General features: G+C 44.2%; 4 non-coding genes across 4 annotated transcripts; all 4 read right to left on the bottom strand.

The window, feature by feature from the left end:
• Positions 1-19,797: 19,797 nt before the first annotated feature.
• Positions 19,798-19,868, bottom strand: LOC123488245. The gene has a single exon (XR_006659983.1). It is a non-coding gene; the product is annotated as a small nucleolar RNA SNORD38 (small nucleolar RNA).
• Positions 19,869-24,960: 5,092 nt separating this feature from the next.
• Positions 24,961-25,150, bottom strand: LOC123488244. The gene has a single exon (XR_006659982.1). It is a non-coding gene; the product is annotated as a U2 spliceosomal RNA (small nuclear RNA).
• Positions 25,151-44,950: 19,800 nt separating this feature from the next.
• Positions 44,951-45,021, bottom strand: LOC121532387. The gene has a single exon (XR_005994291.1). It is a non-coding gene; the product is annotated as a small nucleolar RNA SNORD38 (small nucleolar RNA).
• A 5,100-nt stretch (positions 45,022-50,121) lies between these two features.
• LOC121532431 lies at positions 50,122-50,312 on the bottom strand. Its single transcript, XR_005994329.1, has one exon. It is a non-coding gene; the product is annotated as a U2 spliceosomal RNA (small nuclear RNA).
• Between the last annotated feature and the right edge of the window lie 16,146 nt (positions 50,313-66,458).

Here is a 66,458-nt window from a genome sequence, read left to right as displayed (position 1 = left end):
ACAGTTTAAACTGGAATAGCAGCAAGGCCAGGCGGACTGGGGACAGCAAGGAGTCACCACGGCCGGTAGTCCCCGACGTATGGTCCTAGGGCTCAGGTCTCTCAGTTGGCTTTTCATAGCCGATCATTTAGAGTTGAAAACAGCAGGTCTGGGACAGGTAGGGGTTTCGTAGCCGCAGGCAGAACAGTTGAAACTGGAATAGCAGCAAGGCCAGGCGGACTGGGGACAGCAAGGTGTCATCATGCCCGGTAGTCCTGACGTATGGTCCTAGGGCTCAGGTTCTCAGAGAGAAAGAGAGAACGAGAGAATTAGAGAGAGCATACTTAAATTCACACAGGACACTGGATAAGACAGGAGAAGTACTCCAGGTATAACCAACTAACCCCAGCCCCCCGACACATAAACTACTGCAGCATAAATACTGGAGGCTGAGACAGGAGCGGTCCGGAGACACTGTGGCCCCATCCGAAGAAACCCCCGGACAGGGCCAAACAGGAAGGATATAACCCCACCCACTCCGCCAAAAGCACAGCCCCCGCACCACTAGAGGGATATCCCCAACCACCAACTTACAATCCTGAGACAAGGCCGAGTATAGCCCACAGAGGTCTCCACCACAGCACAAACCAAGGGGGGCGCCAACCCAGACAGGAAGATCACGTCAGTAACTCAACCCACTCAAGTGACGCACCCCTCCCAGGGACGGCATGAAAGAGCACCAGCAAGCCAGTGACTCAGCCCCTGCAACAGGGTTAGAGGCAGAGAACCCCAGTGGAGAGGGGAACCGGCCCGGCAGAGACAGCAAGGGCTGTTCGTTGCTCCAGCCTTTCCGTTCACCTTCACACTCCTGGGCCAGACTACACTCAATCATATGACCTACTGAAGAGATAAGTCTTCAGTAAAGACTTAAAGGTTGAGACCGAGTCTGCGTCTCTCACATGGGTAGGCAGACTGTTCCATAAAAATGGAGATCTATAGGAGAAAGCCCCTGCCTCCCGCTGTTTGTTTAGAAATTCTAGGGACAATTAGGAGGCCTGCGTCTTGTGACCGTAGCGTACGTATTGGTATGTACGGCAGGACCAACTCGGAAAGATAGGTAGGAGCAAGCCCATGTAACGCTTTATAGGTTAACAGTAAAACCTTGAAATCAGCCCTTGCCTTAACAGGAAGCCAGTGTAGGGAAGCTAGCACTGGAGTAATATGATCAAATTTCTTGGTTCTAGTCAGGATTCTAGCAGCCGTATTTAGCACTAACTGAAGTTTATTTAGTGCTTTATCCGGTAGCCGGAAAATAGAGCATTGCAGTAGTCTAATCTAGAAGTAACAAATGCATGGATTAATTTTTCTGCATCATTTTTGGACAGAAAATTTCTGATTTTTGCAATGTTACGTAGATGGAAAAAAGCTGTCCTTGAAACAGTCTTGATATGTTCGTCAAAGAGAGATCAGGGTCAAGAGTAACGCCTAGGTCCTTCACAGTTTTATTTGAGACGACTTTACAACCATCAAGATGAATTGTCAGATTTAACAGAAGATCTCTTTGTTTCTTGGGACCTAGTACAAGCATCTCTGTTTTGTCCGAGTTTAAAAGTAAAAAAGTTTTCAGCCATCCACTTCCTTATGTCTGAAACACAGGCTTCTAGCGAGGGCAATTTTGGGGCTTCACCATGCTTCATTGAAATGTACAGCTGTGTGTCATCCGCATAGCAGTGAAAGTTAACATTATGTTTTCGAATAACATCCCCAAGAGGTAAAATATATAGTGAAAACAATAGTGGTCCTAAAACGGAACCTTGAGGAACACCGAAATGTACAGTTGATTTGTCGGAGGACAGACCATTCACAGAGACAAACTGATATCTTTCCGACAGGTAGGATCTAAACCAGGCCAGAACTTGTCCGTGTAGACCAATTTGGGTTTCCAGTCTCTCCAAAAGAATGTGGTGATCGATGGTGTCAAAGGCAGCACTAAGGTCTAGTAGCACGAGGACAGATGCAGAGCCTCGGTCTGACGCCATTAAAAGGTCATTTACCACCTTCACAAGTGCAGTCTCAGTGCTATGATGGGGTCTAAAACCAGACTGAAGCATTTCGTATACATTGTTTGTCTTCAGAAAGGCAGTGAGTTGCTGCGCAACAGCTTTTTCTAAAATTTTTGAGAGGAATGGAAGATTCGATATAGGCCGATAGTTTTTTATATTTTCCGGGTCAAGGTTTGGCTTTTTCAAGAGAGGCTTTATCACTGCCACTTTTAGTGAGTTTGGTACACATCCGGTGGATAGAGAGCTGTTTATTATGTTCAACATAGGAGGGCCAAGCACAGGAAGCAGCTCCTTCAGCAGTTTAGTAGGAATAGGATCCAGTATGCAGCTTGAAGGTTTAGAGGCCATGATTATTTTCATCATTGTGTCAAGAGATATAGTACTAAAACACTTAAGTGTCTCTCCCGATCCCAGGCCCTCGCAGATCTGTGCAGATCCAGGACAGCTAAGCCCTGGAGGAATACGCAGATTCAAAGAGGAGTCCGTAATTTGCTTTCTAATGGTCATGATCTTTTCCTCAAAGAAGTTCATGAATTTATCACTGCTGAAGTGAAAACCATCCTCTCTTGGGGAATGCTGCTTTTTAGTTAGCTTTGCAACAGTATCAAAAAGAAATTTTGGATTGTTCTTATTTTCCTCGATTAATTTGGAAAAGTAGGATGATCGAGCAGCAGTGAGGGCTCTTCGGTACTGCACGGTACTGTCTTTCCAAGCTAGTCGGAAGACTTCCAGTTTGGTGTGGCGCCATTTCGCGTTCCAATTTCCTGGAAGCTTGCTTCAAAGCTCGGGTATTTTCTGTATACCAGGGAGCTAGTTTCTTATGACAAATGTTTTTCGTTTTTAGGGGTGCAACTGCATCTAGGGTATTGCGCAAGGTTAAATTGAGTTCCTCAGTTAAGTGGTTAACTGATTTTTGTCCTCTGACGTCCTTGGGTAGGCAGAAGGAGTCTGGAAGGGCATCAATGAATTTTTGTGTTGTCTGAGAATTTATAGCCACGACTTTTGATGCTCCTTGGTTGGGGTCTGAGCAGATTATTTGTTGCGATTGCAAACGTAATAAAATGGTGGTCCGATAGTCCAGGATTTTGTGGAAAAAACATTAAGATCTACAACATTTATTCCATGGGACAAAACTAGGTCCAGAGTATGACTGTGGCAGTGAGTAGGTCCAGAGACATGTTGGACAAAACCCACTGAGTCGATAATGGCTCCGAAAGACTTTTGGAGTGGGTCTGTGGACTTCTCCATGTGAATATTAAAATCACCAAAAATTAGAATATGATCTGCTATGACTACAAGGTCTGATAGGAATTCAGGAAACTCAGAGAGGAACGCTGTATATGGCCCAGGAGGCCTGTAAACAGTAGCTATAAAAAGTGATTGAGTAGGCTGCATAGATTTCATGACTAGAAGCTCGAAAGATGAAAACGTCATTTTTTTTTTTGTAAATTGAAATTTGCTATCGTAAATGTTAGCAACACCTCCGCCTTTGCGGGATGCACGGGGAATATGGTCACTAGTGTAACCAGGAGGTGAGGCCTCATTTAACACAGCAAATTCATCAGGCTTAAGCCATGTTTCACGTCAGGCCAATCACATCAAGATTATGATCAGTGATTAGTTCATTGACTATGACTGCCTTTGAAGTGAGGGATCTAACATTAAGTAACCCTATTTTGAGATGTGAGGTATCACGATCTCTTTCAATAATGGCAGGAATGGAGGAGGTCTTTATCCTAATAAGATTGCTAGGGGTGAACACCACCATGTTTAGTTTTGCCCAACCTAGGTCGAGGCACAGACACAGTCTCAATGGGTATGGCTGAGCTGACTACACTGACTATGCTATTGGCAGACTCCACTAAGCTGGCAGGTTGGCTAACAGCCTGCTGCCTGGCCTGCACCCTATTTCACTGTGGGGCTAGAGGAGTTAGAGCCCTATCTATGTTGGTAGATAAGAGGAGAGCACCCCTCCAGTTAGGATGGAGTCCGTCACTCCTCAGCAGGTCAGGCTTGATCCTGTTTGTGGGTGAGTCCCAGAAAGAGGGCCAATTATCCACAAATGTTATCTTTTGGGAGGGGCAGAAAACAGTTTTCAACCAGCGATTGAGTGCTGAGACTCTGCTGTAGAGCTCGTCACTTCCCCTAACTGGGAGGGGGCCAGAGACAATTACTCGATGCCGACACATCTTTCTAGCTGATTTACACGCTGAAGCTATGTTGCACTTGGTGATCTCTGACTGTTTCATCCTAACATCGTTGGTGCCGACGTGGATAACAATATCTCTATACTCTCTACACTCGCCAGTTTTAGCTTTAGCCAGCACCATCTTTAGATTAGCCTTAACGTCGGTAGCCCTGCCCCCTGGTAAACAGTGTATGATCGCTGGGTGATTCGTTTTAAGTCTAATACTGCGGGTAATGGAGTCGCCAATGACTAGGGTTTTCAATTTGTCAGAGCTAATGGTGGGAGCCTTCGAGTCTCAGACCCCGTAACGGGAGGAGTAGAGACTAGAGAAGACTCAGACTCAGACTCCGACTCGCTACATAATGGGGAAAACCGGTTGAAGGTTTCTGTCGGCTGAATGAGCGACACCGGTTGAGCATTCCAACAGTATTTCCCTCCAGAAGCCATGAGAAAGTTGTCCGGCTGCGGGGACTGTGCGGGGGGATTTATACTAACATTACTGTCTGTACTTACTGGTGGCACAGACGCTGTTTCTTCCTTTCCTACACTGATATTACCCTTGCCTAACGATTGCGTCTGAAGCTGGGCTTGTAGCACAGCTATTCTCGCCGTAAGGCGAGAATTCTCCTGTATATTATGAGTACAGCGACTGCAATTAGAAGACATCATGTTAATGTTACTACTTAGCTTCGGCTGTTGAAGATGTTGATGAACCATGTCCAGATAAAGCGTCCGGAGTGAAAAAGTTGAATAAGGGAAAAAAGTTGCGATGGAAAAAAGGAAAATAACGTAAAGTTGGCAGCTAAAACGCACAGGAAAAAGACTCTTCTGACTCTTCTGTCTCGGGATAAACGTCCGGGGTGAAAAAGTTTAACGAAAAAAGATGAGTGAGGACAAAACTAAAAAGTTGGTAAATTTGTTGAACACAGAGATTGATTAAACGTTTATTATTTATTACCACCGTCGCCTTGTCCAAGCTGTACTATGTGGTCAATCAAAATGCACTTGAATGTTGAACCACTTGACTTCAATACATACAGCACATCATCAACGCTAATAATGTATACAATAAAAAAAAGCCTATGTGTTTTTAAATCAGTCCGTAGAGCCTTGTATGATATGGCCATTGTGAGGAGGCCTTCATAAAGTCGTCCTCCTAAATTACTAGAGGCCAAACTTCCACAATGTCCATGGCACTGGACTGTAATGATAGCTTGGTCTACAGTGCGGCCTACGGAGCGGTCCTGGCTGCATAAATGTGTGCTCTGCATAATAAACTTTTGCAAACATGGCACTTTGGTGGCATACTTTTACAATTAGGCTTACTCAGTCAATACAACACACTTCTTATCATGCACATAAAATACCATTAGGCCTATTGCATTGGAGAGCCTTTACACACGAAATACTGTATATTGATGAATAAAAAATACACTGGGTTTGATTCATCCTGAAAGTTGTCATATTCAAGTTCAATCCATGAACTATTGGAATGTGGAAAAAACGGTACAATAGTGGTTGAACAATAATCCTATAAATCCGACCTGAATTCTCACTAATCATGGAACTGACAAGGGTCCAGTCGTCGTTAACGGTGCGCCAGGCTCCAGGTTTAACCTGCTACATGTGGTCTGAGTTCCATAATGATTCAAATAGGCTACATGTCCAAAATTATCGCTCAAATAAATGTATGTGGGTATTACTGACGGTTCTCCAGATAGTGGCTAATATTTAACATGATACAAATGGTCAAATAAAAGCCTGGGAATATCATCAAAACATTCTAAAGCGCATACATCAACTCGGCAGGTTTAGCCCTACGGAAGCCTATAGCTTGGGTCTCCAAATTTCATCCACGCAAATTATGAGGGCACACAATCAGAAATCTCAGTAACCGCACAGCTATTTCTATGCTATTTCACTGTCATGTTGATATGATTTTCAGTTTGCTTCCATATGGCTGGTTTCACATTCGTCTCCAGGGATCATAAGGAAGAATCATCTAAAACAATTCCCTTTCTCCAAACAGATTACTAATTTACCTAGCTCTTATCCAACACAACACTAAACAATACATTAATTGCACTATAACGGTGACAAACGGTGCCCACAAACTGTTAGGGCCTACATAAAGCTGTCCCAACAGCAGTCCCAACACCTTACCACCGCTACACCTGGCTATCAGCGGAGCCTTGTCTGGCAGCGAAACAGTTCATTCAGCCTCATTTACTGCCTTAAAAAAAAACATAGCTGATATGGCTGACTTGATAAACAAATGTGGTTTCTACTGACAATTGAGATGTACAAACTATGGCATAAGGGGACGACGAGCGGATAAGAGGCAATCCGTAATTTTTATTAGGACATTCATGAGCAAACTAGGACGGAGGTTGTCAATATAACTATTTGTTCAGCACTTTTGAAATGTACAGCGACAGAATTCAGAACCTGGGCCGTTCTTACAGTGTTCTCCCTGTACACCAAGTCAGAACCGTAGGTTAAATGAAGGGGACATATACACAGACAATGAAAGCTCTTACAATAATCAATGATTACATTTCTCTAAAACAGGATATAGGCTACATGTGCGCCACCAAGTCAGAACAGTAGGCGAAATTATTAGGGTGAGGCACATGGGCTACTAACAGCTTACATACACTTAGTATTACTTTCTTAGCTACAGTATACATATCTCCCTGGCATATTACATCATTTATGCAGCAGCATACAATACATTCTCAGACTCACAGTTGTGCTGTGCTCACTTGAAAAAGAAGGTGGCAAAATGGTCCATCTTGGGCAAATTGTGTCATGAAACTTTGTTATCAAAGTCCAGGTTTGATTGGACTGATCATGTCAACATCATACTTTCAAAATCTTAGCTAGCAAGCTAGTGTAGCTTGGTTCGTTCTGCGTTGTGTACTTTTAATTAGGACACTGCTACAACTGGAGGTCTGCTGGTTGGATTCTTTTTTCTTTGCCCTGCACACGAAGAGACAACACACAATATGTTAGCCCTTGGTGCAGTCACAGCTCTCGGGCACCTGCGTGAGCACATGAAAACTCACATATTACAATAGGCAGACCCGTCGCCAGACCTCAGTCTTAAGTGGGGCATATGAAATGCATGGGAGGGCAGGGCACAATTATTATTGCCTACAGTACGTATATTTATAATAATCGTATCCTCTATTTGCGCAGCACGTAATCATCACATTAAACATAACCAACAGCAATATGACCAGATAGCCTATAGCCTACACCACATTACATAGAAGCAATGTTATGAATATCCATAAAACACTTGACTATACAACATATTAGACGTAACACCAGAAGCAGCTCTCAAACATTGCATTTTAAAGCAGTCAACAGAGGGATATGCATTGCCATGAGACACACACACACACACACACACACGCATATACACACACACACACACACACAGAGAGACTTTGAACCTACCGGGACTTTGAGTGGAGGCAGCGCTGTCCTCTCTCCGGTCCCTCCTGTCAGCACAGCGGGAGGCGGCGTTTCTCCGAGCAGAACCTCCTCGTCAAAGTATCCTTCCACTCGGACTTAAACTTGTGAGTGAGGTCCTTTTCAAAAGCAAGCTGAATCAGCTGGGCCTTGCGTCTGTGCAGCATACTGCGCCGATGCTCTGAGAAGACGCTTTTGAGTGTGGAAAATGAGTTCACACATTGCTGTGGAAGCTCCTAAAGTTAGGGCAAGTGTGTAGGCTGTATGAACAGTCGGCATAGCCTGGAGTTCACAGTTGAATGTGCTGAGGATGTTGGCTATTGTCCATTTTCCATCTTCGGGGGGAACCGGGGTGTCAGTCATTTTCTTCACCAGGAACTCACGAGCCACAGTATATTCAGATTCAACCACATCAGTTCCAGCTAATACCAGGAGAGGGGTTACCTTTGATGGGTCCAGGAAATTATCCTCGGCCTCTGGGTTCAAAGCAGCCAGTGCGCCAATGAGCTCGCTACTGCGCTCTCCAAAACGCGCATTCATCTCTCCTTGCACAGCATCGATAACACTGTAAAACAACCTCATGAACTCAGTCTTTTCATCTGTGTCACTTTGTGGCTGACCAACTGTTTCTTCAACTGCAAATCCGCGGAGGTTCTTATTAATTGTGCGTCTTCTCTTGCTTGGACCAGGGTCGGTCACCGGCACAGCCTCGGTGGCCGATGCTGGAGGAGCGCAGAGATCCCACACGCAGTGTCTTCACGCAGTCAGAAGCGCTGTTCACAAGCGTCACCGCAGTGAACATGTCCATATCTTCGGCCTGTAGTAGTCTGTTAGGCGGCTCGAAAAGTGACAACAGTTTCATAACAAGGTGCACAATTAAAATAAAACTGCGCTGCGTAACGGCAGGAAGCAGCCGCGTAGCCTCGACGCCACATCCGCTCCAAGGCCTCGTGTGTTTTCCACCTCGGTCAGTAATGTGGATGTCGTGAAAACTCTTCACCACAACTTTGACCGTTGCCAAGTGGCCAGTCCATCTCTGGTCCAAGAGACGTTTCAGGGTATCGCCTTTGTACAGAATAGCCACGGTTGGCTTCCTGATGAAGTTGTACAGCATGTTGCATACTCCAAAAAAAATCATCGACAGCTGCTTCACTGGACATGGCATGAATCACAACCAGATGAAGTTGGTGATTAAAGCAGTGAATATATGGTATGTTACGATCCAGCTTGTTTTGGAGCAATTTCTGCACACCACCATGCCTGCCAGACATGAGTGATGCGCCATCATAAACTTGACTCAGGATTTTGTCCGTGCCGAGTCTGGCGCTGGTGAGCTCATCAAAGATGACACCTGTCAGAGCCTCTGCATCACCTTTCTCAGATGTGGCCATTACCAAGAGGCGCTCACACAGACCATAGTTTTTGTCAACAAAACGCACAACTACAGATATGTTTTCTTGGCCTAAAGGATCCCGTGTGCCATCCACTTTAATTGAATACCAGCTATCGCCGACTTGTCTCACTATCTCCTCTGTCACGAGTTTGCTCATCATTTCGATAATCTCGTTTTGTATCTGTGGGCTGGTATAGCGTGCATTGTGTGGGATTGTTTTTGTAATCCGTGTCAGTTCGGGATCTTTGCGCATGGTGTACTCAAAGAGAGACAAAAACAGCCCCATTGAGCTATTATCATCTAGCACACTGGCAAAACCAGCATTATCTCCACGTAACGGCAATTGATTCACCACTAAAAACTCCAGCATATCAATTACAGCTGACATGTAGTATCTGTTGCGAGCCAGCTGCTCTGAATTTAAGAGAGTGGAAATCTCTTTTCCTGTCTCTCTACGTTTTTCTGAATCTCTCCACATTGCTTCACAGGCTAAATGTTCTTTTGAAGCTGCATGCTTATTTAAGCCCTTGCCTGTTCCAATTGCATGTTTCCAATCATTAAATCCCTTAATGGAGAAGGTCGAATCCGATGATACAGATTTGAATTTCCTGCAAGCATAACAAACTGCGGAGTCCTTTTCCACCGAGTACTCAAGCAACTCCCTGTTCAAATACCAGCTAGAGGAAAATGATCGGTTTTATAACCAAACATTTTGACTGGATATTTCAATTAATAAGAACCTCCGCGGATTTGTTTGGGTTTGTCCATGCCGAGGTCACTCACACCCACTGATTCAACAGGCAGTTGTGGCCCAAATGCTGCCCCAGTCGCGGTTGCACTTGACCTGCAGGTCCTGCCAGGCCCAGGGTCGGCATCCACGGAGCTACTAGCATCAGGCTCAGACTATCGTCCAGGGTCTCCTTCTCCAACTACAACATCAGGAGGCGTCGGTGTCGTATCCAATTTGGCAGAGAAGACTGTTGGTGGGCTTTTCAACCACTTACGGATATCCATGACGAACTGAAGCGAGTAAACCGGCGAAAACTCATCCAGCTTTCAAAAATGCGCGGTAACTGTTGAGCGGCTACACTGACGTAGGCTACGTAACGTACGTAGCCTAACATTCTTTTTATTAAGGCCGTGATAGGCTGTTGCAGTGTAGATTCCCATCAATCAAACAAAATCACACAATTGTTTCTTTATATTTTTAATGTTTTAATGATAAAGAATGCAACACAAAATTAGCAACTATTATAATATAAAATTAAAGTAATTTTGTTAAAAGATATGTGCCTCAAGTGGGGGGGGGGGCACAAGCATTTTGGGGGCGGGCCCGGCCCCCTATGGCCCGCCCATAGCGACGGGTGTGACAATAGGTACCCTAATTAGCGAGCTCGGTGAAACTTGTTAACATAAATCTTTATATTGTCCACATTGTAACACAACCTATAGTTGCTTAACAGCACTTTGTGTAACATTACCACAGTTTTATATTGACAAATTACGGAGTCAAGGACAACATACGTTGCTAGTTGAAGGTCAGGCAAAAGAGAACCAATAAGTACAGATAACCCACGATGGACCAAACCAAAATATACAAAACTTTTACAATCAGGTGTATTTACAATATAGATATTTTAAAAAAATTGTACACCAAAAAAGTACATTAGCTATGCAGCTGTAATTAAATAAAGAAAACACATTGAATTATTAACATCCCCTATTGACCTGGTCTACTTGAACTTGTCCTTCAAGTTTCATGACAAAATTTGCCCAAGATGGACCATTTTGGTGGTGCACATGTAGCCTATATCCTGTTTTAGAGAAATGTAGTCATTGAATATTGTAAGAGCTTTCATTGTCTGTGTATATGTCCCCTTCATTTATCCTACGGTTCTGACTTGGTGTACAGGGAGAACACTGTAAGAACGGCCCAGGTTCTGAATTCTGTCGCTGTACATTTCAAAAGTGCTGAACAAATAGTTATATTGACTACCTCCGTCCTAGTTTGCTCATTAATGTCCTAATAAAAATTACGGATTGCCTCTTATCCGCTCGTCGTCCCCTTATGCCATAGTTTGTACATCTCAATTGTCAGTAGAAACCACATTTGTTTAAGCAAGTCAGCCACATCAGCTATGTTTTTTTTTTAAAGGCATTAAATGAGGCTGAATGAACTGTTTCGCTGCCAGACAAGGCTCCGCTGATAGCCACACTACTCACTCTGCCCCTACACAGATGGTAATGCGCCGCCGCAACCTTCGCTCTCTCTCTCCCACTACTCTCTCCTCTTCCATCCTATCATCTCTTCCCTCTGCTCAATCCTTCTCCCTCCAATCTCCTGATTCTGCCTCCTCAACCCTCCTCTCCTCCCTTTCTGCATCCTTTGACTCTCTGTGTCCCCTATCCTCCCGGCCGGCTCGGTCCTCCCCTCCAGCTCCGTGGCTTGATGACTCATTGCGAGCTCACAGAACAGAGCTCCGGGCAGCGGAGCGGAAATGGAAGAAAACTAAACTCCCTGCCGACCTGGCATCTTTTCACTCCCCTCCTCTCTACATTTTCTTCATCTGTTTCTGCTGCTAAGGCCACTTTCTACCACTCTAAATTCCAAGCATCTGCCTCTAACCCTAGGAAGCTATTTGCCACATTTTCCTCACTGCTGAATCCTCCCCCCTCCTCCTCTCTCTGTGGATGACTTCGTCAACCACTTTGAAAAGAAGGTTGACGACATCCGATCCTCGTTTGTTAAGTCTAATGACACTGCTGGTCCTACTCACACTGCCCTACCCTATGCTTTGACTTCTTTCTCCCCTCTCTCTCCAGATAAAATCCTGCGACTTGTGACTGCAGGCCGCCCAACAACCTGCCCGCTTGACCCCATCCCCTCCTCTCTTCTCCAGACCATCTCCGGTGACCTTCTCCCCTACCTCACCTCGCTGATCAACTCATCCTTGACCGCTGGCCATGTCCCTTCCGTCTTCAAGAGAGCGAGAGTTGCTCCCCCTTCTCAAAAAACCAACACTCGATCCCACTGATGTCAACAACTACAGACCAGTATCCCTTCTTTCTTTTCTTTCCAAAACTATTGAGCGTGCCGTCTTTAGCCAACTCTCTTGCTATCTCTCTCAGAATGACCTTCTTGATCCAAACCAGTCAGGTTTCAGGACTGGTCATTCAACTGAGACTGCTCTTCTCTGTGTCACGGAGGCTCTCCGCACTGCTAAAGCTAACTCTCTCTCCTCTGCTCTTGTCCTTCTAGACCTGTCTGCTGCCTTTGATACTGTGAACCATCAGATCCTCCTCTCCACCCTCTCCGAGCTGGGCATCTCCGGCGCGGCTCACTCCTGGATTGCGTCCTACCTGACCGGTCGCTCCTACCAAGTGGCGTGGCGAGAAGCTGTCTCCGCACCACGTGCTCTCACCACTGGTGTCCCCAGGGCTCAGTTCTAGGCCCTCTCCTTTTCTCCCTATACACCAAGTCACTTGGCTCTGTCATATCCTCACATGGCCTCTCCTATCATTGCTACGCTGACGATACACAACTAATCTTCTCCTTTCCCCCTTCTGATAACCAGGTGGCGAATCGCATCTCTGCATGTCTGGCAGACATATCAGTATGGATGACGGGTCACCACCTAAAGCTGAACCCTGGCAAGACGGAGCTGCTCTTCCTCCCGGGGAAGGACTGCCCGTTCCATGATCTCGCCATCACGGTTGACAACTCCGTTGTGTCCTCCTCCCAGAGTGCGAAGAGCCTTGGCGTGACCCTGGACAACACCCTGTCGTTCTCCGCTAACATCAAGGCGGTGACCCGCTCCTGCAGGTTCATGCTCTACAACATTCGGAGAGTACGACCCTGCCTTACACAGGAAGCGGCACAGGTCCTAATCCAGGCACTTGTCATCTCCCGTCTGGACTACTGCAACTCGCTGTTGGCTGGCCTCCCTGCCTGTGCCATTAAACCCCCTACAACTCATCCAGAATGCCGCAGCCCGTCTGGTGTTCAACCTTCCCAAGTTTTCTCACGTCACCCCCTCCTCCACACACTCCACTGGCTTCCAGTTGAAGCTCGCATCCGCTACAAGACCATGGTGCTTGCCTATGGAGCAGTGAGGGGAACGGCACCTCTGTACCTTCGGGCTTTGATCAGTCCCTACACCCAAACGAGGGCATTGCGTTCATCCACCTCTGGCCTGCTGGCTCCCTTCCTCTGCGGAAGCATAGTTCCCGCTCAGCCCAGTCAAAGCTGTTCGCTGCTCTGGCACCCCAATGGTGGAACAAGCTCCCTCACGACGCCAGGACAGCGGAGTCACTCACCACCTTCCGGAGACATTTGAAACCCCCACCTCTTTAAGGAATACCTGGGATAGGATAAAGTAATCCTTCTACCCCCCAAAATTGTAAAAGTGGTTATCCCACTGCCTATAGGGTGAATGCACCAATTTGTGAGTCGCTCTGTTTAAGAGCGTCTGCTAAATGACGTAAATGTGCCCTTGAGCAAGGCACTTAACCCTAATTGCTCCTGTAAGTCGCTCTGGATAAGAGCGTCTGCTAAATGACTAAAATGTAAATGTAAAATGTAGCCAGGTGTAGCGGTGGTAAGGTGTTGGGACTCTGCTGTTGGGACTCTGCTGTTGGGACAGCTTTATGTAGGCCTTAACAGTTTGTGGGCACCGTTTGTCACCGTTATAGTGGAATGAATGTATTGTTTAGTGTTGTGTTGGATAAGAGCTAGGTAACTTAGTAATCCGTTTGGAGAAAGGGAATTGTTTTCGATGATTCTTCCTTATGATCCCTGGAGACGAATGTGAAACCAGCCATATGGAAGCAAACTGAAAATCATATCAACATGACAATTAAATCTATCGGGGCCTCTTTCCACAGTGAAATAGGCTATAAATAGCTGTGCTAATATTCAGAATGGCCGAGATTCCGACCCAAGTTAAGCGCTTGTGAACGGAACTCAATTACCTATTTATGCGCTTTTCTCTCTATGCGTATTCTGACCTTGAATTTAAGAATGAGAATAGCATACTATTCACCCCCCTATTCGTTTGAGGTGGAGCTCGAATAAATGAAGCTGTGGCGGTGTGTCTACAGATAAACCATATTCTGACTTTGACTTAATTCCCCTAATAATTCCACCACCGGGAGGAAACCATGATCAAGGTCATGTGAACCTTCCGGTTCCAAGTGGAAAAAGCATTTACTGAATTTTTTCTAATAGAAATAACACTATTCTCCATGCACTGTAATTTATAACTTGATATGATCTATCCGAAAACAGTTAGGTAAATTAATAATCCGTTTGGAGAAGGGGATTGTAAATGTAGATGATTTTTCTTTATGATCCCTGGAGACGAATGTGAAACCAGTCATATGGAAGCAAACGGACCAGTGGATGAAAATCATATCAACATGACAGTGAAATAGCATAGAAATAGCTGTGCGGTTACTGAGATTTCTGATTGTGTGCCCTCATAATTTGCGTGGATGAAATTTGGAGACCCAAGCTATAGGCTTCCGTAGGGCTAAACCTGCCGAGTTGATGTATGCGCTTCAGAATGTTTTGATGATATTCCCAGGCTTTTATTTGACCATTTGTATCATGTTAAATATTAGCCACTATCTGGAGAACCGTCAGTAATACCCACATACATTTATTTGAGCGATAATTTTGGACATTTAGTCTATTTGAATCATTATGGAACTCAGACCACATGTAGCAGGTTAAACCTGGAGCCTGGCGCACCGTTAACGACGACTGGACCGTTGTCAGTTCCATGATTAGTGAGAATTCAGGTAGGATTTATAGGATTATTGTTCAACCACTATTGTACCGTTTTTTCCACATTCCAATAGTTCATGGATTGAACTTGAATATGACAACTTTCAGGATGAATCAAACCCAGTGTATTTGTTATTCATCAATATACAGTATTTCGTGTGTAAAGGCTCTCCAATGCAATAGGCCTAATGGTATTTTATGTGCATGATATGAAGTGTGTTGTATTGACTGAGTAAGCCTAATTGTAAAAGTATGCCATGTTTGCAAAAGTTTATTATGCAGAGCACACATTTATGCAGCCAGGACCGCTCCGTAGGCCGCACTGTAGACCAAGCTATCATTACAGTCCAGTGTCATGGACATCGTGGAAGTTTGGCCTCTAGTAATTTAGGAGGACGACTTTATGCAGGCCTCCTCACAATGGCCATATCATACAAGGCTCTACAGACTGATTTAAAAACACATAGGCTTTTTTTTTATTGTATACATTATTAGCGTTGATGATGTGCTGTATATGTATTGAAGTCAAGTGGTTCAACATTCAAGTGCATTTTGATTGACCACATAGTACAGCTTGGACAAGGCGACGGTGGAACTCTGAACTCTGGCGCCACCAAGTGGACAATACCTCAGTTCCCTTGTGGCAGTATTGCTACCAGAGATATTTGATATAAAATCAAATGTTATGTCAATAATGTTATCTCCAAATTATTTTCCCCACCTGTATTTGATAGATTATTATTCCAATTTAGCTGTTAATCTGGTTTTAATTCGACAAGGCTTTCTCTCGATTCCGATTGGAGGCGGATGTCCACGTGACTATGAAACCTACCAATTTGTTACATTGTAACAGTCAAAAGTGGCTATTTCCGAGGTTGATCAACTCCGAATCTATGCCACCAATTTTTAAAACCATCATCTTTGATATTTGGCGGAAAGTTTACAGCGCTCATTTTGGTGAATCCGTCAATGAATTTGTCCTGTCGGAGAACGGCACCTTCCTTCCGAAAGCATTGCGGTATCGCTTCTCGGCCTTTTGGCTAAGATCAAGATCAAGTGCAGTACCAAGGAGATCCTGAAGGTGGAGCGATGTCGTCATCGTCCACGTCACAGTCGGCAGCCGCCGGACTGAAGAACACGCTGCGTTTTCAATGGACTGGAAAAGAAAAGTTGATGGAAAGAGTTATTTTTGGAAAGGACGTTCTTTTTGGACCTCTACGCCTGACAGCAGACGATGTGCACTGTCTGCAACAAAACACACCGGAGAAGTTTTATGATGTGTCGTTCTACACCATCACCAGGCTGGAGGAGGTGAGAGGGCTCTTCCGAGCGAACTCGACAGCACCCGCCCTCAGTAGCTTTCAAGTTGAGTCCCTGTGCAGGCACAATCTGAGGGTGCTAACGGTGCACATGTTCAACCCCTGGGTCACAGAAGAAACGCTAGTGTGCTACCTCAGCCGGTATGTGACCATCTTGCCAGGAGTGAGAGACATTAAGGACGCCCTAGGCATCTGGACAGGGAAGAGGCAGTTTCGCGTCCTGCTAAAGGAAGACGAGAGCGGCCATGATGGCTACCTCCATCCTCCCGCGTCTTTTTCTATCGGTGCAGACAGGGGTTACCTCATGTATGCTGGGCAGCCTCGTTTTTGCAGGAAGTGCAGCACGTATCGGGCACCTTGCTGATGCCTGCACCCAGACAAGGTGCAGAAACTGTGGGGCCCTCGGCCATGTAATGAGGGATTGCACCGTGCCTAAGCGCTGCAGTCTGTGCAGCTCAGAGGAGCACCTGTTCCGTCACTGCCCAAAGGCAGCCCCCTCCTACGCCAGAGCGGTGAGCGGAAAAGAGCAGATGAGGGAAAGTTATAGAGCTACGCGCTATTGAGGAGGTCGTGAAGGAGCTAGTGATGGAGAGAGAACTGCGAGAGTCTGAGGAGAGCGGGAGTGAGGCGCCATCATCACCTCATGAGGAGAGCGGAGCGGGAGACAGGAGTTGGAGCAAGCAAATGGAGGAGGCTACGGGAGAGCCCACCGCGCCCTCCGCTCCGGAGAGCTGGACCACGGTGGGAGAGAGGAGGAAGTGCTCTGTCAAGAGGAAGCAGATGAGCCCTGTTTCCCCACTCATCCGCATGGAGGCGACGGAGGAGTCCGCCCTGGGGGGGAATCGTTTCAGTTGTTTTGCAAGCGGGGAGTCTGAGGAGAAAAGCGCGGGAAACCCGGGCAGCGCAGAGGAGACTCTGCTTTCCCTGTCAGGCGCGAGCTCTACCGACAGCAGCGGTCTCGCACCCAGCGGTGTTCCAGCACCCACACTGACTGAGGAGGAAAGTGTTTTCCCGACCCCCTATCTTTGTGGACAGTCCTCCCCGGGGGACCACCGTTTCCCAGACAGGCCTCCTAACGAGGAACTGTACTTAAAGTGAGTCTGGAAATTCATGTCATATTTAGATAGTTGTCTGCTTCCCTCCTTTCCCCATGTCGTCCCTTTTGAACATAGCTAGCATAAACGCTAGAGGGCTTAGGAACCCCGTTAAAAGGGCGACAGTTTTTTCCCATTTGTCCTCCATTTGCTTCTCTGTGTGTTTTTTACAAGAAGTACATTTAAAAGATCAAAATGATGTGGAGAGATTTACGAGGGAATGGGTTCAGGGAGAGTCAAGGTGGAGTGTTGGCGGGGTGCATTCTACAGGGGTTGGTGTTCTATGTGGAAATAGGGATTTAAAAATAGTGGGAAGTTTTTCGGCAGTACACGGGAGGGTTTTAATAGTAGATATTGATCGGAGGGGCAAATGTCTTCGGTTAATTAATGTATATGCACCATCGACACCCAAGGAAAGGAGGGGAAATGCTGAACAACCTAGACGCTATTTTTATGACAAACAGACAGGTTATAATGGGGGGAGATTTTAATGTATCATATGACCGGGGTAATCTGGGCGGGCATCTTGTAAAAAATCTAATAGAGAAATATAATTTGGTGGATACTTATAGAGTGGCGCATGCAAATGATCCCGGTTTCACCTGGGGAAACAGCAGGGGCGCGAGGAGCCGCATAGATTATGTGTTTGTTCCGCGTGGACTCGGTGTGTCCTCTGCACGCGTCACTCCGGTTTTTTATTCTGACCACAGTTGCCTGTCTGTGACAGTAGAATTAAAAACAATTGAATTTGGAAAAGGATATTGGAAAATTAATAATGGTATTTTACATGACAAAACATTTGAGACTAGATTTAGGTATTTTTTCCAGGGCTGTGTAACCATGAAATCCTTTTATTCTACTGTCATAGACTGGTGGGAGAGCACAAAATTACGAATCAAGATTTTTATTCAGAATTATTGCAAAGATAAAGCACGTAATAAATACAAAGATTTTTATAAGTTGCAGAACGAACTAGAAGATCTGCACATCCAAGGTAATTTGAATGGTGGTGGTTTAGATAAAGACACATTGTGTATCCTGCAGAAAAAGCAGCAGGCCTTTTTTGAAAAGAAAGCTCGAGATTTCATGTTTAAAAGTCAGCAAGATAAATGGGATAATGATGAGAAGTGCTCTGCATATTTTTTCAAACAAATTAAGTCACGGGGAAAGAGGAGGACCATTTCGGCTTTATTGAATCAAGACGGGGAGACGGTTGAGGATGGAGATGGCATGCTTGGTGTCGCTACCCAGCACTTTTCTCAGCTATTCCAAAAGCAAACAATTAATTATGAGAAGGGGACTGAGGAGGAATGGGAGAAGGTAATGTGGTCTGATGAGAGAAAAATAGAGCTTTTTGGTCTAAACTCCACTCGCCGTGTTTGGAAAAAGAAGAAGGATGAGTACAACCCCAAGAACACCATTCCAACCGTGAAGCATGGAGGTGGAAACATCATTCTTTGGGGATGCTTTTCTGCAAAGGGGACAGGACAACTGCACCGTATTGAGGGGAGGATGGATGGGGCCATGTATCGCGAGATCTTGGCCAACAACCTCCTTCCCTCAGTAAGAGCATTGAAGATGGGTCGTGGCTGGGTCTTCCAGCATGACAACGACCGAAACACACAGCCAGGGCAACTAAGGAGTGGCACGACCCGAAACACACAGCCAGGGCAACTTAGGAGTGGCTCCGTAAGAAGCATCTCAAGGTCCTGGAGTGGCTTAGCCAGTCTCCAGACCTGAACCCAATAGAAAATCTTTGGAGGGAGTTGAAAGTCTGTATTGCCCAGCGACAGCCCCGAAACCTGAAGGATCTGGAGAAGGTCTGTATGGAGGAGTGGGCCAAAATCCCTGCTACAGTGTGTGCAAACCTGGTCAAGACCTACAGGAAACGCATGATCTCTGTAATTGCAAACAAAGGTTTCTGTACCAAATATTAAGTTCTGCTTTTCTGATGTATCAAATACTTATGTCATGCAATAAAATGCACATTCATTACTTAAAAATCATACAATGTGATTTTCTGGATATTTGTTTTAGATTCCGTCTCTCGCAGTTGAAGTGTACCTATGATACAAATTACAGACCTCTACATGCTTTGTAAGTAGGAAAACCAGCAAAATTGGCAGTGTATCAAATACTTGTTCTCCCCACTGTACGTACAAATGTGTGCACACGTGACTGTAAGTCGCTTTGGATAAAAGCGTCTGCTAAGTGGCCTATTGTTATGACAGCCTCTGACATCATGGGGACAGCGTCTCCTCTGTAGACAGACCAGCCTCGTGGTCGGTGACATCAGAACCCCTGGAACACATCACCTGTTACCGACATGACTAGACAAATAGATGGTTTGGTAACCACCTAGTTACCGCATAAGACAAATACTTAACTACATAAGAGCCTTTCGCCCCCCAGCTCTACAAGATTACCCAGCTAACGTTTCATCAGCCAGGCGACTAGCTAGTTAGCAACTACATCATTGTAAAAGCCCTGGTCTTTCTCAGAGTCACAAATATCAAATCACTAGAATTCAGTAGCAGAACTGGACAAAGATATCGTCATTGAAAGACCCAATATGCTAATTAACACATTGTGCATTGTTAAGAATCACCTTCACGTTAGTTGGCTAGCAAACGTTCAGCCCTGCTGCACAGACCCTATGGACTGTAGTCTAGAGCGCCTGGTTAAATTGTGCTTAGGAGCTACAAGTGGTTAAACTAGTTTGCGTCATTCACCATCTAAATAATGTATGTAACAGTACTTTCCCCGATGGGACAGTATGTTACTACCCAAACGGATGTTTTGACCACATTGAATTGGGGAGAATTAAACAATTGTACATCCTTAGGATTGGTGATGTTAGTATAAAAGTTTATTTTATAAATATTAAAATTGAACTGAAATTGTCAAACCCTGCATAAATATAAAAAAGTTAATCAAACCCTACATGCTGTGACACCTCTTGTATTTAGTTTAAATGTGTAAAGTATTTTGTATACTGTGCTGTAAAGTTTGACTGTATATTTTGTTAATATATATATTTTTAATGACCTTTATTTAACTAGGCAAGTCAGTTAAGAACAAATTCTTATTTACAATGACAGCCTACCAAAATGCAAATGGCTCCTGCTGGGACCGGGGCTGGGATTAAAAATAAAACAATAAAAAAATCGGCCAAAAACACACATCACGACAACACTACATAAACAGAGACCTAAGACAACACGGTAGCAACATCCCCTTGACAACATGGTAGCAACACAAAACATGGTAGCAACACAAAACATGGTAGCAACATTATTGGGACAGACAACAGCACAAAGGGCAAGAAGGTAGAGACAACAATACATCACGCCAAGCAGCCACAACTGTCAGTAAGAGTGTCTTTGAATGAAGAGATGGAGATAAAACTGTCCAGTTTGAGTGTTTTTTGCAGCTCGTTCCAGTCGCTAGCTGCAGCGAACTGAAACGAGGAACGACCCAGGGATGTGTGTGCTTTGGGGACTGGCAGAACAGGTGTTGTATGTGGAGGATGAGGGCTGCAGTAGGTATCTCAGCGGGAGGGTTTTATAAATAAGCATCAACCAGTGGGTCGTGCGACGGGTATACAGAGACGACCAGTTTACAGAGGAGTACTGTGTGCAGTGATGTGTTCGATAAGGAGCACTGTTGGCAAATCTGATGGCCGAATGGTAAAGAACATCTAGCCGCTCGAGAGCACCCTTACCTGCCGATCTATAAATTACGTCTCCGTAATCTAGCATCGGTAGGATGGTCATCTGAATCAGGGTTAGTTTGGCAGCTGGGGTGAAAGAGGAGCGATTACGATAGAGGAAACCAAGTCTAGATTTAACCTTAGCCTGCAGCTTTGATATGTGCTGAGAGAAGGACAGTGGACCGTCTAGCCGTACTCCCAAGTACTTGTATGAGGTGATTACCTCAAGCTCTAAACCCTCAGAGGTGGGCTCCCGAGTGGAGCACTGCATCTGTGCTTGAGGCGTCACTACAGACCCTGGTTCAATTCCAGGCTGTATCACAATCCGGACGTGATTGGGAGTCCCATAGGGCAGTGCACGATTGGCCCAAGATTGGCCGGGGTTGGCAGTCATTGTAAATAAGATTTTGTTCTTAACTGACTTGCCTAGTTAAATAAAGTTTAAATAAATAGTAATCACACCGGTGGGGAAAGGGGCATTCTTACCAAACTACATGACCTTTGTTTTGGAGGGGTTTAGAACAAGGTTAAGGGCAGAGAAAGCTTGTTGGACACTGAGCTTTGTTGTAGAGCGTTTAACACAAAATCCTGGGAGGGGCCAGCTGAGTATAAGACTATCTGCATATAAATGGACGAGAGAGCTTCCTACTGCCTGAGCTATGTTGTTGATGTAAATTGAGAAGAGCGTGGGGCCTAGGATGGAGCCTTGGGGTACTCCCTTGGTGACAGGCAGTGGCTGAGACAGCAGACGTTCTGACTTTATACACTGCACTCTTTGAGAGAGGTAGTTAGCAAACCAGGCCAAAGACCCCTCAGAGACACCAATCCTCCTTAGCCGGCCCACAAGGATGGACTACCGTATCAAAAGCTTTGGCCAAGTCAATAAAAATAGCAGCACAACATTGCTTAGAGTCAAGGGCAATGGTGACATCATTTTGGACCTTTAAGGTTGCAGTGACACATCCATAACCTGAGCGGAAACCAGATTGCATACCAGAGAGAATACTATAGACGTCAAGAAAGCCAGTCAGTTGACAAGTTCTTCCAACACTTTTGATAAACAGGGCAAAATAGAATTTGGCATGTAATAGTTAGGATCAGCTTGATCTCCCCCTTTAAATAAAGGACGCACCGTGGCTGCCTTCCAAGCAATGGGAACCTCCCCAGAGAGGAGAGACATGTTAAAAAGGTCAGAGATAGGCTTGGTGATGATGTGGCAGCAACCTTAAAGAATAAATATATAAAGTATTGAAGTCTGTAGTCAACACATCAAAACAGATCAACATCTTTGGTTTTGTACTCTTAATTTTGTCATACGCTGGAGGGGGCAGTGCTATAATTTTCTGTCTCGAAACGCAACAAATAATTTGGACGGTCTCTAAAAGTCACTGGCCAAACCAATACACGGACTTGACAGTCAAACAAACCCTTAAATAGCAGCCAACTGTTTCAACTTGATATCCTATGGCAGCCATGATCCGTTTAAGCTATCAGACAGTGTTCCCCGCCCCTTGCCATGATGGCAGCCTCCCAAAATCAACATCCACCATTCCAAATTAAAGTGCCCATCTAACCCACCTGGTTATTCCAAGTTTACATGTGGCCTTTGAATAGTGTTTACACAGTGCTACACCTAGTGAGGCCTTAAAGTCATATATATTTTTCCAAGCGTATGGATGATTCGCAATATATATTAAGCCAAATAAGCATCGTACAATTAAAAGGTAGAACACACTTCATTTCAAAACAGCCACAAATAATATAATGAACTCCGGGCTTGTGGAATTATACTTACGCTAAGCCGTCCACAACCGTAAGACCCACTAATTTCGTTATTTTATCAAAATAATGTATTGCTTTCTTGCAATAAATCACTTCTCTGGCTTTCAAGTCTATGAGTCTACTCTCATGTCCTAGTGAGTAGCCAGCTGACCTCTGCATTTTAAGTCTAGCCCATTTGCTAACTAACAAGGTAGAACAGATAAATTTATGAACACACACCGGAGTCTCCAACTGTTTGAACAGCATGCACACCTGTTCAGATGTTGAAATCAAGAGGCCTGTTTTATTCCTCAGAATGAGAACGAGTTGCCAATTCCATAGAATTGTTTATGCTAATTTATAATATGTGGCTTAAAGGTACCGCGATGCAGCTTGGGACAGAATTCATCTTCCAGAAACAATGTTTGACACTCTTAGTAGGATCTACTCTTGGCGCAATTTCAGAAGTTAATGTAAGGGTATCCGCTATTACAGTAAAAAACAATGTCTCAACGAGTTCTGTTGGACCAAATCTCAAACCGCAAGTGGAACCCGTTGGTCAGAGTAAGAAGTGATCTTTCATCTTTGTTGCTGTGAGTGGCAGGGCTTAGCGTGAGTATGGTCCGGAAGTTAGAGAATTGTGCATTTTTCAAACACCTGAGCAGCTTTTTCCTGCAATCTAGAGAAATAATAATTATGCTTAATTCTATGTAAAAATATATATATATGTATATTTTTCTGCATATCTTTTGAGCTGTCTGTATCCTGACTGGTGTGTTTTTTTGAAACTACATATGCTTCTCTGCTTCTCTGCTAAAATCTGGGTAAAAGATGGAAAGGAATGTGAGTCTTATTCAGTACATTTCGTTATTGCCTGCTTTTACTTATAAATTTTTACTAAACACTTTTCTTCTAATTTTTCTAAAAAACTGCATTGTTGGTTAAGGGCTTGTAAGTAAGCATTTCACTGTAAGGTGGTAAATAAAATTGACAAATAAAATTTGATCTGGTTTGATTTCTCAAGTCTACCAACTTTGCCAGCTAAAATAGTTAGACAAGCCCCCCACCTACAGGACAAATCTGAAGGTACGTTTCGACCAGAAGCGGTGCCTCCGCTTGACAACTCTTCGTTCCAAAAGATTGGCCGCTTCGTGGGCTTGGGTGTAGGCATGAACCTATGCAAGTAAGTAAATACATTTTCAAAATGTAAAAGAACGATGTATTATTAGCTAGCTAAAGTTAGCTCGCTACAGCAGGCCACTGTGTGTAGGCTAATGAGATGCTTGTTAGCCAACTTTACATACTATAGCCACAGATAAAACAATGAGACAGATATTTCACCGGATGTATAAATGTGAAGCATCCGCTTGGCGTTTCAGCTCACTACCAAATATGGTAGAGAGAGGAAGCTCACTGGCCGGCAGTGGGAGAAGATGGAACGAGATGGTTTTGGCCGACATTCTGTAAAATGTTCTCATCGATTAAACATTTGATCTCAATATTGCTTTCTGTTCCTAAAACTAGAATATGTTATGAACAGAGTGGACAAAACGTTGTACTCTTTACCCTTTGCAAAAGTTTTAAAAAATCGCGTTGTTTAGAAGGAGTGCAAAGGCGTTGAGTTATTGCACACGCACACTGCACAGAGGAGGCGTATCCTAACGGAAATATGCAGATGTTGCTAGATCGCACCAATAGGATCTCGCTAGCTCGTACTTTGTAACACAGGAAGCATATTGAGGCTAGGCTGTAAGACAGTTACTGTATTGTATATATGATATGTACATATGCCTCCAGCGAAGGAATAAGTCTTGGTACACTATATGAAGTTTGACACTCGAAAAAGTGCAGTGAGAAATCATAGAAATAGAATCAATGGGATAAATAGCCATAGTTACTTTGTAACACAGGAAGATGAAGAACAAACCATGCTTTCATTTCAATGGCATATATTTGAATTTTGTGAAAATAGCAGGCCTATGAATAATGACTTCAGGCAAATAGATCAAATAACGTTACCAGTACATGACTTTAGTCATTAGAATAGGCGACTGACTTGACCACCACTAGCAAGTCATCATCGACATTGAGATGAACTACCTCAAACGTAATTTCATCATAATCCTAATAAAAGAACACTAAGCCAGTCAATTGAATTGTCCTACTTTTTCTTTTACAACGACAGGGGGTGCACCGTTCCTGGAGGTACTGCAATACCAGGTCGATGCGTGGAGTGGACGGAGCAAGCCCCTATTCCATCTCCCTATTCCAAAAATCAATTTAATATATGGTCCCCAGATAGGGACGTATCAGATATTAAACTGATAAGAACAGATACTACACTTGATCTTAGCCAAAAAGGCCGGAAGCGATACCGCAATGCTTTCGGAAGGAAGGTGCCGTTCTCCGACCACGACAAATTCATTGACGGATTCACCAAAATGAGCTCTGTAAACTTTCCGCCAAATATCAAAGATGATGGTTTTAAAAAATGGTGACATAGATTGGGAGTTGATCAACCTCGGGAATAGCCACTCTGTTACAATGTAACAAATTGGTAGGTTTCATAGTCACGTGGACATCCGCCCTCCAATCGGAATCGAGAGAAAGCCTTGTCGAATTAAAACCAGATTAACAGCTACATTGGAATAATAATCTATCAAATACGGGTGGGGAAAATAATTTGGAGATAACATTATTGACATAACATTTGATTTTATATCAAATATCTCTGGTAGCAATACTGCCACAAGGGAACTGAGGTATTGTCCACTTGGTGGCGCCAGAGTACCACCGTCGCCTTGTCCAAGCTGTACTATGTGGTCAATCAAAATGCACTTGAATGTTGAACCACTTGACTTCAATACATACAGCACATCATCAACGCTAATAATGTATACAATAAAAAAAAGCCTATGTGTTTTTAAATCAGTCCGTAGAGCCTTGTATGATATGGCCATTGTGAGGAGGCCTTCATAAAGTCGTCCTCCTAAATTACTAGAGGCCAAACTTCCACAATGTCCATGGCACTGGACTGTAATGATAGCTTGGTCTACAGTGCGGCCTACGGAGCGGTCCTGGCTGCATAAATGTGTGCTCTGCATAATAAACTTTTGCAAACATGGCACTTTGGTGGCATACTTTTACAATTAGGCTTACTCAGTCAATACAACACACTTCTTATCATGCACATAAAATACCATTAGGCCTATTGCATTGGAGAGCCTTTACACACGAAATACTGTATATTGATGAATAAAAAATACACTGGGTTTGATTCATCCTGAAAGTTGTCATATTCAAGTTCAATCCATGAACTATTGGAATGTGGGAAAACGGTACAATAGTGGTTGAACAATAATCCTATAAATCCGACCTGAATTCTCACTAATCATGGAACTGACAAGGGTCCAGTCGTCGTTAACGGTGCGCCAGGCTCCAGGTTTAACCTGCTACATGTGGTCTGAGTTCCATAATGATTCAAATAGGCTACATGTCCAAAATTATCGCTCAAATAAATGTATGTGGGTATTACTGACGGTTCTCCAGATAGTGGCTAATATTTAACATGATACAAATGGTCAAATAAAAGCCTGGGAATATCATCAAAACATTCTAAAGCGCATACATCAACTCGGCAGGTTTAGCCCTACGGAAGCCTATAGCTTGGGTCTCCAAATTTCATCCACGCAAATTATGAGGGCACACAATCAGAAATCTCAGTAACCGCACAGCTATTTCTATGCTATTTCACTGTCATGTTGATATGATTTTCAGTTTGCTTCCATATGGCTGGTTTCACATTCGTCTCCAGGGATCATAAGGAAGAATCATCTAAAACAATTCCCTTTCTCCAAACAGATTACTAATTTACCTAGCTCTTATCCAACACAACACTAAAACAATACATTAATTGCACTATAACGGTGACAAACGGTGCCCACAAACTGTTAGGGCCTACATAAAGCTGTCCCAACAGCAGTCCCAACACCTTACCACCGCTACACCTGGCTATCAGCGGAGCCTTGTCTGGCAGCGAAACAGTTCATTCAGCCTCATTTACTGCCTTAAAAAAAACATACAGTGGGGGAAAAAAAGTATTTAGTCAGCCGCCAATTGTGCAAGTTCTCCCACTTAAAAAGATGAGAGAGGCCTGTAATTTTCATCATAGGTACACGTCAACTATGACAGACAAAATAAGGAAAAAAAATCCAGAAAATCACATTGTAGGATTTTTTATGAATTTATTTGCAAATTATGGTGGAAAATAAGTATTTGGTCAATAACAAAAGTTTCTCAATACTTTGTTATATACCCTTTGTTGGCAATGACACAGGTCAAACGTTTTCTGTAAGTCTTCACAAGGTTTTCACACACTGTTGCTGGTATTTTGGCCCATTCCTCCATGCAGATCTCCTCTAGAGTAGTGATGTTTCTCGATGGGCAACACGGACTTTCAACTGCCTCCAAAGATTTTCTATGGGGTTGAGATCTGGAGACTGGCTAGGCCACTCCAGGACCTTGAAATGCTTCTTACGAAGCCACTCCTTCGTTGCCCGGGCGGTGTGTTTGGGATCATTGTCATGCTGAAAGACCCAGCCACGTTTCATCTTCAATGCCCTTGCTGATGGAAGGAGGTTTTCACTCAAAATCTCACGATACATGGCCCCATTCATTCTTTCCTTTACACGGATCAGTCGTCCTGGTCCCTTTGCAGAAAAACAGCCCCAAAGCATGATGTTTCCACCCCCATGCTTCACAGTATGTATGGTGTTCTTTGGATGCAACTCAGCATTCTTTGTCCTCCAAACACGACAAGTTGAGTTTTTACCAAAAAGTTATATTTTGGTTTCATCTGACCATATGACATTCTCCCAATCCTCTTCTGGATCATCCAAATGCACTCTAGCAAACTTCAGACGGGCCTGGACATGTACTGGCTTAAGCAGGGGGACACGTCTGGCACTGCAGTATTTGAGTCCCTGGCGGCGTAGTGTGTTACTGATGGTAGGCTTTGTTACTTTGGTCCCAGCTCTCTGCAGGTCATTCACTAGGTCCCCCCGTGTGGTTCTGGGATTTTTGCTCACCGTTCTTGTGATCATTTTGACCCCACGGGGTGAGATCTTGCGTGGAGCCACAGATCGAGGGAGATTATCAGTGGTCTTGTATGTCTTCCATTTCCTAATAATTGCTCCCACAGTTGATTTCTTCAAACCAAGCTGCTTACCTATTGCAGATTCAGTCTTCCCAGCCTGGTGCAGGTGTACAATTTTGTTTCTGGTGTCCTTTGACAGCCCTTTGGTCTTGGCCATAGTGATGTTTGGAGTGTGACTGTTTGAGGTTGTGGACAGGTGTCTTTTATACTGATAACAAGTTCAAACAGGTGCCATTAATACAGGTAACGAGTGGAGGACAGAGGAGCCTCTTAAAGAAGAAGTTACAGGTCTGTGAGAGCCAGAAATCTTGCTTGTTTGTAGGTGACCAAATACTTATTTTCCACCATAATTTGCAAATCAATTCATTAAAAATCCTACAATGTGATTTTCTGGATTTTTTTTCCTCAATTTGTCTGTCATAGTTGACGTGTACCTATGATGAAAATTACAGGCGTCTCTCATCTTTTTAAGTGGGAGAACTTGCACAATTGGTGGCTGACTAAATACTTTTTTTCCCCACTGTAGCTGATATGGCTGACTTGCTTAAACAAATGTGGTTTCTACTGACAATTGAGATGTACAAACTATGGCATAAGGGGGACGACGAGCGGATAAGAGGCAATCCGTAATTTTATTAGGACATTAATGAGCAAACTAGGACGGAGGTTGTCAATATAACTATTTGTTCAGCACTTTTGGAAATGTACAGCGACAGAATTCAGAACCTGGGCCGTTCTTACAGTGTTCTCCCTGTACACCAAGTCAGAACCGTAGGTTAAATGAAGGGGACATATACACAGACAATGAAAGCTCTTACAATAATCAATGATTACATTTCTCTAAAACAGGATATAGGCTACATGTGCGCCACCAAGTCAGAACAGTAGGCGAAATTATTAGGGTGAGGCACATGGGCTACTAACAGCTTACATACACTTAGTATTACTTTCTTAGCTACAGTATACATATCTCCCTGGCATATTACATCATTTATGCAGCAGCATACAATACATTCTCAGACTCACAGTTGTGCTGTGCTCACTTGAAAAAGAAGGTGGCAAAATGGTCCATCTTGGGCAAATTTTGTCATGAAACTTTGTTATCAAAGTCCAGGTTTGATTGGACTGATCATGTCAACATCATACTTTCAAAATCTTAGCTAGCAAGCTAGTGTAGCTTGGTTCGTTCTGCGTTGTGTACTTTTAATTAGGACACTGCTACAACTGGAGGTCTGCTGGTTGGATTCTTTTTTCTTTGCCCTGCACACGAAGAGACAACACACAATATGTTAGCCCTTGGTGCAGTCACAGCTCTCGGGCACCTGCGTGAGCACATGAAAACTCACATATTACAATAGGCAGACCCGTCGCCAGACCTCAGTCTTAAGTGGGGCATATGAAATGCATGGGAGGGCAGGGCACAATTATTATTAGCCTACAGTACGTAGGAGTGGGCGATATACCGGTTTGATAGTAAAAACCGGTATTGTGCCGCGCCATGATATGGATTTAGCAATATCATGGATACCGCGATTTATTCAGAATTCATAAATTCGAATTTTGCATCAATATTTTTTTGTTCCAAATTTCAACTGAGTGATAGTACTAAGTAGCTACATCTTTTTTTTTTTTTTTTTATCCAACCTTTCTTGGTTCTTACGAATAAAAGAATGTATGTTAATATGTTGACCTATTTTTATGAGCGCACGTCGCATGCACTTGTTGCACGCATGTAGTGCTAGCAACAAAGAAGTGTGCAGGCAGCTGCAGTTAGGAGGCAGGTTAACTATTGGGGGAAAACTTTACAATCCAGGATGAGCGAAAACACAGAAATTGATGTTGCTCAAGAGCAGGAGGATAAATTGGTTAAGAAGAAAGGGGGCACCTCTGTTGTTTGGAACTGGTTTGGCTTTAAAATCTCCGACCCCGACCAAAACACTACCCTATGCAAGTTGTGTCGTCGTGTTGTCTTAGCAAAAGGTGGAAACACGACCAACCTGTTCAATCACTTAAAAAACATACATGTCCGTGAGTATGAACAATGCACCAGAATGCGTGAGACAGTAAGCCCAGGAGCTCGCCCGAAGACAAGCCAGACTCGCACTCAACAATCAATTATATCATCATTTGCTGCCGGTACTTGCTATGAGAAGACGAGCAAAAATGGATAGACATCACAGCTGCGATTACAAATCACATAGCGAAGGACATGGTACCGATTCAAACTGTGGAGAAAGAGGGGTTCAGAAAGTTGATTCAAACTCTGGACCCAAGATATGAGATCCCGAGCCGCAAATATTTTAGCCAAAAATGCCTGCCACAGCTTTACACAGAATGCTGGGACAGAGTTTACAGTGAGATAAATAACATTCCATTCTTCTCCACTACTGCCGATCTATGGTCAAGTCGTACCACAGAACCTTATATAAGCCTCACAATCCATTACATAGACGGTGACTGGAAACTGAAAAGTAAGTGCCTACAGACGTCTTATTTCCCAGACGACCACACCGGGGAAATAATTGCAGGTGGGCTGAGGGACATACTGTCGTCCTGGGGATTAAAAGAGTCGCGTCAAGTTTGTATGACGACCGACAGCGGATCGAACATGATCAAGGCATTGCAGCTGAACAAGTGGGCAAACCTTGGATGTTTCGGACACAGGCTGCACAATGCTATTGGTAAGTTTCAGGACTGTAGCCTAGGCCTACCCTGTATGATGCTTATTATTAAGAAAAATACAGCTCACATCAGCCATGTACCGTAGGCTAAATCTAAGCACATCAGATTTGTAAAATGTGTAACAGTTGAATGTAAATGCCGTAAATCCTCAAACAAAGATTAAAAGTTATATTGTATTGTGATTTCTATATAAAAATGCATTATTATTAATTATTATTGTATTGTGATTCGATTATTTTTCACCCTATTATTTTGATTTCTTATTCCCAATTTCCAGAGAGGAGTGTCCAAAACGCTCCCGGGCCACAGGGGTGTGCGATTTCCCGGGCCACAGGGGTTTGCAAAAAGGTGGTTAGCACGTTCTCATACAGCTGGAAAAAGCAGAAGGCCCTGATGACAGCACAGAATGAACTAAGCCTGCCCCTGCACAAGCTCATCACAGAATCTCCGACAAGGTGGGGATCTCGTCTGAAAATGATGGAAAGAGTCCTGGAGCAGGAAAAGGCCATTACACAGGTCCTGGCAGGGGACAAAAAGACACGGCACCTTGTACCTACCTGGCAAGACATCCAGGTCTTGGAATCAGTCACAGCAGCACTGAAGCCACTCCAGGACTTTACAGATGCCCTGTCAGGAGAAGCGTATGTGAGCGTGTCCTATTTGAAGCCTGTCATCAATCTGTTAAATGCAGAGGTTCTAAATCTGAGCAAGGACGATACAGAACTGACCAAAGAGATCAAGATCAAGGTTCTTGATTACTTGAATAACAAGTACACTGACCCTGCAACAGATGAGCTGCTCTCCATGGCTACCTTTCTAGATCCAAGGTTCAAGACCAGGTACATGTCCGCTGAGAAACTGGAGGACATTAAGGTATTTATTCATTTGTTCTTGTTTTATTGCTTCAAATGTAAAGCACTTTGGGCTGCATTTTATGTATGAAAGGTGCTATACAAATAAAGTTTAATTATTTTCATTTTTTAAGGTGAGAGCTGCCTCAGAGACCGAAGCCCTCCTGGTGGAGAACACAGCCCTGGGAAAATCGTCTCTTGCAGAGGATCACACTGACAGGGAGAAAGAAGCTTCCACTGCTCATCAATCAGGCAAGAAGCCCAAGAAGAGCCTTGGGAGCTTCTTTAAGCAGACCAGCAGTGCACCTGCCTCATGTTCAGAGAGGCAGATCATTGAGCAAGAGCTGAATAGCTACATTCTGGCAACGGCAGCAGACAGCGAGTCTGATCCTTTGGAGTGGTGGCGATTTCACGGATCTAATTTTCCACGTGTGAGTTGTCTGGCAAAGAAATACTTATGCATCCCTGCCACAAGTGCCCCCTCTGAGAGGGCATTCAGCACTGGGGGCAATGTGGTGACATGTCACAGGGCAGCACTAAAGCCAGAAACAGTCAACATGCTGGTATTCCTGGCACGGAACTTGTGAAGAAAGTTCTAGTGAAGATTTGTTGATATTGTTGATAATTGATGGTTGAGGCTTGAAAGGTTTAGTTTCAAAGCGGTAAGTTTTTTTACATATCTACGGACCGTAGCCAAAACAAACACACGTATTTGAATTTGTAATTACCTTATTTTCTTTATCTCCTGTTATTTTTTATTTAATTTTACTTAATATCTAATTTATATATATATATATATATATATATATAGGCCTACCTACCTCATGTTTACGGAATGCATGTTTGCACAATACAAATAAAAACTTTTCAGGTCCATACGGTCCAATGCCTCACTCTTTCTGGTTATATAAGGTTCAAATACATATTTTTCCTTAACTAATATAATTTAACCAAGAAGGGATATTAAAATGTGATTCATATTTTTTTACGTCATATATCGTGATATCATATCGATATCGTCTGGACAGTGGAAAATATCGTGATATGAATTTTAGCTCATATCGCCCACCCCTAACAGTACGTATATTTATAATAATCGTATCCTCTATTTGCGCAGCACGTAATCATCACATTAAACATAACCAACAGCAATATGACCAGATAGCCTATAGCCTACACCACATTACATAGAAGCAATGTTATGAATATCCATAAAACACTTGACTATACAACATATTAGACGTAACACCAGAAGCAGCTCTCAAACATTGCATTTTAAAGCAGTCAACAGAGGGATATGCATTGCCATGAGACACACACACACACACACACGCATATACACACACACACACACACACACAGAGAGACTTTGAACCTACCGGGACTTTGAGTGGAGGCAGCGCTGTCCTCTCTCCGGTCCCTCCTGTCAGCACAGCGGGAGGCGGCGTTTCTCCGAGCAGAACCTCCTCGTCAAAGTATCCTTCCACTCGGACTTAAACTTGTGAGTGAGGTCCTTTTCAAAAGCAAGCTGAATCAGCTGGGCCTTGCGTCTGTGCAGCATACTGCGCCGATGCTCTGAGAAGACGCTTTTGAGTGTGGAAAATGAGTTCACACATTGCTGTGGAAGCTCCTAAAGTTAGGGCAAGTGTGTAGGCTGTATGAACAGTCGGCATAGCCTGGAGTTCACAGTTGAATGTGCTGAGGATGTTGGCTATTGTCCATTTTCCATCTTCGGGGGAACCGGGTGTCAGTCATTTTCTTCACCAGGAACTCACGAGCCACAGTATATTCAGATTCAACCACATCAGTTCCAGCTAATACCAGGAGAGGGGTTACCTTTGATGGGTCCAGGAAATTATCCTCGGCCTCTGGGTTCAAAGCAGCCAGTGCGCCAATGAGCTCGCTACTGCGCTCTCCAAAACGCGCATTCATCTCTCCTTGCACAGCATCGATAACACTGTAAAACAACCTCATGAACTCAGTCTTTTCATCTGTGTCACTTTGTGGCTGACCAACTGTTTCTTCAACTGCAAATCCGCGGAGGTTCTTATTAATTGTGCGTCTTCTCTTGCTTGGACCAGGGTCGGTCACCGGCACAGCCTCGGTGGCCGATGCTGGAGGAGCGCAGAGATCCCACACGCAGTGTCTTCACGCAGTCAGAAGCGCTGTTCACAAGCGTCACCGCAGTGAACATGTCCATATCTTCGGCCTGTAGTAGTCTGTTAGGCGGCTCGAAAAGTGACAACAGTTTCATAACAAGGTGCACAATTAAAATAAAACTGCGCTGCGTAACGGCAGGAAGCAGCCGCGTAGCCTCGACGCCACATCCGCTCCAAGGCCTCGTGTGTTTTCCACCTCGGTCAGTAATGTGGATGTCGTGAAAACTCTTCACCACAACTTTGACCGTTGCCAAGTGGCCAGTCCATCTCTGGTCCAAGAGACGTTTCAGGGTATCGCCTTTGTACAGAATAGCCACGGTTGGCTTCCTGATGAAGTTGTACAGCATGTTGCATACTCCAAAAAAAATCATCGACAGCTGCTTCACTGGACATGGCATGAATCACAACCAGATGAAGTTGGTGATTAAAGCAGTGAATATATGGTATGTTCACGATCCAGCTTGTTTTGGAGCAATTTCTGCACACCACCATGCCTGCCAGACATGAGTGATGCGCCATCATAAACTTGACTCAGGATTTTGTCCGTGCCGAGTCTGGCGCTGGTGAGCTCATCAAAGATGACACCTGTCAGAGCCTCTGCATCACCTTTCTCAGATGTGGCCATTACCAAGAGGCGCTCACACAGACCATAGTTTTTGTCAACAAAACGCACAACTACAGATATGTTTTCTTGGCCTAAAGGATCCCGTGTGCCATCCACTTTAATTGAATACCAGCTATCGCCGACTTGTCTCACTATCTCCTCTGTCACGAGTTTGCTCATCATTTCGATAATCTCGTTTTGTATCTGTGGGCTGGTATAGCGTGCATTGTGTGGGATTGTTTTTGTAATCCGTGTCAGTTCGGGATCTTTGCGCATGGTGTACTCAAAGAGAGACAAAAACAGCCCCATTGAGCTATTATCATCTAGCACACTGGCAAAACCAGCATTATCTCCACGTAACGGCAATTGATTCACCACTAAAAACTCCAGCATATCAATTACAGCTGACATGTAGTATCTGTTGCGAGCCAGCTGCTCTGAATTTAAGAGAGTGGAAATCTCTTTTCCTGTCTCTCTACGTTTTTCTGAATCTCTCCACATTGCTTCACAGGCTAAATGTTCTTTTGAAGCTGCATGCTTATTTAAGCCCTTGCCTGTTCCAATTGCATGTTTCCAATCATTAAATCCCTTAATGGAGAAGGTCGAATCCGATGATACAGATTTGAATTTCCTGCAAGCATAACAAACTGCGGAGTCCTTTTCCACCGAGTACTCAAGCAACTCCCTGTTCAAATACCAGCTAGAGGAAAATGATCGGTTTTTATAACCAAACATTTTGACTGGATATTTCCAATTAATAAGAACCTCCGCGGATTTGTTTGGGTTTGTCCATGCCGAGGTCACTCACACCCACTGATTCAACAGGCAGTTGTGGCCCAAATGCTGCCCCAGTCGCGGTTGCACTTGACCTGCAGGTCCTGCCAGGCCCAGGGTCGGCATCCACGGAGCTACTAGCATCAGGCTCAGACTATCGTCCAGGGTCTCCTTCTCCAACTACAACATCAGGAGGCGTCGGTGTCGTATCCAATTTGGCAGAGAAGACTGTTGGTAGGCTTTTCAACCACTTACGGATATCCATGACGAACTGAAGCGAGTAAACCGGCGAAAACTCATCCAGCTTTCAAAAAATGCGCGGTAACTGTTGAGCGGCTACACTGACGTAGGCTACGTAACGTCACGTAGCCTAACATTCTTTTTATTAAGGCCGTGATAGGCTGTTGCAGTGTAGATTCCCATCAATCAAACAAAATCACACCATTGTTTCTTTATATTTTTAATGTTTTAATGATAAAGAATGCAACACAAAATTAGCAACTATTATAATATAAAATTAAAGTAATTTTGTTAAGAGATCTGTGCCTCAAGTGGGGGGGCACAAGCATTTTGGGGGGCGGTTCCGGCCCCTATGGCCCGCCCATAGCGACGGGTGTGACAATAGGTACCCTAATTAGCGAGCTCGGTGAAACTTGTTAACATAAATCTTTATATTGTCCACATTGTAACACAACCTATAGTTGCTTAACAGCACTTTGTGTAACATTACCACAGTTTTATATTGACAAATTACGGAGTCAAGGACAACATACGTTGCTAGTTGAAGGTCAGGCAAAAGAGAACCAATAAGTACAGATAACCCACGATGGACCAAACCAAAATATACAAAACTTTTACAATCAGGTGTATTTACAATATAGATATTTTAAAAAAATTGTACACCAAAAAAGTACATTAGCTATGCAGCTGTAATTAAATAAAGAAAACACATTGAATTATTAACATCCCCTATTGACCTGGTCTACTTGAACTTGTCCTTCAAGTTTCATGACAAAATTTGCCCAAGATGGACCATTTTGGTGGTGCACATGTAGCCTATATCCTGTTTTAGAGAAATGTAGTCATTGAATATTGTAAGAGCTTTCATTGTCTGTGTATATGTCCCCTTCATTTATCCTACGGTTCTGACTTGGTGTACAGGGAGAACACTGTAAGAACGGCCCAGGTTCTGAATTCTGTCGCTGTACATTTCAAAAGTGCTGAACAAATAGTTATATTGACTACCTCCGTCCTAGTTTGCTCATTAATGTCCTAATAAAAATTACGGATTGCCTCTTATCCGCTCGTCGTCCCCTTATGCCATAGTTTGTACATCTCAATTGTCAGTAGAAACCACATTTGTTTAAGCAAGTCAGCCACATCAGCTATGTTTTTTTTTTAAAGGCATTAAATGAGGCTGAATGAACTGTTTCGCTGCCAGACAAGGCTCCGCTGATAGCCACACTACTCACTCTGCCCCTACACAGATGGTAATGCGCCGCCGCAACCTTCGCTCTCTCTCTCCCACTACTCTCTCCTCTTCCATCCTATCATCTCTTCCCTCTGCTCAATCCTTCTCCCTCCAATCTCCTGATTCTGCCTCCTCAACCCTCCTCTCCTCCCTTTCTGCATCCTTTGACTCTCTGTGTCCCCTATCCTCCCGGCCGGCTCGGTCCTCCCCTCCAGCTCCGTGGCTTGATGACTCATTGCGAGCTCACAGAACAGAGCTCCGGGCAGCGGAGCGGAAATGGAAGAAAACTAAACTCCCTGCCGACCTGGCATCTTTTCACTCCCTCCTCTCTACATTTTCTTCATCTGTTTCTGCTGCTAAGGCCACTTTCTACCACTCTAAATTCCAAGCATCTGCCTCTAACCCTAGGAAGCTATTTGCCACATTTTCCTCACTGCTGAATCCTCCCCCCTCCTCCTCTCTCTCTGTGGATGACTTCGTCAACCACTTTGAAAAGAAGGTTGACGACATCCGATCCTCGTTTGTTAAGTCTAATGACACTGCTGGTCCTACTCACACTGCCCTACCCTATGCTTTGACTTCTTTCTCCCCTCTCTCTCCAGATAAAATCCTGCGACTTGTGACTGCAGGCCGCCCAACAACCTGCCCGCTTGACCCCATCCCCTCCTCTCTTCTCCAGACCATCTCCGGTGACCTTCTCCCCTACCTCACCTCGCTGATCAACTCATCCTTGACCGCTGGCCATGTCCCTTCCGTCTTCAAGAGAGCGAGAGTTGCTCCCCCTTCTCAAAAAACCAACACTCGATCCCACTGATGTCAACAACTACAGACCAGTATCCCTTCTTTCTTTTCTTTCCAAAACTATTGAGCGTGCCGTCTTTAGCCAACTCTCTTGCTATCTCTCTCAGAATGACCTTCTTGATCCAAACCAGTCAGGTTTCAGGACTGGTCATTCAACTGAGACTGCTCTTCTCTGTGTCACGGAGGCTCTCCGCACTGCTAAAGCTAACTCTCTCTCCTCTGCTCTTGTCCTTCTAGACCTGTCTGCTGCCTTTGATACTGTGAACCATCAGATCCTCCTCTCCACCCTCTCCGAGCTGGGCATCTCCGGCGCGGCTCACTCCTGGATTGCGTCCTACCTGACCGGTCGCTCCTACCAAGTGGCGTGGCGAGAAGCTGTCTCCGCACCACGTGCTCTCACCACTGGTGTCCCCCAGGGCTCAGTTCTAGGCCCTCTCCTTTTCTCCCTATACACCAAGTCACTTGGCTCTGTCATATCCTCACATGGCCTCTCCTATCATTGCTACGCTGACGATACACAACTAATCTTCTCCTTTCCCCCTTCTGATAACCAGGTGGCGAATCGCATCTCTGCATGTCTGGCAGACATATCAGTATGGATGACGGGTCACCACCTAAAGCTGAACCCTGGCAAGACGGAGCTGCTCTTCCTCCCGGGGAAGGACTGCCCGTTCCATGATCTCGCCATCACGGTTGACAACTCCGTTGTGTCCTCCTCCCAGAGTGCGAAGAGCCTTGGCGTGACCCTGGACAACACCCTGTCGTTCTCCGCTAACATCAAGGCGGTGACCCGCTCCTGCAGGTTCATGCTCTACAACATTCGGAGAGTACGACCCTGCCTTACACAGGAAGCGGCACAGGTCCTAATCCAGGCACTTGTCATCTCCCCGTCTGGACTACTGCAACTCGCTGTTGGCTGGCCTCCCTGCCTGTGCCATTAAACCCCTACAACTCATCCAGAATGCCGCAGCCCGTCTGGTGTTCAACCTTCCCAAGTTTTCTCACGTCACCCCCCTCCTCCACACACTCCACTGGCTTCCAGTTGAAGCTCGCATCCGCTACAAGACCATGGTGCTTGCCTATGGAGCAGTGAGGGGAACGGCACCTCTGTACCTTCGGGCTTTGATCAGTCCCTACACCCAAACGAGGGCATTGCGTTCATCCACCTCTGGCCTGCTGGCTCCCTTCCTCTGCGGAAGCATAGTTCCCGCTCAGCCCAGTCAAAGCTGTTCGCTGCTCTGGCACCCCAATGGTGGAACAAGCTCCCTCACGACGCCAGGACAGCGGAGTCACTCACCACCTTCCGGAGACATTTGAAACCCCACCTCTTTAAGGAATACCTGGGATAGGATAAAGTAATCCTTCTACCCCCAAAAATTGTAAAGTGGTTATCCCACTGCCTATAGGGTGAATGCACCAATTTGTGAGTCGCTCTGTTTAAGAGCGTCTGCTAAATGACGTAAATGTGCCCTTGAGCAAGGCACTTAACCCTAATTGCTCCTGTAAGTCGCTCTGGATAAGAGCGTCTGCTAAATGACTAAAATGTAAATGTAAAATGTAGCCAGGTGTAGCGGTGGTAAGGTGTTGGGACTCTGCTGTTGGGACTCTGCTGTTGGGACAGCTTTATGTAGGCCTTAACAGTTTGTGGGCACCGTTTGTCACCGTTATAGTGCAATGAATGTATTGTTTAGTGTTGTGTTGGATAAGAGCTAGGTAACTTAGTAATCCGTTTGGAGAAAGGGAATTGTTTTCGATGATTCTTCCTTATGATCCCTGGAGACGAATGTGAAACCAGCCATATGGAAGCAAACTGAAAATCATATCAACATGACAATTAAATCTATCGGGGCCTCTTTCCACAGTGAAATAGGCTATAAATAGCTGTGCTAATATTCAGAATGGCCGAGATTCCGACCCAAGTTAAGCGCTTGTGAACGGAACTCAATTACCTATTTATGCGCTTTTCTCTCTATGCGTATTCTGACCTTGAATTTAAGAATGAGAATAGCATACTATTCACCCCCCTATTCGTTTGAGGTGGAGCTCGAATAAATGAAGCTGTGGCGGTGTGTCTACAGATAAACCATATTCTCACTTTGACTTAATTCCCTAATAATTCCACCACCGGGAGGAAACCATGATCAAGGTCATGTGAACCTTCCGGTTCCAAGTGGAAAAAGCATTTACTGAATTTTTTTCTAATAGAAATAACACTATTCTCCATGCACTGTAATTTATAACTTGATATGATCTATCGAAAACAGTTAGGTAAAATAATAATCCGTTTGGAGAAGGGGGATTGTAAATGTAGATGATTTTTCTTTATGATCCCTGGAGACGAATGTGAAACCAGTCATATGGAAGCAAACGGACCAGTGGATGAAAATCATATCAACATGACAGTGAAATAGCATAGAAATAGCTGTGCGGTTACTGAGATTTCTGATTGTGTGCCCTCATAATTTGCGTGGATGAAATTTGGAGACCCAAGCTATAGGCTTCCGTAGGGCTAAACCTGCCGAGTTGATGTATGCGCTTCAGAATGTTTTGATGATATTCCCAGGCTTTTATTTGACCATTTGTATCATGTTAAATATTAGCCACTATCTGGAGAACCGTCAGTAATACCCACATACATTTATTTGAGCGATAATTTTGGACATTTAGTCTATTTGAATCATTATGGAACTCAGACCACATGTAGCAGGTTAAACCTGGAGCCTGGCGCACCGTTAACGACGACTGGACCGTTGTCAGTTCCATGATTAGTGAGAATTCAGGTAGGATTTATAGGATTATTGTTCAACCACTATTGTACCGTTTTTTCCACATTCCAATAGTTCATGGATTGAACTTGAATATGACAACTTTCAGGATGAATCAAACCCAGTGTATTTGTTATTCATCAATATACAGTATTTCGTGTGTAAAGGCTCTCCAATGCAATAGGCCTAATGGTATTTTATGTGCATGATATGAAGTGTGTTGTATTGACTGAGTAAGCCTAATTGTAAAAGTATGCCATGTTTGCAAAAAGTTTATTATGCGGATCACACATTTATGCAGCCAGGACCGCTCCGTAGGCCGCACTGTAGACCAAGCTATCATTACAGTCCAGTGTCATGGACATCGTGGAAGTTTGGCCTCTAGTAATTTAGGAGGACGACTTTATGCAGGCCTCCTCACAATGGCCATATCATACAAGGCTCTACAGACTGATTTAAAAACACATAGGCTTTTTTTTTTATTGTATACATTATTAGCGTTGATGATGTGCTGTATATGTATTGAAGTCAAGTGGTTCAACATTCAAGTGCATTTTGATTGACCACATAGTACAGCTTGGACAAGGCGACGGTGGAACTCTGAACTCTGGCGCCACCAAGTGGACAATACCTCAGTTCCCTTGTGGCAGTATTGCTACCAGAGATATTTGATATAAAATCAAATGTTATGTCAATAATGTTATCTCCAAATTATTTTCCCCACCTGTATTTGATAGATTATTATTCCAATTTAGCTGTTAATCTGGTTTTAATTCGACAAGGCTTTCTCTCGATTCCGATTGGAGGGCGGATGTCCACGTGACTATGAAACCTACCAATTTGTTACATTGTAACAGTCAAAAGTGGCTATTTCCGAGGTTGATCAACTCCGAATCTATGCCACCAATTTTTAAAACCATCATCTTTGATATTTGGCGGAAAGTTTACAGCGCTCATTTTGGTGAATCCGTCAATGAATTTGTCCTGTCGGAGAACGGCACCTTCCTTCCGAAAGCATTGCGGTATCGCTTCTCGGCCTTTTGGCTAAGATCAAGATCAAGTGCAGTACCAAGGAGATCCTGAAGGTGGAGCGATGTCGTCATCGTCCACGTCACAGTCGGCAGCCGCCGGACTGAAGAACACGCTGCGTTTTCAATAGACTGGAAAAGAAAAGTTGATGGAGAGAGTTATTTTTGGAAAGGACGTTCTTTTTGGACCTCTACGCCTGACAGCAGACGATGTGCACTGTCTGCAACAAAACACACCGGAGAAGTTTTATGATGTGTCGTTCTACACCATCACCAGGCTGGAGGAGGTGAGAGGGCTCTTCCGAGCGAACTCGACAGCACCCGCCCTCAGTAGCTTTCAAGTTGAGTCCCTGTGCAGGCACAATCTGAGGGTGCTAACGGTGCACATGTTCAACCCCTGGGTCACAGAAGAAACGCTAGTGTGCTACCTCAGCCGGTATGTGACCATCTTGCCAGGAGTGAGAGACATTAAGGACGCCCTAGGCATCTGGACAGGGAAGAGGCAGTTTCGCGTCCTGCTAAAGGAAGACGAGAGCGGCCATGATGGCTACCTCCATCCTCCCGCGTCTTTTTCTATCGGTGCAGACAGGGGTTACCTCATGTATGCTGGGCAGCCTCGTTTTTGCAGGAAGTGCAGCACGTACGGGCACCTTGCTGATGCCTGCACCCAGACAAGGTGCAGAAACTGTGGGGCCCTCGGCCATGTAATGAGGGATTGCACCGTGCCTAAGCGCTGCAGTCTGTGCAGCTCAGAGGAGCACCTGTTCCGTCACTGCCCAAAGGCAGCCCCTCCTACGCCAGAGCGGTGAGCGGGAAAAGAGCAGATGAGGGAAAAGTTATAGAGCTACGCGCTATTGAGGAGGTCGTGAAGGAGCTAGTGATGGAGAGAGAACTGCGAGAGTCTGAGGAGAGCGGGAGTGAGGCGCCATCATCACCTCATGAGGAGAGCGGAGCGGGAGACAGGAGTTGGAGCAAGCAAATGGAGGAGGCTACGGGAGAGCCCACCGCGCCCTCCGCTCCGGAGAGCTGGACCACGGTGGGAGAGAGGAGGAAGTGCTCTGTCAAGAGGAAGCAGATGAGCCCTGTTTCCCCACTCATCCGCATGGAGGCGACGGAGGAGTCCGCCCTGGGGGGGGAATCGTTTCAGTTGTTTTGCAAGCGGGGAGTCTGAGGAGAAAAGCGCGGGAAACCCGGGCAGCGCAGAGGAGACTCTGCTTTCCCTGTCAGGCGCGAGCTCTACCGACAGCAGCGGTCTCGCACCCAGCGGTGTTCCAGCACCCACACTGACTGAGGAGGAAAGTGTTTTCCCGACCCCTATCTTTGTGGACAGTCCTCCCCCGGGGACCACCGTTTCCCAGACAGGCCTCCTAACGAGGAACTGTACTTAAAGTGAGTCTGGAAATTCATGTCATATTTAGATAGTTGTCTGCTTCCCTCCTTTCCCCATGTCGTCCCTTTTGAACATAGCTAGCATAAACGCTAGAGGGCTTAGGAACCCCGTTAAAAGGGCGACAGTTTTTTCCCATTTGTCCTCCATTTGCTTCTCTGTGTGTTTTTTACAAGAAGTACATTTAAAAGATCAAAATGATGTGGAGAGATTTACGAGGGAATGGGTTCAGGGAGAGTCAAGGTGGAGTGTTGGCGGGGTGCATTCTACAGGGGTTGGTGTTCTATGTGGAAATAGGGATTTAAAAATAGTGGGAAGTTTTTCGGCAGTACACGGGAGGGTTTTAATAGTAGATATTGATTGGAGGGGCAAATGTCTTCGGTTAATTAATGTATATGCACCATCGACACCCAAGGAAAGGAGGGAAATGCTGAACAACCTAGACGCTATTTTTATGACAAACAGACAGGTTATAATGGGGGGAGATTTTAATGTATCATATGACCGGGGTAATCTGGGCGGGCATCTTGTAAAAAATCTAATAGAGAAATATAATTTGGTGGATACTTATAGAGTGGCGCATGCAAATGATCCCGGTTTCACCTGGGGAAACAGCAGGGGCGCGAGGAGCCGCATAGATTATGTGTTTGTTCCGCGTGGACTCGGTGTGTCCTCTGCACGCGTCACTCCGGTTTTTTATTCTGACCACAGTTGCCTGTCTGTGACAGTAGAATTAAAAACAATTGAATTTGGAAAAGGATATTGGAAAATTAATAATGGTATTTTACATGACAAAACATTTGAGACTAGATTTAGGTATTTTTTCCAGGGCTGTGTAACCATGAAATCCTTTTATTCTACTGTCATAGACTGGTGGGAGAGCACAAAATTACGAATCAAGATTTTTATTCAGAATTATTGCAAAGATAAAGCACGTAATAAATACAAAGATTTTTATAAGTTGCAGAACGAACTAGAAGATCTGCACATCCAAGGTAATTTGAATGGTGGTGGTTTAGATAAAGACACATTGTGTATCCTGCAGAAAAAGCAGCAGGCCTTTTTTGAAAAGAAAGCTCGAGATTTCATGTTTAAAAGTCAGCAAGATAAATGGGATAATGATGAGAAGTGCTCTGCATATTTTTTTCAAACAAATTAAGTCACGGGGAAAGAGGAGGACCATTTCGGCTTTATTGAATCAAGACGGGGAGACGGTTGAGGATGGAGATGGCATGCTTGGTGTCGCTACCCAGCACTTTTCTCAGCTATTCCAAAAGCAAACAATTAATTATGAGAAGGGGACTGAGGAGGAATGGGAGAAGGTAATGTGGTCTGATGAGAGAAAAATAGAGCTTTTTGGTCTAAACTCCACTCGCCGTGTTTGGAAAAAGAAGAAGGATGAGTACAACCCCAAGAACACCATTCCAACCGTGAAGCATGGAGGTGGAAACATCATTCTTTGGGGATGCTTTTCTGCAAAGGGGACAGGACAACTGCACCGTATTGAGGGGGAGGATGGATGGGGCCATGTATCGCGAGATCTTGGCCAACAACCTCCTTCCCTCAGTAAGAGCATTGAAGATGGGTCGTGGCTGGGTCTTCCAGCATGACAACGACCCGAAACACACAGCCAGGGCAACTAAGGAGTGGCACGACCCGAAACACACAGCCAGGGCAACTTAGGAGTGGCTCCGTAAGAAGCATCTCAAGGTCCTGGAGTGGCTTAGCCAGTCTCCAGACCTGAACCCAATAGAAAATCTTTGGAGGGAGTTGAAAGTCTGTATTGCCCAGCGACAGCCCCGAAACCTGAAGGATCTGGAGAAGGTCTGTATGGAGGAGTGGGCCAAAATCCCTGCTACAGTGTGTGCAAACCTGGTCAAGACCTACAGGAAACGCATGATCTCTGTAATTGCAAACAAAGGTTTCTGTACCAAATATTAAGTTCTGCTTTTCTGATGTATCAAATACTTATGTCATGCAATAAAATGCACATTCATTACTTAAAAATCATACAATGTGATTTTCTGGATATTTGTTTTAGATTCCGTCTCTCGCAGTTGAAGTGTACCTATGATACAAATTACAGACCTCTACATGCTTTGTAAGTAGGAAAACCAGCAAAATTGGCAGTGTATCAAATACTTGTTCTCCCCACTGTACGTACAAATGTGTGCGCACGTGACTGTAAGTCGCTTTGGATAAAAGCGTCTGCTAAGTGGCCTATTGTTATGACAGCCTCTGACATCATGGGGACAGCGTCTCCTCTGTAGACAGACCAGCCTCGTGGTCGGTGACATCAGAACCCCTGGAACACATCACCTGTTACCGACATGACTAGACAAATAGATGGTTTGGTAACCACCTAGTTACCGCATAAGACAAATACTTAACTACATAAGAGCCTTTCGCCCCCAGCTCTACAAGATTACCCAGCTAACGTTTCATCAGCAAGGCGACTAGCTAGTTAGCAACTACATCATTGTAAAAGCCCTGGTCTTTCTCAGAGTCACAAATATCAAATCACTAGAATTCAGTAGCAGAACTGGACAAAGATATCGTCATTGAAAGACCCAATATGCTAATTAACACATTGTGCATTGTTAAGAATCACCTTCACGTTAGTTGGCTAGCAAACGTTCAGCCCTGCTGCACAGACCCTATGGACTGTAGTCTAGAGCGCCTGGTTAAATTGTGCTTAGGAGCTACAAGTGGTTAAACTAGTTTGCGTCATTCACCATCTAAATAATGTATGTAACAGTACTTTCCCCGATGGGACAGTATGTTACTACCCAAACGGATGTTTTGACCACATTGAATTGGGGAGAATTAAACAATTGTACATCCTTAGGATTGGTGATGTTAGTATAAAAGTTTATTTTATAAATATTAAAATTGAACTGAAATTGTCAAACCCTGCATAAATATAAAAAAGTTAATCAAACCCTACATGCTGTGACGCCTCTTGTATTTAGTTTAAATGTGTAAAGTATTTTGTATACTGTGCTGTAAAGTTTGACTGTATATTTTGTTAATATATATATGTTTAATGACCTTTATTTAACTAGGCAAGTCAGTTAAGAACAAATTCTTATTTACAATGACAGCCTACCAAAATGCAAATGGCTCCTGCTGGGACCGGGGCTGGGATTAAAAAATAAAAAAAATTAAAAAATAGGCCAAAAACACACATCACGACAACACTACATAAACAGAGACCTAAGACAACACGGTAGCAACATCCCCTTGACAACATGGTAGCAACACAAAACATGGTAGCAACACAAAACATGGTAGCAACATTATTGGGACAGACAACAGCACAAAGGGCAAGAAGGTAGAGACAACAATACATCACGCCAAGCAGCCACAACAGTCAGTAAGAGTGTCTTTGAATGAAGAGATGGAGATAAAACTGTCCAGTTTGAGTGTTTTTTGCAGCGCGTTCCAGTCGCTAGCTGCAGCGAACTGAAACGAGGAGCGACCCAGGGATGTGTGTGCTTTGGGGACTGGCAGAACAGGTGTTGTATGTGGAGGATGAGGGCTGCAGCAGGTATCTCAGCGGGAGGGTTTTATAAATAAGCATCAACCAGTGGGTCTTGCGACGGGTATACAGAGACGACCAGTTTACAGAGGAGTATTGTGTGCAGTGATGTGTTCGATAAGGAGCACTGTTGGCAAATCTGATGGCCGAATGGTAAAGAACATCTAGCCGCTCGAGAGCACCCTTACCTGCCGATCTATAAATTACGTCTCCGTAATCTAGCATGGGTAGGATGGTCATCTGAATCAGGGTTAGTTTGGCAGCTGGGGTGAAAGAGGAGCGATTACGATAGAGGAAACCAAGTCTAGATTTAACCTTAGCCTGCAGCTTTGATATGTGCTGAGAGAAGGACAGTGTACCGTCTAGCCGTACTCCCAAGTACTTGTATGAGGTGATTACCTCAAGCTCTAAACCCTCAGAGGTGGGCTCCCGAGTGGAGCACTGCATCTGTGCTTGAGGCGTCACTACAGACCCTGGTTCAATTCCAGGCTGTATCACAATCCGGACGTGATTGGGAGTCCCATAGGGCAGTGCACGATTGGCCCAAGATTGGCCGGGGTTGGCAGTCATTGTAAATAAGATTTTGTTCTTAACTGACTTGCCTAGTTAAATAAAGTTTAAATAAATAGTAATCACACCGGTGGGGAAAGGGGCATTCTTACCAAACCACATGACCTTTGTTTTGGAGGGGTTTAGAACAAGGTTAAGGGCAGAGAAAGCTTGTTGGACACTGAGCTTTGTTGTAGAGCGTTTAACACAAAATCCTGGGAGGGGCCAGCTGAGTATAAGACTATCTGCATATAAATGGACGAGAGAGCTTCCTACTGCCTGAGCTATGTTGTTGATGTAAATTGAGAAGAGCGTGGGGCCTAGGATGGAGCCTTGGGGTACTCCCTTGGTGACAGGCAGTGGCTGAGACAGCAGACGTTCTGACTTTATACACTGCACTCTTTGAGAGAGGTAGTTAGCAAACCAGGCCAAAGACCCCTCAGAGACACCAATCCTCCTTAGCCGGCCCACAAGGATGGACTACCGTATCAAAAGCTTTGGCCAAGTCAATAAAAATAGCAGCACAACATTGCTTAGAGTCAAGGGCAATGGTGACATCATTTAGGACCTTTAAGTTTGCAGTGACACATCCATAACCTGAGCGGAAACCAGATTGCATACCAGAGAGAATACTATAGACGTCAAGAAAGCCAGTCAGTTGACAAGTTCTTCCAACACTTTTGATAAACAGGGCAAAATAGAATTTGGCATGTAATAGTTAGGATCAGCTTGATCTCCCCCTTTAAATAAAGGACGCACCGTGGATGCCTTCCAAGCAATGGGAACCTCCCCAGAGAGGAGAGACAGGTTAAAAAAGGTCAGAGATAGGCTTGGCGATGATGTGGCAGCAACCTTAAAGAATAAATATATAAAGTATTGAAGTCTGTAGTCAACACATCAAAACAGATCAACATCTTTGGTTTTGTACTGTTAATTTTGTCATACGCTGGAGGGGGGCAGTGCTATAATTTTCTGTCTCGAAACGCAACAAATAATTTGGACGGTCTCTAAAAGTCACTGGCCAAACCAATACACGGACTTGACAGTCAAACAAACCCTTAAATAGCAGCCAACTGTTTCAACTTGATATCCTATGGCAGCCATGATCCGTTTAAGCTATCAGACAGTGTTCCCCCGCCCCTTGCCATGATGGCAGCCTCCCAAAATCAACATCCACCATTCAAAATTAAAGTGCCCATCTAACCCACCTGGTTATTCCAAGTTTACATGTGGCCTTTGAATAGTGTTTACACAGTGCTACACCTAGTGAGGCCTTAAAGTCATATATATTTTTCCAAGCGTATGGATGATTCGCAATATATATTAAGCCAAATAAGCATCGTACAATTAAAAGGTAGAACACACTTCATTTCAAAACAGCCACAAATAATATAATGAACTCCGGGCTTGTGGAATTATACTTACGCTAAGCCGTCCACAACCGTAAGACCCACTAATTTCGTTATTTTATCAAAATAATGTATTGCTTTCTTGCAATAAATCACTTCTCTGGCTTTCAAGTCTATGAGTCTACTCTCATGTCCTAGTGAGTAGCCAGCTGACCTCTGCATTTTAAGTCTAGCCCATTTGCTAACTAACAAGGTAGAACAGATCAATTTATGAACACACACCGAGTCTCCAACTGTTTGAACAGCATGCACACCTGTTCAGATGTTGAAATCAAGAGGCCTGTTTTATTCCTCAGAATGAGAACGAGTTGCCAATTCCATAGAATTGTTTATGCTCATTTATAATATGTGGCTTAAAGGTACCGCGATGCAGCTTGGGACAGAATTCATCTTCCAGAAACAATGTTTGACACTCTTAGTAGGATCTACTCTTCGCGCAATTTCAGAAGTTAATGTAAGGGTATCCGCTATTACAGTAAAAAACAATGTCTCAACGAGTTCTGTTGGACCAAATCTCAAACCGCAAGTGGAACCCGTTGGTCAGAGTAAGAAGTGATCTTTCATCTTTGTTGCTGTGAGTGGCAGGGGCTTAGCGTGAGTATGGTCCGGAAGTTAGAGAATTGTGCATTTTTCAAACACCTGAGCAGCTTTTTCCTGCAATCTAGAGAAATAATAATTATGCTTAATTCTATGTAAAAATATATATATATGTATATTTTTCTGCATATCTTTTGAGCTGTCTGTATCCTGACTGGTGTGTTTTTTTGAAACTACATATGCTTCTCTGCTTCTCTGCTAAAATCTGGGTAAAAGATGGAAAGGAATGTGAGTCTTATTCAGTACATTTCGTTATTGCCTGCTTTTACTTATACATTTTTTACTAAACACTTTTCTTCTAATTTTTCTAAAAAACTGCATTGTTGGTTAAGGGCTTGTAAGTAAGCATTTCACTGTAAGGTGGTAAATAAAATTGACAAATAAAATTTGATCTGGTTTGATTTCTCAAGTCTACCAACTTTGCCAGCTAAAATAGTTAGACAAGCCCCCCACCTACAGGACAAATCTGAAGGTACGTTTCGACCAGAAGCGGTGCCTCCGCTTGACAACTCTTCGTTCCAAAAGATTGGCCGCTTCGTGGGCTTGGGTGTAGGCATGAACCTATGCAAGTAAGTAAATACATTTTCAAAATGTAAAAGAACGATGTATTATTAGCTAGCTAAAGTTAGCTCGCTACAGCAGGCCACTGTGTGTAGGCTAATGAGATGCTTGTTAGCCAACTTTACATACTATAGCCACAGATAAAACAATGAGACAGATATTTCACCGGATGTATAAATGTGAAGCATCCGCTTGGCGTTTCAGCTCACTACCAAATATGGTAGAGAGAGGAAGCTCACTGGCCGGCAGTGGGAGAAGATGGAACGAGATGGTTTTGGCCGACATTCTGTAAAATGTTCTCATCGATTAAACATTTGATCTCAATATTGCTTTCTGTTCCTAAAACTAGAATATGTTATGAACAGAGTGGACAAAACGTTGTACTCTTTACCCTTTGCAAAAGTTTTTAAAAATCGCGTTGTTTAGAAGGAGTGCAAAGGCGAATTGAGTTATTGCACACGCACACTGCACAGAGGAGGCGTATCCTAACGGAAATATGCAGATGTTGCTAGATCGCACCAATAGGATCTCGCTAGCTCGTACTTTGTAACACAGGAAGCATATTGAGGCTAGGCTGTAAGACAGTTACTGTATTGTATATATGATATGTACATATGCCTCCAGCGAAGGAATAAGTCTTGGTACACTATATGAAGTTTGACACTCGAAAAAGTGCAGTGAGAAATCATAGAAATAGAATCAATGGGATAAATAGCCATAGTTACTTTGTAACACAGGAAGATGAAGAACAAACCATGCTTTCATTTCAATGGCATATATTTGAATTTTGTGAAAATAGCAGGCCTATGAATAATGACTTCAGGCAAATAGATCAAATAACGTTACCAGTACATGACTTTAGTCATTAGAATAGGCGACTGACTTGACCACCACTAGCAAGTCATCATCGACATTGAGATGAACTACCTCAAACGTAATTTCATCATAATCCTAATAAAAGAACACTAAGCCAGTCAATTGAATTGTCCTACTTTTTCTTTTACAACGACAGGGGGTGCACCGTTCCTGGAGGTACTGCAATACCAGGTCGATGCGTGGAGTGGACGGAGCAAGCCCCTATTCCATCTCCCTATTCCAAAAATCAATTTAATATATGGTCCCCAGATAGGGGACGTATCAGATATTAAACTGATAAGAACAGATACTACACTTGATCTTAGCCAAAAGGCCGAGAAGCGATACCGCAATGCTTTCGGAAGGAAGGTGCCGTTCTCCGACACGACAAATTCATTGACGGATTCACCAAAATGAGCTCTGTAAACTTTCCGCCAAATATCAAAGATGATGGTTTTAAAAAATGGTGGCATAGATTGGGAGTTGATCAACCTCGGGAATAGCCACTTTTGACTGTTACAATGTAACAAATTGGTAGGTTTCATAGTCACGTGGACATCCGCCCTCCAATCGGAATCGAGAGAAAGCCTTGTCGAATTAAAACCAGATTAACAGCTACATTGGAATAATAATCTATCAAATACGGGTGGGGAAAATAATTTGGAGATAACATTATTGACATAACATTTGATTTTATATCAAATATCTCTGGTAGCAATACTGCCACAAGGGAACTGAGGTATTGTCCACTTGGTGGCGCCAGAGTACCACCGTCGCCTTGTCCAAGCTGTACTATGTGGTCAATCAAAATGCACTTGAATGTTGAACCACTTGACTTCAATACATACAGCACATCATCAACGCTAATAATGTATACAATAAAAAAAAGCCTATGTGTTTTTAAATCAGTCCGTAGAGCCTTGTATGATATGGCCATTGTGAGGAGGCCTTCATAAAGTCGTCCTCCTAAATTACTAGAGGCCAAACTTCCACAATGTCCATGGCACTGGACTGTAATGATAGCTTGGTCTACAGTGCGGCCTACGGAGCGGTCCTGGCTGCATAAATGTGTGCTCTGCATAATAAACTTTTGCAAACATGGCACTTTGGTGGCATACTTTTACAATTAGGCTTACTCAGTCAATACAACACACTTCTTATCATGCACATAAAATACCATTAGGCCTATTGCATTGGAGAGCCTTTACACACGAAATACTGTATATTGATGAATAAAAATACACTGGGTTTGATTCATCCTGAAAGTTGTCATATTCAAGTTCAATCCATGAACTATTGGAATGTGGAAAAAACGGTACAATAGTGGTTGAACAATAATCCTATAAATCCGACCTGAATTCTCACTAATCATGGAACTGACAAGGGTCCAGTCGTCGTTAACGGTGCGCCAGGCTCCAGGTTTAACCTGCTACATGTGGTCTGAGTTCCATAATGATTCAAATAGGCTACATGTCCAAAATTATCGCTCAAATAAATGTATGTGGGTATTACTGACGGTTCTCCAGATAGTGGCTAATATTTAACATGATACAAATGGTCAAATAAAAGCCTGGGAATATCATCAAAACATTCTAAAGCGCATACATCAACTCGGCAGGTTTAGCCCTACGGAAGCCTATAGCTTGGGTCTCCAAATTTCATCCACGCAAATTATGAGGGCACACAATCAGAAATCTCAGTAACCGCACAGCTATTTCTATGCTATTTCACTGTCATGTTGATATGATTTTCAGTTTGCTTCCATATGGCTGGTTTCACATTCGTCTCCAGGGATCATAAGGAAGAATCATCTAAAACAATTCCCTTTCTCCAAACAGATTACTAATTTACCTAGCTCTTATCCAACACAACACTAAACAATACATTAATTGCACTATAACGGTGACAAACGGTGCCCACAAACTGTTAGGGCCTCCATAAAGCTGTCCCAACAGCAGAGTCCCAACAGCAGAGTCCCAACACCTTACCACCGCTACACCTGGCTATCAGCGGAGCCTTGTCTGGCAGCGAAACAGTTCATTCAGCCTCATTTACTGCCTTAAAAAAAAACATAGCTGATATGGCTGACTTGCTTAAACAAATGTGGTTTCTACTGACAATTGAGATGTACAAACTATGGCATAAGGGGACGACGAGCGGATAAGAGGCAATCCGTAATTTTTATTAGGACATTCATGAGCAAACTAGGACGGACGTAGTCAATATAACGATGTGTTCAGCACTTTTGAAATGTACAGCGACAGAATTCAGAACCTGGGCCGTTCTTACAGTGTTCTCCCTGTACACCAAGTCAGAACCGTAGGATAAATGAAGGGGACATATAAACAGAATGAAAGCTCTTACAATATTCAATGATTACATTTCTCTAAAACAGGCTATAGGCTACATGTGCGCCACCAAGTCAGAACAGTTGGCGAAATTATTAGGGTGAGGCACATGGGCTACTAACAGCTTACATACACTTAGTATTACTTTCTTAGCTACAGTATACATATCTCCCTGGCATATTACATCATTTATGCAGCAGCATACAATACATTCTCAGACTCACAGTTGTGCTGTGCTCACTTGAAAAAGAAGGTGGCAAAATGGTCCATCTTGGGCAAATTGTGTCATGAAACTTGTTATCAAAGTCCAGGTTTGATTGGACTGATCATGTCAACATCATACTTTCAAAATCTTAGCTAGCAAGCTAGTGTAGCTTGGTTCGTTCTGCGTTGTGTACTTTTAATTAGGACACTGCTACAACTGGAGGTCTGCTGGTTGGATTCTTTTTCTTTGCCCTGCACACGAAGAGACAACACACAATATGTTAGCCCTTGGTGCAGTCACAGCTCTCGGGCACCTGCGTGAGCACATGAAAACTCACATATTACAATAGGCAGACCCGTCGCCAGACCTCAGTCTTAAGTGGGGCATATGAAATGCATGGGAGGGCAGGGCACAATTATTATTAGCCTACAGTACGTATATTTATAATAATCGTATCCTCTATTTGCGCAGCACGTAATCATCACATTAAACATAACCAACAGCAATATGACCAGATAGCCTATAGCCTACACCACATTACATAGAAGCAATGTTATGAATATCCATAAAACACTTGACTATACAACATATTAGACGTAACACCAGAAGCAGCTCTCAAACATTGCATTTTAAAGCAGTCAACAGAGGGATATGCATTGCCATGAGACACACACACACACACACACACGCATATACACACACACACACACACACACACACAGAGAGACTTTGAACCTACCGGGACTTTGAGTGGAGGCAGCGCTGTCCTCTCTCCGGTCCCTCCTGTCAGCACAGCGGGAGGCGGCGTTTCTCCGAGCAGAACCTCCTCGTCAAAGTATCCTTCCACTCGGACTTAAACTTGTGAGTGAGGTCCTTTTCAAAAGCAAGCTGAATCAGCTGGGCCTTGCGTCTGTGCAGCATACTGCGCCGATGCTCTGAGAAGACGCTTTTGAGTGTGGAAAATGAGTTCACACATTGCTGTGGAAGCTCCTAAAGTTAGGGCAAGTGTGTAGGCTGTGAGAACAGTCGGCATAGCCTGGAGTGCACAGTTGAATGTGCTGAGGATGTTGGCTATTGTCCATTTTCCATCTTCGTGGGGAACCCGGGTGTCAGTCATTTTCTTCACCAGGAACTCACGAGCCACAGTATATTCAGATTCAACCAAATCAGTTCCAGCTAATACCAGGAGAGGGGTTACCTTTGATGGGTCCAGGAAATTATCCTCGGCCTCTGGGTTCAAAGCAGCCAGTGCGCCAATGAGCTCGCTACTGCGCTCTCCAAAACGCGCATTCATCTCTCCTTGCACAGCATCGATAACACTGTAAAACAACCTCATGAACTCAGTCTTTTCATCTGTGTCACTTTGTGGCTGACCAACTGTTTCTTCAACTGCAAATCCGCGGAGGTTCTTATTAATTGTGCGTCTTCTCTTGCTTGGACCAGGGTCGGTCACCGGCACAGCCTCGGTGGCCGATGCTGGAGGAGCGCAGAGATCCCACACGCAGTGTCTTCACGCAGTCAGAAGCGCTGTTCACAAGCGTCACCGCAGTGAACATGTCCATATCTTCGGCCTGTAGTAGTCTGTTATGCGGCTCGAAAAGTGACAACAGTTTCATAACAAGGTGCACAATTAAAATAAAACTGCGCTGCGTAACGGCAGGAAGCAGCCGCGTAGCCTCGACGCCACATCCGCTCCAAGGCCTCGTGTGTTTTCCACCTCGGTCAGTAATGTGGATGTCGTGAAAACTCTTCACCACAACTTTGACCGTTGCCAAGTGGCCAGTCCATCTCTGGTCCAAGAGACGTTTCAGGGTATCGCCTTTGTACAGAATAGCCACGGTTGGCTTCCTGATGAAGTTGTACAGCATGTGGCATACTCCAAAAAAAATCATCGACAGCTGCTTCACTGGACATGGCATGAATCACAACCAGATGAAGTTGGTGATTAAAGCAGTGAATATATGGTATGTTACGATCCAGCTTGTTTTGGAGCAATTTCTGCACACCACCATGCCTGCCAGACATGAGTGATGCGCCATCATAAACTTGACTCAGGATTTTGTCCGTGCCGAGTCTGGCGCTGGTGAGCTCATCAAAGATGACACCTGTCAGAGCCTCTGCATCACCTTTCTCAGATGTGGCCATTACCAAGAGGCGCTCACACAGACCATAGTTTTTGTCAACAAAACGCACAACTACAGATATGTTTTCTTGGCCTAAAGGATCCCGTGTGCCATCCACTTTAATTGAATACCAGCTATCGCCGACTTGTCTCACTATCTCCTCTGTCACGAGTTTGCTCATCATTTCGATAATCTCGTTTTGTATCTGTGGGCTGGTATAGCGTGCATTGTGTGGGATTGTTTTTGTAATCCGTGTCAGTTCGGGATCTTTGCGCATGGTGTACTCAAAGAGAGACAAAAACAGCCCCATTGAGCTATTATCATCTAGCACACTGGCAAAACCAGCATTATCTCCACGTAACGGCAATTGATTCACCACTAAAAACTCCAGCATATCAATTACAGCTGACATGTAGTATCTGTTGCGAGCCAGCTGCTCTGAATTTAAGAGAGTGGAAATCTCTTTTCCTGTCTCTCTACGTTTTTCTGAATCTCTCCACATTGCTTCACAGGCTAAATGTTCTTTTGAAGCTGCATGCTTATTTAAGCCCTTGCCTGTTCCAATTGCATGTTTCCAATCATTAAATGGGTCATTCTACAGATTCGGTGACATTTCAGTATTGTCAGTGTCCCAAGATGTACTAGTGTTATAACTTGTCAGAACATTTATCAAACTACACTTAAATTACAACATTTCAAAGTTTTACATGTTTTTAATATGGAGTAGAGAATATGATTTTAAACAGAGATGAATTTCAATACTTATATGTTTGCTTTTCTTAGGAGTATTAAGAATTTCGCCTGTCCCTATTGACCATCATGCAAATGGCGTGACTCATTTTGAGTACACAGTGTTAAATAATAATGCTTTTTTTTTGTTAAATTAATTGTATATGCCCCCTTATTATGCATAATCCATTTTCTCAGCATAAGACATTTTATTTTCTGAGAAATTCAGGCTTTTACCCCTGTCCTTGTATTTCTTTCAACCCCGTAACGCAACAATACCCCCACTCACAATTAAATAATGGTTTGATCCTGTGGACATCATTTATGAGGAAGTGACATCATACAAGTCTTCAGAGAAGCCTGGTGTGACAAGTGGTAAGCTGCTCTCTCACTTTTTATAAATATTTCATGTTTTTTAAGCACATATGGGCTTTGTCAATCTCAGGTATTCAACTCTGTTGGGGGGATTCATAGTTAAGATTTTACCAAGAATTGTTTTTATAGCTATGAAGTATAACAATGTATTTTGTTGAATAAGGCCATGTGGCACACTGCTAGCTGCTAGCATCCCGAATTAGCAACAGATTAGCACAAAATCTTCAACCCTGTCACATTCAACCCCATCACATTTTTCAATGTTACGGGGTTGAATGGCTGTTACAGGGTTGAATAGCTGTTAAATCTTAGCAATATTTAATGTATATTGCTTAATACCAATCATATTTTCTTGTTGAATGTTTGTTGTTTACGGTTTTACAGTATCAACTAAAAGTACGAGGAATTTTTGAAAATAATAACTTTAAAAAAGTGACAATTAATTTGTTCTCTCTCCTATATACATTGACATATTTAGGAGTATTATCTGCAAGTTCATGTTCATTTTACTACATAGTGATTAAAAGGATACAATATTTAGTCTTGAAGAGTAAGCAGGTCATTGACTTGACCTTGACCTACAATTTCAGATTCAACAATGGAAAAAACAGCAGCAGAAAGGAAACACACATAGAGAGGAAGGTGAGGGATATCTGCGCACCGGTGGTCAGGTAATTCTCCTGGACATGGGAAGGGAGCACCAGATGGTGTTGGTGCAACCCTAAAAAGAACCGCAGACAGGCTGATAAGTCAAGGATGTGACATCCCAAATGCTCATACTCTGTACAGGGTCTTAGAGGAGAACAACACTGCCATCAAGCTTTACTTCATTGAAGACGAGGCCATCGAGAAAGCCGTCCAAGGTATGCCAGCCAATTTGCCAGTAGTTCCATCCACAATGCGGATCCACCAAGTTGTTTGTGTGGCTGCAAGGCAAATTGCCTACCGTGATGTAAGCTGTATGTGCACAGTCCACAACAAGAAACTGGAATGCCAGTGTTTCAATACACAACATTTCACATTTACCCCTAAAGTTACATCAGTCGTGTCACAGAGGGAGGTTGATTGGGCAAATCCAGACATATGCGGGAAATGGTGCGTGGCCAAATATGATGACGATTTCTAGCCCGGAATAATTCTAGCCAAAGATGAATCCCATGTGCAGGTCAAATGCATGTGCTGTGCTGGACCAAATAGGTACTTCTGGCCACTTCTTGATGATATCCTGTGGTATCCATTTGAGGACATCTTGGAACACATTGATCCCCCTAAACCGGTGACTTCTAGGCACATGGAAATACAGAAGGAAGTGTGGGCTAGGCTCTCTCAGTAAAAATGGTGAACAAACTGTAGGCTTACCTATAGGTTATTAATGTTAAGATGTTTGCTTAATGTTCAAGCATTCAAACAACACAGACATTCCTGCCATTACTCTGGATATTTCTATGAAATCAATGAAAATGTTGTAACTGTTGTTAGTTTATTAATGTGTTTTAATCTGTCTAGATTTCATCTTGATTGTTTAAACTTTAAAAGCTATGTTGACAGTAGTTTAAAATGTTAAAAAATGGCAACATGTGACCTATATAGGTTATCAATGTTAAGATGTTTGCTCAATGTTCAAACAGACTCCTGCCATTATCAGATGGATATTTTTATGAAATCAATGAAATGTTTTTACTGTTATTAGTTCATTAATGTGTTACTCTGTCTAGCTTTCATCTAGATTCTTTAGATTTTAAAAGCTATGTTGACAGTAGGTTTAAAAATGTTTAAAATGTTTAAAAAATGGCAACATGTTAGTGATCTCAAAAGATAAAACATATGACACGTGATGCTTTTCACTCAACCCTGTTACATGATTTTCAACCCTGTTGCGGTGCATTCATCCCTGTTACGAGATTATTTTTTTACATTTTTGTATTAAATACACAAAATATAACATCAATAGTGTTTTTATTGTGTGTATTAAATCAGGGTAAATAAGGCTATTTCAATTTTGTCAGGAATTACGCAGCATTCTTGCACATTTCTTGCGAAAATGTGGAGTTAGATTAGAAATTTCTTCATCGTAAACTGGAAAGGATGGTGCTGGTCAGTTTTTCTTGATTTTCTCTTTAATTACAATATGCCATTATTTACAAGGGACATCTAAACTGTGAGATTATGCCAGAAGCTGATCTCAAGCTTATTGGAAAAATGAATAGTTGAATAACAAAATGACTGTGACGGGGTTGAATTAAATTGGGACTTGTTTGAGAAAATAATACAGAATAATAACTTAATACTCTACATTGAGATGGGAAAAGGTATTTTCTATCAAGTACACACATTACTTTGTCACATCAAATAAAAAAAAGCTTAAGATTTTAATGTTCATTGTTTCATCCTCCTCAATCACAAAAGGCACCGAATCTGTAGAATGACCCAAATCCCTTAATGGAGAAGGTCGAATCCGATGATACAGATTTGAATTTCCTGCAAGCATAACAAACTGCGGAGTCCTTTTCCACCGAGTACTCAAGCAACTCCCTGTTCAAATACCAGCTAGAGGAAAATGATCGGTTTTTATAACCAAACATTTTGACTGGATATTTCCAATTAATAAGAACCTCCGCGGATTTGTTTGGGTTTGTCCATGCCGAGGTCACTCACACCCACTGATTCAACAGGCAGTTGTGGCCCAAATGCTGCCCCAGTCGCGGTTGCACTTGACCTGCAGGTCCTGCCAGGCCCAGGGTCGGCATCCACGGAGCTACTAGCATCAGGCTCAGACTATCGTCCAGGGTCTCCTTCTCCAACTACAACATCAGGAGGCGTCGGTGTCGTATCCAATTTGGCAGAGAAGACTGTTGGTAGGCTTTTCAACCACTTACGGATATCCATGACGAACTGAAGCGAGTAAACCGGCGAAAACTCATCCAGCTTTCAAAAATGCGCGGTAACTGTTGAGCGGCTACACTGACGTAGGCTACGTCACGTACGTAGCCTAACATTCTTTTTATTAAGGCCGTGATAGGCTGTTGCAGTGTAGATTCCCATCAATCAAACAAAATCACACCATTGTTTCTTTATATTTTTAATGTTTTAATGATAAAGAATGCAACACAAAATTAGCAACTATTATAATATAAAATTAAAGTAATTTTGTTAAGAGATCTGTGCCTCAAGTGGGGGGGCACAAGCATTTTGGGGGCGGGCCCGGCCCCTATGGCCCGCCCATAGCGACGGGTGTGACAATAGGTACCCTAATTAGCGAGCTCGGTGAAACTTGTTAACATAAATCTTTATATTGTCCACATTGTAACACAACCTATAGTTGCTTAACAGCACTTTGTGTAACATTACCACAGTTTTATATTGACAAATTACGGAGTCAAGGACAACATACGTTGCTAGTTGAAGGTCAGGCAAAAGAGAACCAATAAGTACAGATAACCCACGATGGACCAAACCAAAATATACAAAACTTTTACAATCAGGTGTATTTACAATATAGATATTTAAAAAAATTGTACACCAAAAAGTACATTAGCTATGCAGCTGTAATTAAATAAAGAAAACACATTGAATTATTAACATCCCCTATTGACCTGGTCTACTTGAACTTGTCCTTCAAGTTTCATGACAAAATTTGCCCAAGATGGACCATTTTGGTGGTGCACATGTAGCCTATATCCTGTTTTAGAGAAATGTAGTCATTGAATATTGTAAGAGCTTTCATTGTCTGTGTATATGTCCCCTTCATTTATCCTACGGTTCTGACTTGGTGTACAGGGAGAACACTGTAAGAACGGCCCAGGTTCTGAATTCTGTCGCTGTACATTTCAAAAGTGCTGAACAAATAGTTATATTGACTACCTCCGTCCTAGTTTGCTCATTAATGTCCTAATAAAAATTACGGATTGCCTCTTATCCGCTCGTCGTCCCCTTATGCCATAGTTTGTACATCTCAATTGTCAGTAGAAACCACATTTGTTTAAGCAAGTCAGCCACATCAGCTATGTTTTTTTTTTTAAAGGCATTAAATGAGGCTGAATGAACTGTTTCGCTGCCAGACAAGGCTCCGCTGATAGCCACACTACTCACTCTGCCCCTACACAGATGGTAATGCGCCGCCGCAACCTTCGCTCTCTCTCTCCCACTACTCTCTCCTCTTCCATCCTATCATCTCTTCCCTCTGCTCAATCCTTCTCCCTCCAATCTCCTGATTCTGCCTCCTCAACCCTCCTCTCCTCCCTTTCTGCATCCTTTGACTCTCTGTGTCCCCTATCCTCCCGGCCGGCTCGGTCCTCCCTCCAGCTCCGTGGCTTGATGACTCATTGCGAGCTCACAGAACAGAGCTCCGGGCAGCGGAGCGGAAATGGAAGAAAACTAAACTCCCTGCCGACCTGGCATCTTTTCACTCCCTCCTCTCTACATTTTCTTCATCTGTTTCTGCTGCTAAGGCCACTTTCTACCACTCTAAATTCCAAGCATCTGCCTCTAACCCTAGGAAGCTATTTGCCACATTTTCCTCACTGCTGAATCCTCCCCCCCCTCCTCTCTCTGTGGATGACTTCGTCAACCACTTTGAAAAAGAAGGTTGACGACATCCGATCCTCGTTTGTTAAGTCTAATGACACTGCTGGTCCTACTCACACTGCCCTACCCTATGCTTTGACTTCTTTCTCCCCTCTCTCTCCAGATAAAATCCTGCGACTTGTGACTGCAGGCCGCCCAACAACCTGCCCGCTTGACCCCATCCCCTCCTCTCTTCTCCAGACCATCTCCGGTGACCTTCTCCCCTACCTCACCTCGCTGATCAACTCATCCTTGACCGCTGGCCATGTCCCTTCCGTCTTCAAGAGAGCGAGAGTTGCTCCCCATCAAAAAAAACCAACACTCGATCCCACTGATGTCAACAACTACAGACCAGTATCCCTTCTTTCTTTTCTTTCCAAAACTATTGAGCGTGCCGTCTTTAGCCAACTCTCTTGCTATCTCTCTCAGAATGACCTTCTTGATCCAAACCAGTCAGGTTTCAGGACTGGTCATTCAACTGAGACTGCTCTTCTCTGTGTCACGGAGGCTCTCCGCACTGCTAAAGCTAACTCTCTCTCCTCTGCTCTTGTCCTTCTAGACCTGTCTGCTGCCTTTGATACTGTGAACCATCAGATCCTCCTCTCCACCCTCTCCGAGCTGGGCATCTCCGGCGCGGCTCACTCCTGGATTGCGTCCTACCTGACCGGTCGCTCCTACCAAGTGGCGTGGCGAGAAGCTGTCTCCGCACCACGTGCTCTCACCACTGGTGTCCCCAGGGCTCAGTTCTAGGCCCTCTCCTTTTCTCCCTATACACCAAGTCACTTGGCTCTGTCATATCCTCACATGGCCTCTCCTATCATTGCTACGCTGACGATACACAACTAATCTTCTCCTTTCCCCCTTCTGATAACCAGGTGGCGAATCGCATCTCTGCATGTCTGGCAGACATATCAGTATGGATGACGGGTCCCCACCTAAAGCTGAACCCTGGCAAGACGGAGCTGCTCTTCCTCCCGGGGAAGGACTGCCCGTTCCATGATCTCGCCATCACGGTTGACAACTCCGTTGTGTCCTCCTCCCAGAGTGCGAAGAGCCTTGGCGTGACCCTGGACAACACCCTGTCGTTCTCCGCTAACATCAAGGCGGTGACCCGCTCCTGCAGGTTCATGCTCTACAACATTCGGAGAGTACGACCCTGCCTTACACAGGAAGCGGCACAGGTCCTAATCCAGGCACTTGTCATCTCCCGTCTGGACTACTGCAACTCGCTGTTGGCTGGCCTCCCCTGCCTGTGCCATTAAACCCCTACAACTCATCCAGAATGCCGCAGCCCGTCTGGTGTTCAACCTTCCCAAGTTTTCTCACGTCACCCCCCTCCTCCACACACTCCACTGGCTTCCAGTTGAAGCTCGCATCCGCTACAAGACCATGGTGCTTGCCTATGGAGCAGTGAGGGGAACGGCACCTCTGTACCTTCGGGCTTTGATCAGTCCCTACACCCAAACGAGGGCATTGCGTTCATCCACCTCTGGCCTGCTGGCTCCCTTCCTCTGCGGAAGCATAGTTCCCGCTCAGCCCAGTCAAAGCTGTTCGCTGCTCTGGCACCCCAATGGTGGAACAAGCTCCCTCACGACGCCAGGACAGCGGAGTCACTCACCACCTTCCGGAGACATTTGAAACCCCACCTCTTTAAGGAATACCTGGGATAGGATAAAGTAATCCTTCTACCCCCCCAAAAAATTGTAAAGTGGTTATCCCACTGCCTATAGGGTGAATGCACCAATTTGTGAGTCGCTCTGTTTAAGAGCGTCTGCTAAATGACGTAAATGTGCCCTTGAGCAAGGCACTTAACCCTAATTGCTCCTGTAAGTCGCTCTGGATAAGAGCGTCTGCTAAATGACTAAAATGTAAATGTAAAATGTAGCCAGGTGTAGCGGTGGTAAGGTGTTGGGACTCTGCTGTTGGGACTCTGCTGTTGGGACAGCTTTATGTAGGCCTTAACAGTTTGTGGGCACCGTTTGTCACCGTTATAGTGCAATGAATGTATTGTTTAGTGTTGTGTTGGATAAGAGCTAGGTAACTTAGTAATCCGTTTGGAGAAAGGGAATTGTTTTCGATGATTCTTCCTTATGATCCCTGGAGACGAATGTGAAACCAGCCATATGGAAGCAAACTGAAAATCATATCAACATGACAATTAAATCTATCGGGGCCTCTTTCCACAGTGAAATAGGCTATAAATAGCTGTGCTAATATTCAGAATGGCCGAGATTCCGACCCAAGTTAAGCGCTTGTGAACGGAACTCAATTACCTATTTATGCGCTTTTCTCTCTATGCGTATTCTGACCTTGAATTTAAGAATGAGAATAGCATACTATTCACCCCCTATTCGTTTGAGGTGGAGCTCGAATAAATGAAGCTGTGGCGGTGTGTCTACAGATAAACCATATTCTGACTTTGACTTAATTCCCCTAATAATTCCACCACCGGGAGGAAACCATGATCAAGGTCATGTGAACCTTCCGGTTCCAAGTGGAAAAAGCATTTACTGAATTTTTTTCTAATAGAAATAACACTATTCTCCATGCACTGTAATTTATAACTTGATATGATCTATCGAAAACAGTTAGGTAAATTAATAATCCGTTTGGAGAAGGGGATTGTAAATGTAGATGATTTTTCTTTATGATCCCTGGAGACGAATGTGAAACCAGTCATATGGAAGCAAACGGACCAGTGGATGAAAATCATATCAACATGACAGTGAAATAGCATAGAAATAGCTGTGCGGTTACTGAGATTTCTGATTGTGTGCCCTCATAATTTGCGTGGATGAAATTTGGAGACCCAAGCTATAGGCTTCCGTAGGGCTAAACCTGCCGAGTTGATGTATGCGCTTCAGAATGTTTTGATGATATTCCCAGGCTTTTATTTGACCATTTGTATCATGTTAAATATTAGCCACTATCTGGAGAACCGTCAGTAATACCCACATACATTTATTTGAGCGATAATTTTGGACATTTAGTCTATTTGAATCATTATGGAACTCAGACCACATGTAGCAGGTTAAACCTGGAGCCTGGCGCACCGTTAACGACGACTGGACCGTTGTCAGTTCCATGATTAGTGAGAATTCAGGTAGGATTTATAGGATTATTGTTCAACCACTATTGTACCGTTTTTTCCACATTCCAATAGTTCATGGATTGAACTTGAATATGACAACTTTCAGGATGAATCAAACCCAGTGTATTTGTTATTCATCAATATACAGTATTTCGTGTGTAAAGGCTCTCCAATGCAATAGGCCTAATGGTATTTTATGTGCATGATATGAAGTGTGTTGTATTGACTGAGTAAGCCTAATTGTAAAAGTATGCCATGTTTGCAAAAGTTTATTATGCGGATCACACATTTATGCAGCCAGGACCGCTCCGTAGGCCGCACTGTAGACCAAGCTATCATTACAGTCCAGTGTCATGGACATCGTGGAAGTTTGGCCTCTAGTAATTTAGGAGGACGACTTTATGCAGGCCTCCCTCACAATGGCCATATCATACAAGGCTCTACAGACTGATTTAAAAACACATAGGCTTTTTTTTTTATTGTATACATTATTAGCGTTGATGATGTGCTGTATATGTATTGAAGTCAAGTGGTTCAACATTCAAGTGCATTTTGATTGACCACATAGTACAGCTTGGACAAGGCGACGGTGGAACTCTGAACTCTGGCGCCACCAAGTGGACAATACCTCAGTTCCCTTGTGGCAGTATTGCTACCAGAGATATTTGATATAAAATCAAATGTTATGTCAATAATGTTATCTCCAAATTATTTTCCCCACCTGTATTTGATAGATTATTATTCCAATTTAGCTGTTAATCTGGTTTTAATTCGACAAGGCTTTCTCCGATTCCGATTGGAGGGCGGATGTCCACGTGACTATGAAACCTACCAATTTGTTACATTGTAACAGTCAAAAGTGGCTATTTCCGAGGTTGATCAACTCCGAATCTATGCCACCAATTTTTAAAACCATCATCTTTGATATTTGGCGGAAAGTTTACAGCGCTCATTTTGGTGAATCCGTCAATGAATTTGTCCTGTCGGAGAACGGCACCTTCCTTCCGAAAGCATTGCGGTATCGCTCTCGGCCTTTTGGCTAAGATCAAGATCAAGTGCAGTACCAAGGAGATCCTGAAGGTGGAGCGATGTCGTCATCGTCCCACGTCACAGTCGGCAGCCGCCGGACTGAAGAACACGCTGCGTTTTCAATGGACTGGAAAAGAAAAGTTGATGGAAAGAGTTATTTTTGGAAAGGACGTTCTTTTTGGACCTCTACGCCTGACAGCAGACGATGTGCACTGTCTGCAACAAAACACACCGGAGAAGTTTTATGATGTGTCGTTCTACACCATCACCAGGCTGGAGGAGGTGAGAGGGCTCTTCCGAGCGAACTCGACAGCACCCGCCCTCAGTAGCTTTCAAGTTGAGTCCCTGTGCAGGCACAATCTGAGGGTGCTAACGGTGCACATGTTCAACCCCTGGGTCACAGAAGAAACGCTAGTGTGCTACCTCAGCCGGTATGTGACCATCTTGCCAGGAGTGAGAGACATTAAGGACGCCCTAGGCATCTGGACAGGGAAGAGGCAGTTTCGCGTCCTGCTAAAGGAAGACGAGAGCGGCCATGATGGCTACCTCCATCCTCCCGCGTCTTTTTCTATCGGTGCAGACAGGGGTTACCTCATGTATGCTGGGCAGCCTCGTTTTTGCAGGAAGTGCAGCACGTACGGGCACCTTGCTGATGCCTGCACCCAGACAAGGTGCAGAAACTGTGGGGCCCTCGGCCATGTAATGAGGGATTGCACCGTGCCTAAGCGCTGCAGTCTGTGCAGCTCAGAGGAGCACCTGTTCCGTCACTGCCCAAAGGCAGCCCCCTCCTACGCCAGAGCGGTGAGCGGGAAAAGAGCAGATGAGGGAAAAGTTATAGAGCTACGCGCTATTGAGGAGGTCGTGAAGGAGCTAGTGATGGAGAGAGAACTGCGAGAGTCTGAGGAGAGCGGGAGTGAGGCGCCATCATCACCTCATGAGGAGAGCGGAGCGGGAGACAGGAGTTGGAGCAAGCAAATGGAGGAGGCTACGGGAGAGCCCACCGCGCCCTCCGCTCCGGAGAGCTGGACCACGGTGGGAGAGAGGAGGAAGTGCTCTGTCAAGAGGAAGCAGATGAGCCCTGTTTCCCCACTCATCCGCATGGAGGCGACGGAGGAGTCCGCCCTGGGGGGGGAATCGTTTCAGTTGTTTTGCAAGCGGGGAGTCTGAGGAGAAAAGCGCGGGAAACCCGGGCAGCGCAGAGGAGACTATGCTTTCCCTGTCAGGCGCGAGCTCTACCGACAGCAGCGGTCTCGCACCCAGCGGTGTTCCAGCACCCACACTGACTGAGGAGGAAAGTGTTTTCCCGACCCCTATCTTTGTGGACAGTCCTCCCCCGGGGGACCACCGTTTCCCAGACAGGCCTCCTAACGAGGAACTGTACTTAAAGTGAGTCTGGAAATTCATGTCATATTTAGATAGTTGTCTGCTTCCCTCCTTTCCCCATGTCGTCCCTTTGAACATAGCTAGCATAAACGCTAGAGGGCTTAGGAACCCCGTTAAAAGGGCGACAGTTTTTTCCCATTTGTCCTCCATTTGCTTCTCTGTGTGTTTTTTACAAGAAGTACATTTAAAAGATCAAAATGATGTGGAGAGATTTACGAGGGAATGGGTTCAGGGAGAGTCAAGGTGGAGTGTTGGCGGGGTGCATTCTACAGGGGTTGGTGTTCTATGTGGAAATAGGGATTTAAAAATAGTGGGAAGTTTTTCGGCAGTACACGGGAGGGTTTTAATAGTAGATATTGATTGGAGGGGCAAATGTCTTCGGTTAATTAATGTATATGCACCATCGACACCCAAGGAAAGGAGGGAAATGCTGAACAACCTAGACGCTATTTTTATGACAAACAGACAGGTTATAATGGGGGGAGATTTTAATGTATCATATGACCGGGGGTAATCTGGGGCGGGCATCTTGTAAAAAATCTAATAGAGAAATATAATTTGGTGGATACTTATAGAGTGGCGCATGCAAATGATCCCGGTTTCACCTGGGGAAACAGCAGGGGCGCGAGGAGCCGCATAGATTATG

Source organism: Coregonus clupeaformis, unplaced genomic scaffold (genome assembly GCF_020615455.1).
Source record: "Coregonus clupeaformis isolate EN_2021a unplaced genomic scaffold, ASM2061545v1 scaf2092, whole genome shotgun sequence".
Classification (NCBI taxonomy): domain Eukaryota; kingdom Metazoa; phylum Chordata; class Actinopteri; order Salmoniformes; family Salmonidae; genus Coregonus; species Coregonus clupeaformis.
Note: the sequence above shows the minus strand (reverse complement) of the source record. Positions and strands in the feature narration are given on the sequence as shown.